Source organism: Diadema antillarum, unplaced genomic scaffold, assembly GCF_040938485.1.
Source record: "Diadema antillarum isolate AM-2024a unplaced genomic scaffold, OU_Dant_1.0 seq00002186_RagTag, whole genome shotgun sequence".
Classification (NCBI taxonomy): Eukaryota; Metazoa; Echinodermata; class Echinoidea; order Diadematoida; family Diadematidae; genus Diadema; species Diadema antillarum.
Genome location: NW_027272823.1, coordinates 12,953 through 85,041, shown reverse-complemented (window position 1 = coordinate 85,041; position 72,089 = coordinate 12,953). Strand labels below are relative to the sequence as shown.

General features: G+C 37.7%; 3 protein-coding genes across 3 annotated transcripts; 2 read left to right on the top strand and 1 right to left on the bottom strand.

Annotated features, from left to right (window-relative positions):
* Positions 1-3,491: 3,491 nt before the first annotated feature.
* Positions 3,492-8,993, bottom strand: LOC139714183 (TATA box-binding protein-associated factor RNA polymerase I subunit A-like). The gene is made up of 7 exons (XM_071625900.1): positions 8,831-8,993; positions 7,985-8,139; positions 6,866-6,930; positions 6,149-6,381; positions 5,634-5,746; positions 4,577-4,732; positions 3,492-3,704 (listed from the first exon to the last, which is right to left on the bottom strand). The coding sequence occupies exons 1-7, from the start codon at positions 8,991-8,993 to the stop codon at positions 3,492-3,494; spliced, it is 1,098 nt and encodes a 365-aa protein (XP_071482001.1).
* A 3,297-nt stretch (positions 8,994-12,290) lies between these two features.
* LOC139714185 (tetratricopeptide repeat protein 9C-like) lies at positions 12,291-22,896 on the top strand. The gene is made up of 3 exons (XM_071625902.1): positions 12,291-12,661; positions 13,200-13,382; positions 22,750-22,896. Exons 1-3 carry the CDS (start codon positions 12,343-12,345, stop codon positions 22,866-22,868), a joined length of 621 nt encoding a protein of 206 aa, XP_071482003.1. The 5' UTR covers positions 12,291-12,342; the 3' UTR covers positions 22,869-22,896.
* A 14,251-nt stretch (positions 22,897-37,147) lies between these two features.
* On the top strand, positions 37,148-69,433 carry LOC139714182 (sprouty-related, EVH1 domain-containing protein 2-like). Its single transcript, XM_071625899.1, has 5 exons — positions 37,148-37,273; positions 44,998-45,163; positions 51,143-51,314; positions 66,452-66,510; positions 67,142-69,433. The coding sequence occupies exons 1-5, from the start codon at positions 37,194-37,196 to the stop codon at positions 67,991-67,993; spliced, it is 1,329 nt and encodes a 442-aa protein (XP_071482000.1). The 5' UTR covers positions 37,148-37,193; the 3' UTR covers positions 67,994-69,433.
* Positions 69,434-72,089: the final 2,656 nt, after the last annotated feature.

The window sequence follows — 72,089 nt, the reverse complement described above, 5'->3', positions numbered from 1 at the left end:
TGCCCTTTTGATGCAAGGCTGATTTCACTCTGTTGTGTGGTTAAATTTTTATCAAGAAAAAAGTGACTGAATGAGACAGAGTATAATCTCTTTTAAAGATGCAAAATTAGAAATTTCCCATGGTGTATTCAAAACACATTGCATTTGTATCAAAGGAGGCAATTTTTGGCTTGTTTATAATTTCATCAATCTTAGTCGACTTGTACCATGAAATAGCAAGCACATAAAGCACAAAAATGTGCTGGCAAGAACTGGAGCATATGGGCTGACAGACAGACAAATGGATGGATAACTTAAAATATAATGCCTGGGGCACTCTCTGATTCAGAGGCATTACTACTGCACAGTGGGAAAAAACAACTACTGAGAACACTCATATTTTGCATCAAAATGGGCAGAAAAATTGATGGACTCCAGTGCACTCCTATTATAACGAACATGATTAAAACAAATTTCATTTCAAAGAAATAAAAATTCAGGAACCCAAATGATTATTTACCGGTACATATTATCTTGATAATGTACAACTATGTTATAGCTATGGCTTGTTTAGCTCTAATGATATTTCCATGTAATGAAAGAAGACTATCGGTCCTGTGGACTTCATTATAGCGAGTCACCTGTACTGATGCAACTGCACAATTTTAATGAAATTTCCCAATACTTTTTATGGTAACTGTGAAAATGATCAAGGTTTCATCTCATGCCATGCTGGGCATCGGGAGTGCAGCTGCATGTTGTAATGCTCAGTTTCCACTTCCACTGTGAGCCATTTTTATCCGCTCTGACTGTCTTGCAAATAAATTTGTTTCCTCGCAAGTGGCAAGAAAGTGAATCCTATCCCAGGATCTGGAAGACAGAGTTCATTCTGGGTCAAGCTCAACGACGGGAATGGTCATAGCCTTCTTAAGACGCTGTCTGTCCAACTTACTGGTGACTTTCTTGGGAAGCTTGCTGTCCACCACTTTCACAAAGGAGCAATCTAGGATAATGGATGAACAAGAAACAAGCAAATGTCAAAATGGGTCAATGTGCAGTCTAGTGGAAAATGATAACTGCAGTAGATTTCAGTAGTATGGCATCTGACATTGTGCATGTTATTAGCAAACAAAATGCTTAAAAATGTACAAACTCAGCTTTCAAATGTTGCGACTGGCTGCATTAAGGTGGTGGCACTTGTCTGGCCTATAATTAATTACCTGCAGTCTAAATTTGTTTAATATGCATCAAAAAGGGAAAACACACACACACACACACACATCCACATATGCACATAACAAGGATGCCTTTTATTTATCAAAATCTAACATCTTTCCTTGTAAAGAATTGATTGATATTACTTGCAGCAAGGCTGAATAACCTAAAATGAAATTGATACAGATTTTGAAACCTGCACGGGGAACTATCTCTTGAGATGAGCTTTAGTACAAGGCATGTGGGGAATGACACACTTCGTGACTGTATCATATTTTCAGAATAGTTCTGCAGTCTCATTGAAAATTTAAAACCAACAAAAACAACAACTAGAAATGTTGCTATGGCGACTGGTATGCCTCCGCCATAATGCATGGTTCTCCTAATAGGTCTGTAGTACAATGTCTTAACAACGTGTGATGACAGTTTCACATAATTGGCAAAATATTAAAATGACAGGTTTGTCATAGATGTGTTGAATGTTCACTTTCCTTGAACTAGGTTTAATTGGATGAATGGCTATATTGTCACGAGTGCAGGTATTTTGGGATTTGAGGATTTTTACTTGACTTTTTACCCTTTCATAAATTTAAGGAAGTAATGAAGTTTAGCACTTTCACTTGACCTTTGACCTTTTGACCTTTGACCTTAAGGCAGAAAAAACTTCCAAGAGAATCTCTATGGGGCAATACGTGCATACACTAAGTTTCAATAAAAATCCTGCAGGCATTGCATAGATAAGAGGGAAGTCGTGAAATTTTGAGGAGTTGACCTTGACCTTTGACCCCCTGTCCTTTAAGCCATGACCCCTACATTCCCTAGATAATCACTGCCAGTCAGTGCATGCATATGTACTAAGTTCCATGAAGATACCTTGAACCATTTGTGAGATATGGAGAAAAAAGAACAATTTTAACATTTTCACTTGACCTTTGACTTCACGACCCGAAACTCTCTCTGGAGAATCTGTATTTGATAGTTCATGTATAAACTAAGTTTCAAGAAAATACCTTCAGGCATTTCATAGATATGGGGGAAATAGTGAAATTTTGTGCATTTGACCTTGACCTTTTGACCTTTGACCTTGAGCATGTGTCCCCAAAAGTTGATAGGCACAACTTCGCCCACTCATACATATACATGCCAAGTTTCATTAGGATACCTCAAACGGTTTTTAAGTTACGCTGTCCACAAAACTGATTACGGACTGACAGAAGGACGGACGGACGGACAACCCGAAAACATAATGCCTCCAGCGACACTTCATGGCGGAGGCATAAAAAAGACCCCGTAGCTCCCCCAGCCCCCCCCCCCCCCCCCCCCCCCGCATGGATATTTAATGGAAAGCTTGATGGATGAAAACAATAACATCCTCATCTCAACCAACTCCTCACATTACCTGGGTGTGTCAAGGACAACATTTTGCAAAGGCAGCAGGTTAAAACACAGCTGTCAGTAGCATTAGATCACCTAATTATACGTTGCACAAACATTATAGCAATGCTAGCCCAAATGTGATTTTTTTTTCATATCTAACAGGAAAAGTGAGAAAAAAAAATAAGTTCACCTGATCCTAGTAGGACAGATGCTACTATGGCCTTTTCAAGAGCAAGCTGAGGACTGCTCTTCACCAGATCTGGAAGAGCCTTGTGATTTCTGAAGTGACATCTTGGCCACCAGGATCTGCGGCAAAGCCAACACTGCTGAAGGGTCTCCAATTCTTTCTCGTCTTGCCTAGGAAATGAAAATGCATACATACACACACAAGAAGAATATTAGACATTGAGGTCTTTCTGAAATTGTCCTGTTACCCATCCCATTGACAGCAAACTATTACTAAACATCTGTTACGTGCACATGTTCTATTAGTTTCCTTTTTAATAACATAATTTTTAAAATCGTTATGTATCACACATTATTTATCTTGTATTCATAATCATCCAATGCCATTCTTTTTTCTTTTTTTGTGTCTTTAATTGTTACAAAGAAAGTTGTTACTGTACAAGTAAAACTAATAGGCAGTGCCCATTTGATGTCACAACATCTTGATTCTCAAAATAACACTTGATGATACAAAAATGATGGTGATGATAATGTATAAAACATCAATAACAGGAAATGATGACGCCATTATTGAAAAAAAAGAAGAAGATAGTAATGATGTAGTCGCTGTCATCTTTGTCACTACAAAGATGATGACGATTGTCCCTTCCACTGCACTCCTCCTATATTGCAAGTACAACCTACTCAGTCTGTTTCCCTAATTTTTAAAAAGAAAATTACACACACAATTTGTGTCAATGCAAGACATGCACTATAATTGCAACATCTTCATACCTCTTCAAAACATCGAGTACACACTTCCCAAGCGCTCTCCATGCTGCAGTGTCACTGGAGCAGGTGGTATAGTCCAGCATGTTAAAGAGGGCAGGGAGAACCACTGAGGGACTGTCTACCAGCTCGGCGTACTCCAAGGTGTACTTCTCTGCTGGTAACAGAGATGTCAGCTTCTGATTAAGGACAAAATGACAAACAGAATTAACCCATTGAGGACGAGCTGATTTTACCATAACATGTATTTCCCATAGACACCTGCCCAAGTATACTCGGGACTCGTCTTCAGCGGGTTAAAAGATTATCATATACATTAATGACAACAATCTACCAGTAGCATACAACTGAAAACTGGATGATGGTTTCAAATTCAGTACCATTACCAGAGTAATCCTTGAATCAATTTTACAGTATTTTAGTTATTGTAATGACCAAAATGACAATGATGACGTATATTTTATGTTGCATTTTACAAATTAGTATACAAAATTAGCAGAGACGGTGCAGTATGAATACAAGATGTCATTGTTGTATATTCTGTCGAGTATGTTAATTGGTAGTGGGTTGTGGCAATGATGAGGAACATTTGCCTTGGTTGTCTTTGTGAAACGATCAATACATTTTCAAGTACAATTAACATTTTACGATATATTAATATATATGATTGCAAAGAGTTTAGAAAGCATTGATGTATATCCTATATGCAGGGTTAATATCAAACCCTTGAAATCTGCCGTTTCATCAGAGGACATGTTAAAAGGTATCCCTCCTTATCTTTTCCTACCTCACAAAAAAATGGAGGATGCTTTCCCCTCCCCCCTTAACTCGTACGTAACCTAACATGTTGCATCCATGGCTTGATTACTTCAACTGCAAATATTTGCACATGATTCTTCAACACTACTTGTGCTCACTGCAAATGACAGGCTTAATGTTCAAGTCTTGCTATTCAAGCAATGATATCTATCACATTGTGGATTGTACAAAAAGTCAAATACAATATGTCATTATCCACACAAATATATTAAAACACAGAGTGAGAAGACACCTTCAGTATTTGGAGTAGTTTAGCCTTATTGTCAGGTTGGTGCTCCTTGCAGTAGTTGTACAGATAGACGTGAGCATTTGGGTTTCCTGGGTGGGTTCGGCAGTAAGACTCCAGTAGCTCTAAACCCACATTGATATCACCAAGACTTTCATGGATCTGTCAGAAAAAAGAACATAAAAAACAAACAATAACATCGAAAACTCCCCTCTTACTCGAGAAAAAAAAATCCCTTCAGTATTAGCAAGTTCACTCAAGTTGACAAGCACCAACTAATTTCTTTCCGTAGAAAATCAAAACATGCAACAGGGCCATAGTCTGGTATTTGTCATGGATGCATGCTACAGTATGGTACAACATGCAAAGAAGGTGCTTGACATTTTGCATTCTACTGGTAAGAAGGATATGATTGCTATTTAATTTAAAAAGTATATTAGTAAAGGAAAAAAAAGGAAAAAATAAAATAAAAACACCTACTCAACTGTGGCTTGTTGCAAGCAGAACCACATAGAATGTTGACCAAATCATGCAATTAAGAACACTGCAGCTACAATGCCTGAGATGAAACAGTCTGAGAAACATGTTTTTGTGTAGCAATAACATGTAAAGAATGATAACAAAGGAAATCATTATCTGGAATCTTTGAGACTCACATTTATCAATAGAAGTACATTCACACCAATAACCAACAGTATGAACACACTACTGACAATCTTGTGTTTTTTTAGACAAGGTTGATCAGTAAACGTGAACAGAACTTGTAAGTCGTTGTGAAGGTTATAAACCGTTATTTGATTATCTGAGATTCACATTACTTCCAGCTGCTCATACAGAACTGTCAGTTATATCGTGCATCACTGATCATCATAACTTCTCTCATAAATGAAATAGCCTAAAAAGGGATGCACTTCCATTGATTTTAAATTAATGTCATATAATTCACTGGAGGAAAAAAAATAGAAATAAAACTCTCTGGAGATTAAAACTAAACAGACCCACCCTAGAAAGTTACACTGGAGAAGTACAAAGATTACACTATGCTCATTCTATTTTTTCTAACCTCCACTGCTTTGGTCACAAACACATCCCAGACGCCAGGTTCGTCAAATTTGAGGTTCCACTCTTTTAGGGCATTTTTGGCATGAGTATCTGCAGAATCCGAAGTCTCCTCTCCTTTAGAAAACAAATAACAATCATATGGGAGTAATCAGACTGTCACGGTACTGCTGAACACTGATATTCAAACAACTTTAATGCAAAAAAAAAAATGAATATTTGATTGTAAGGGTAAAGGAAATATACAGAGAAGAGATTAACAATCCTGTTCTAAACATTGAATTTGATATCCTAGATTAGAAGTTTTGTCACTCTTTTATTTCTTTTGTAAAGAACTGAATTCATATGAAAAAAGAGCACACTAGATCAAGTGGAAAAAACAATAGGTCTCTGAGGAAATGACAAATCATTTTGACGGCTGGTGAAAATCTTCTGTACAAAAAAAAAAGTATACATATATATATACGTACAATTATATTTATGTATGTAGAATAGAAATGTGCCACCATATAAGCATACCTGCCACTTTCCGTTTCTCTTCACACCAGAGGATGTACTCAATGAGACCTTTGTACAGTGAGGCCATGTGTTCCCAAAAGTCCTCTTGTGCAGCGTCAGTACTGCCCGCCATAAACGGCAGCCTCTGAGAGATGGTGTCGTGAGCCCTCTTCAGCTCTCCCTGGCTCAGATGGTAGAGGGCGTGCTCCAGCCGCTTCTTCTGCCGGTTTCTGTTATTGATCTTGGTCATTCTCCTACAGAAGTAAATGAAAGGGGGAAAAAATAGGAACAAGGGGGAGTAACAAAAATCTAAATATGGCTGCAAAACCAGTCTCAGATAAGCAGGTGTTTTCATGTGACAAGGGGAGTGAGTCAAATATTTTAGATAATAACAGAAACATTTTAGGGTACAAGGTGACAAAATAAGTTTACAAAACATTCATACTTTAATCTACAAAAGACTATCACTCTGCATCTGACCTTCCTTGAGTATGTAATACCCATTTCAGTGTCCCGTCTCTTAAACCCAGTAAAATGTTTAATGAAACTACATTAGAGATCAATTCCCCCAACATTTAAACAAGAACGACATATTTGCAACTAAATGTAACTGCCTCAGACAATCTAAGTTACAGAGGTATTTAAACTAATCAGTATCACTTGGATTGAGAAATTGGTTAAATTCATAACATTCTTTCTTTTTTAAGATAACAACCTACATATAAAAACATTACTTACTGTAATAACTGTTCCACAAGTTCCCGACTTCCTTGAGGGTGATTCTGGAGGACATGTGTGCCACACTAAGAACACAAGGAAAATTCGAGAAAAAAAATGGAAAAGAGGTTTTAGCCCGTCATTTTTTGGTTATCTCCAATATGACTGCAGCACATAAAATCCTGGCACCATTTTAGCATGCCAATAACTAATGAGGAGAAAATATTGATACATATTATTGGACCTAGAATTTGGCTTTACTGGGATATGAAGGCAAAACTTGATTTGGAACTTAATTGAAAGTGTAAAATATGAAAATGGACAAGACATTTTTACTGCCACTTCGGGGAACTTAAATGAAGTTTATGTATGAACTTATGTCTATAAAAAAAAAATAATTAGAAAAGCACTCTAAGAGCGCAGACCTCCACCAAGCAGCTACTTTCCACCTATGATCTTGCTCTTCCAAAAGATATTTTTCTCCTCTCCACGTACACCACTGGGGAAAAGCTCTTTGGGCTCTTCCATAGAGATCAGTGATTTCCACCCATAGGTATACATGCTGAAAAATCGCCCGATTTCCCAATATAGAAGCCTTTGTTACGTCATAAACCTTCAGCTGCGCGGCGCGCCTCGCGCTAGCAGAAACTAGAGCACGCACCTTGGCACGCACTTTAGTGCGTGTTTGAAAACCTCAAAAATGCGCAGCTTGAACCCCCAAGTTCATTGACCCTACCTGTTAAAATATTAAAAATCCTTCATAAATTCCCCAAAGATTCTTGGATCACCACCAAAATTTTATCATTTGTTACTTGTGTCATTCTCAACCTTTCCTGTAAGTTTCATCCAAATCCATTCACTACTTTTTGAGTTATTTTGCACATGGACAAACAAACAAACAAACTAACAAACAAACAAACCAACAAACCAACGGTAATGAAAACATAACCTCCTCCCTTGGCGGAGGTAATATTGAAAGTACTGTTGTGATGGCACTAGATGGAGGAAACTTACAGTGATATTCGAGAAAAGGATAATACATGTACAACTATTTCAGATAATGGTCTTTTGTCCTGTGATGAAAGACAGAGAGAGAATGAATTAAGGAATACTGATATGGCACAACTGGTGACCACTTACCTTCCAGTGGTAGACTGTGTCTGGGTGCTGATAGAGACAAATGGTCTGTAAGATTCTACTTGCCTCCTCCCATTTTTGCGCCAGCATGCACTCTTTCAGCAGGGCCAACATTGCCTCCATGCTGGAGCTCTCCTGTGATTCCTGGAACAAATCATCTGCAACAAGGGTTAGAAAGATAAAGGAGGGAATTGCACTTGTACATATTATGCACCACCGGCTTCACATGCACTCAAGTTACACCTCGGCATAATATATCCAGTTTTGGACGCTGCTGAGTATCCACGTAGAAGTAGAAATAGAGAGGCTGGTGATGCACTGGGCATGAGGAGAGAGAGAGAGAAATTATACCATTCATTTTAAGAAAATTCCAAATCATTCTATAAAAATCAATTTATCTCATAAATCTAATCTTTGCCAAATTGCAAAGCTTTAAGCCACTGCAGGTACTGGAGGGTGGAAAGCACCCAAGCAGAAGTTTGTGGTTTGTTTTGACTATGAGAAGTATGTACCAGCATTACAAAATATAATATCAATATAAATTTATGTAACGTTTACCAAATATAACCATTGCCATGTAGTTCCCCTCCCCCCCCCCCCCCACTAAAAGAACACGACATTGCAAAACATTACAATCTTACACAGATAATTGTTCTGCTTTCATTTAACTTATTTCCAAGGTATATTGATACTCATTTATTTCAGCTGTTGCACTCAGCAAAAAAAAAAAAAAATGCAGCAAAGGACAACAAAATATGGGATAAATACACTGAATATGTTAAAATCTAATGTCACAAATTGACTCACTTTTCAAAGCACTGTATATTTCAGGTTTCCAGGTTCTCACACCTTCAATATCCTTGGATCTCCTTTTTGAACTTCTCTTTACTTTGCGATCCTCATGCTTTATCCTCAGAGTTGTGTTTTTGTCTGTTGTGACTCTCTTTCCTGATTTTTTCTTTCTCTTCAGAATCATCTGTGTTTCCTTTGAGGTTTTCTTGGATGATGGCATGATGAAATTAACAACAAATCTGTTTGAGGAAAGTAATAGATCGAAATCATAAATGTATAAACTTCACATCCAAATGACAGATACATCACAATTACCAAGAAAATTTATAACAAGTAGATGTTGATGTGGTCTAGTTCTACTTTCTGATGTCACTACCTGTCCCCTTTGTTTTAATTGTCTGAAACTTTTTCTAGCTCCACTGGCTGTCCCCACTTAGGACTAGATGTCATTAACAAATAACCCATATGATTGTTATTTTTGTCTACACATGTGCATTGTTGAGTTAAATATGGCATACAAAAATACATTAAAATGTTGTCTCTACAAAAATCCAGTGATTAGTACAACCTTCAAGCTGTATTAAATTGACTGCAGTAACTCAAGCGCAACTCAACCACAAACATTGCTACCAACCAGGACTACATGATTAATTCTGCATGGAATAAAAATATCTTAGAAATACAGTGTAAACTTCATAGATTAATGTAAGAAATACTGCTTAATCTTCCACCTATAGATTTAACACAGAAATAATTGAAGAGGTTTCATTAAAAAAAAGCAACCTAGATCTAATGATGTAATATTGTTAGGATTTATATGCAGCAGCACAAACAGGCACTAAATGAAAAAAAAAAAAAGTTTCTCTGCAGGTGATGAAGTTGACCGAAAGATCGGTCTGTATCTGGTCGTCGGGGATATGTTCCGCAGAGACTGCATCTAGCATCTGGCTTCACGGATCCCCTCCTATACCGGAGGAGAGCGATAACGTCTGAAAAATAAAAGGCTCCTCCGGACAGACGGATCTTTCTGTCTAGTGATGAAGCACAAAGTCCAAATAGTATAATTTTCTTTGATGTAGATCTACTTGCACTTGAAACAGACCAAAGTTTTTTACAGTGATTTAAATGAAAAAAAAAAAAATCCCTGTGAATGGACCATTTCTTAAGCTACAGTCCGCATCTGAAATGGTGTCTATGGTGATATCAACGCCTTTAAGTATAAATCCATATCCAGATTGCATAAATTGACCACCCCATTGAACTCTTTAGGCTCGTGAATCATGATTGGATCTGTTAAATGGCCCTCTTCAAGGTCAAATTTACATACGACCCTTCAATTGTGCATGTACTTAGCTTACAACCGCAACACATAATTCCATATACGTGGGACTGAATCAATGTGCTTTCTTGTGAACGGCTCAAGTGGAGCGATCTTTACGTCCTCGAGTTCTGCGAAAGGCGGGGTTAGTGATTTGAATTAATATCATAAATTACATACCACATGGGAGCTCCGAATTCTCAAATTCTAAGATAGATGGAAGTTAAATAGTATGGTTTTCAGGTTGTTTGACCATTGGTCAGCTGCCGCTTTCTGCTAATGTCAGTCGAAGTCCTGATGAATAGTCCCAAACGTTAACATTGGCGTTAGTCAATTCGTGCATATATTCCCCAAACTCCCAACTCCGCAACCAACTGGCAACGTGCATGCCGTGCACGTGTAGCATGAAGCAGTGTATCCCTTAGCCTTGGCCCCCTTTACTATTCAGATTACAACCCAGTACAACCTCCTCCTATCATACTAAGTTACCTTGGGACATGGTCATGAACATGTTTAGTAACACCAATTGCCATGCCAACCGGTTTATGCTATCTATCATTAGTACGGTATCAGTAACTGGCATAACTATTAATAATATCATTCAAGTGAATAAAATAGTGTTGATATGCGTAAGCATATGATAAATTAAGCATTTTCATCATGCTTGTCACCTGAATGCTTCTTCTTCTTTCATTAAAGTACATCAGTCTTACTAGTGTAGAGTATACACTGTATAGTCGTACTGAGTGCAGTGAGGTGCGCAGTCAAGGGAACACGTGAATGCTTGATTGGTTCCAGACCGTCTGGATAGGATGGAGTACCAGTAAAATTAGACAGAAAGATCCGTCTGTCCGGAGGAGTCTTTTAAATTTTTGACGTTATTGCTCTCCTCCGTATAAAGGAGGGGATCCATGAAGCCAGACGCAGTCTCCGCGGAACATTCCCCGACGACCAGATACAGACCGATCTTTCGGTCAACAGTAAAATATACCTTGAAGAAGAAGAAGCAGAAGAAGATTGTATTTGATAGTCTAGTAGTCTGCATGTTGCTAGTTTCTTTCAGATCAGACTGGACTGGGTCTGAATGGGCTGCAGGCACTCGTGTGTTTTGTGAATGTATATACCGTGTAAACATACAGATTTACACATAGTCGTAGACCAGAGCTGTGCAGCTGTGTTGCCACTAACTGTACTACTAGTATTAGTAAATTTACCAGCAAATATAGATTCAGATTAGATAGCTCAGCTCGGTTAATTAAGGTTTTAACATGAACAAAGTTCCAATGTAAAAAACCCACACCTTGGTTCGACCTCCCGTGGTGAAATTTGACTGCACGCAAAAGCATAGCATAGGTTTTACATGTTGCGTTGCCGGCTGTCAAATTTTGGACGGCATTTAGTATGGTTGAATTATGGGCGGCTTGCTTTACTGTATTTCAATGAGCAGATGTGTATTATTCCCCTTTTGGTTTGTGTGCTGTCAGACACTCGAGCAACAACACTCAATATTAACTAACAATACTCATCGTCTCGTCTGGCACGATAGCAAAGGGTTCATTGTTCTCATTAAATCGATATCATTAATATAATGTCTAGCATAATGCCTATAATAAGTCAAAGAAGATCATAATATTCAGATTCAGAATATGTTCCTCATTTAAATGTGGTCAAAGGGGATGAAAAGCATGTAATGGTTTTATACTAGTAGTAATCGGTAACTCAGTAACTGTGAAGATTGTTATTATCATTACAGGTGTTAGTGTTCACAATTTCATCAATGTCATTGGCATTGGTCGAATAAGAATTAGTAATACATGTAATGTCATTGTCATGACACCGGTACTGACAAATGATTGATAATGAACTCATGAAGATTATGATCTATTCTGTATCATTTCTGGCTTTGTTCAATGGCATAACAGTCCTTAAGACAAGAGCAGAGACATACTATAATTATAATGAAGATAATTTGTATTTCTTTTGCTGTTGTGTTCTTTGATATAAGTTGAAAACAGTCACACGTGGTACAAGAATAAAACTGACTAGAAAATTTTACTGGTACTATTTATGACCAATGCTGTCAAATATTCAACATTTCCTAGCTAATATGCATACACAACTGAGTTGACTAAACTTTTTCTTGTCAATAGGTTTATGTAATTTGACGGGTGTTCATCAGAGACTGAAAGCACAAATCTGGAACTGGAAAATACAGAGATAAACCCAGACAGAGAAAACTAGATCAGTAAGAATGGCGGAAGGAGGGTCATCCAGTGCTATCGTGGCAACAGATTTCCCTTCCCCACTGGAAAGGATATCCAAAGCAGAAGGATACAAATCAATGGGCAATGAGCTCTATAAGGGTAAGAACTACAAAGCTGCCATCGGCAAGTATCACAGAGCGCTGCTCCAGCTGAAGGACTTGGACCTCTCTGCAAAGAGGAAGGAGATGAGGTCAGTGTTTGGAGTTCAGGGTTCATCTGCAGAGGAGCAGACCACACCCCCAGTACCCAAGGAGTTGCTTGACCAGGCAGCAGCCCTTGAGACAAGTTGCCTAAATAACCTTGCAGGTAGGATTCACCATGGCTGTGATTCTCTTGTGAAATGAATAACAAAATGGTATCATGTCGCATCATTGTCAATCAATGTTGCTTTTGCATTTGATAAGTTTGGACAGGGAGTCAGAGTGAATTTTATGATCACGCTGCTATGATCAAGAAGTACATTTGAGGAAGAAATAGCATCCACTGTAAATAACTTTCGTTGCACATCCTGTTTTAATATGTTTGGTATGGTAGAAATATTGTATCCTAGTTCTAAGGGTATGAGTTGTCTTTGTTTTGTTCTGTTTTTTTCTCGCACAAAAACTGCTCCCTTAGAAGAGCAGGTAAGTTGAAGCACAGTACCAGCTCCCTCAGAACATGATATTTAAATTGAGTATGGTGTGACATGAAGGAGGCTTTTCAGTTAATTTTCTAATGTTGAATAGTGAGATACATATATGACCATTAAAGTACTTTGGTCAGTTATAGTCAGTTGAGAGTAATGTGGACATATGAAGGGTTTGCTGCTGCCTGTGTGATAATATCTGTATCCTTATCCCTCCAGCCTGCCTGCTGCAACAACCAGAGCCAAATTATGCCAAAGTAGAACATTACTGCTGCAGAGTACTTGCAAACAGCCCCAGCAACGAGAAAGCCCTGTACAGGAAAGGTGTCGCCCTCTATCACATGCGGGACTATGAGGGGGCATTTCAAAGCCTATCTTTGGCACAGAAACTATCATCAACAGGTTAGCTTTCATCACTATATTTGCGTATAGGTGAAGATGGCCCATGTTGACATCTATTGCGCAACTTGTTTATAGAAGAATACATTTTTATGTGCACTGTGGCCTTGTTATTTGTTTTGATGTGTGTGTGTGTGTTTGTGTGTGTTCTCTTAAACGGCTTCAATCGGGGATATTGTAATATTTCACTCCTGGCAACCGAGGATACATTTCACACCAGGAATATGCCTATTCAGAGTACCGGTATTTAAAATAAATCAAAAAGTGCCCTGTTAAGACCCGAGGGGTACGTTGTACCTTAGGTGTGTATAAAATGCACTTGCCCATTCTGCATGTTTAGTATCTGATCTGTATGTACGCGAATAGTTTTCACACTATTCAAATTGTGAAATTTGAACATTTTTACACATATCCTCAATTGATTTGTATGCACCTGCACACTACATGAAACCTGATTATTACTCACTAAACTGAATTTAAGTTTTTGTTGTTGCTGTTGTTGTTTTGTGTGTGTGTGTGTGTGGTTCTCAATTTTTCAATGAGTCAATTCGTTGGAATAAACATATATAGATTTTGTTTTTTTCCAGAAACAAATAATGGAATATGCACTGTTCTCTTGAGCAAACAATCATATCCCCCTCAAAGCATCTTACAAGAATAGTGTGTGTATGTATGTGTCTGTGTGTGTGTGTGTGTGTGTGTGTGTGTGTGTGTGTGTATGTATGTGTCTGTGTGTGTGTGTGTGTGTGTGTGTGTGTGTGTGTGTGTGTGTGTGTGTGTGTGTGTGTGTGTGTAGTTGTTGGAAGTGATGTTGTTTTTCTAAGAGTATTATTGAATAAGGTGTACACAATTGTAAATGCACTTTGTTAACTTCTTGAATGTTTTTATCCCATGTTTGTGTAACATGCATAGTGGGAGAAAGGTTTGTGATAACGCCATGTGCATTTAGTCCTTGTACAGGTCATGGCTTGACAAAAGAAGAGCCTAGAAAGAGGAGAGTTGTAAGGAAGGCAAGTAGTGACAATTGAGTGGCAGCAGTGAGCTGGAAGTTAAAGTTGCACTAGTGGAGACAGGAGAAAAGGGAACAGAGATAATGAACAGAGTGAAAACGAGTGAAAATGAAAGAGTTAGAATGAGATAAAAGGTTTGGACATCATTGGAAGGACAAAGATGAAATAAAAGAGAGGGGGAGAGGGAGAAGTTGAAGGTTGGAAAATCATGGAGATGGGAGAGGGAAGTGAAGATTCATGAAATCAAGGAGGAGAAATGAAATCGGTTAGCGATGTGAACTATGAAACGCGAAATCAGAACGGCAAATGGAGGAGAAATTGGGAAGGAAAGAGGTATGTCAAGGAAGGGTGAGAGTCTTTTTAGCTCACCTGAGCCGAAGGCTCAAGTGAGCTATTGCGATCGCTCTTCGTCCGGCGTCCGGCGTGCCTCGTCCATCGTCCATCGTCCGTCGTCCGTCGTGCGTAAACTTTTTACATTTTCATCTTCTTCTTGAGAACCCCACGACCGATTTTCACCAAACTTGGCAGGTAGCATCCCTAGGGGGATAGGATCTCAATTTGTTCAAGTGGGCACCATGGCCCACCTGGGGGGCCCCAGGGGGGCCCAAACACCCTAAAATTAAGGAATCTTTAAAAATCTTCTTCTCTAGAACCAGAAGTGATAGGGCTTAGTTGATACTATGAGTAAGTACATTGATGACTGTAGTTTCAAGTTTGTTCATGGGGGAATCAGGGGTGCCCCCCTTGGGACCCAGGGAGGGGGGTGGGGAGGGGTCCTAATGGGGCCTAAATTATACATTTTCATCTTCACTTTGAGATCGCCATGTCTGATTTTCACCAAACTTGGTAGGTAGTATCCCTCGGGGGATAGGATCTCAATTTGTTCAAATGGGCACCATGGCCCACCTGGGGGTTCCCCAGGAGGCCCAAACCCCCTAAAATTAAGGAATCTTTAAAAATCTTCTCTAGAACCAGAATTGATAGGGCTTATATACTATGACTTAGTACATTGATGACTGTAGTTTCAAGTTTGTTCATGGGGTTGGCGGAATCAGGGGTGCCCCCCCCCCCCCCTCCCTTGGGACCCAGGAGAGGGGATGGGGAGAAGTCCTACAGTTGTAATGGAGCCTGAATTGTACATGTTTATCTTCTTCTTGAAAACCTCATGATGAATTTTGACCAAACTTAGCAGGTAGCATCCCTAGGGGGATAGAATCTCAATTCCTTCAAATGGGCACCATTTCCCTCTTGGGGCCTCTTGGGGCTTCTTGACTCACCTCTTTCCATCCCAATTATTCCCCCATTTGCCATTTTGATTTTTTGTGTTTCATAGTCCACATCGTTCACTGACTTTGTTTCTCCCCCAACAGAAAAAAGAAAATCAGAAAATGCTGCTCTTACCCATATATTAAGGGTGACCCTTTCAATGATGTCATGTGTGTTATTGTTAAGTCAATGAGGGACATCCAATGCAAGTTTCTCTGATGTTCTATTTATTTTTTTTTTGTCTTGATACTCCATTATTTTACTTCTTTGATGTTTTTTTTTTAGTCAATGCATATAATCCATCAAGACTATGAAGCATTTTAGGTCCATCCTGAGATATATATCTGTTTATATCAGTATGTTTGATAATGGCATGGTTACAATCTTTAAGATTATGTACTCTTGATTAAACACCCATGCATCATTAAATTGCATATAGGAGTTTGAGAAGCATAAAGCAATGAATGAGTCTCGCTGATAGAGATTTGTCTGTTTAGATAGTAACTGGACAATTTTGTGAAGAATTTAAAAAAAATGAAACAAAACAAAACCTTTATCTGGAAGAATAATATTCAGTTCAGTTTTAAGTGGTCCTGAGCTAGATAAATGTATGTGAAAGGCTTTTGACAAAAAATGGTGTCACCCCAATAGGCATGGTTTCTAAAGTCTTAGAGAGTTGTTATTCTGCTTTGATGATTTGACCCAAAAAATAAATATGATAAGTCTTTAATATGTATCAAAGAAATAAACTTTTTGTTTCTATGAAGAATGTTTATGAACAGAACCAATTAGAGCAGAGCCATGCAGAATTTTCCCCCCAAGAAAATGTGATGCCAATAATTTTTACAAAACATGCTGGTGCATCATAAAATTTGTAATTTGTACTTTGACTTCAGTTGTACTCTTGATGAATTCCATAAGCTCCATGAATTATTTCTTTGATTACTCTTCGTAGAAAATTATAAAATGGGCCTTAGAATCTCTGCAATCTGATTGGTCAATTGTCATGCATTGATTTTAACTGATCCGTGAGCCATGTGTCCAGGAAAATCCGAACGCATGGCTCAAGTTTTGTATAGTGTTGTAGGTGTACCAGACGCATGATGGGGAAAATGGTTGCATAAAATTCATGAATTTACGGGCCCATTTTGTAACACAAATGATGCACAGGCCTGTTCTCTTGTCTTCGGAACAGTCTAAAACCCACTTGCTGCGTTCGTGGGTTTAAACAGTTCCAAAGTTAAACTCATGCATCCAATTCTCACCGATCCACTCAGTCCTGTGCATCATTTGTATACAAAACCATGCTGTAGACCTTGGCATGTATTTTTTTTTATTTTTTTATGCAAAGACATAGTCTTCCTTGGCTTGTAGGACCTCTTTAACGAGTGAAAGTGCTCATTTGTGTTCATACCCCATTAATATACAGTATGCCCCTAAAAAAATTACAACGGATTTTGGCATTGATAACACCCAATATGATTAGACCATCTAAATGCTACTTCAGGATCCTGAAATATAACATCTTAGCTCTGTTTTGCAGAAAACCCCATTCAATTTGGTTAAGTGGTCACAGAGAAATGTGGATTATTGTAAAGCATGTCTTGAGTCTGATTCTTCCAAGTTTAGCACTTGGATGCTCTTGAAACTGCATATTAATGTGTGAACACAATAGATAGAACTTGGAGGGAAGAGATTCCTGACATGAAGCCATCCACTGAAGCAAATTGAATGAGGTTTTCTGTAAGATGTGGGCAAAGAGTCATAGTTTCATACCCTAACATCGTATTTGGATTGATTCACCATTTTTAAAGTTATTGTAGCAGAGGGTACCGTTGTAATTTTTGGGGGGACATACGGTAAAGGTTGTGCCTTCGATGTTTATAAGGCAGACTTGGTGAAATCATATTCAAAGCCAGGAGTACTTGGTACATTGATATAGCGCCATCTATAGTTCAAAATTAGGCAGTGTCCAAGGTACAGATAGGAGCATAATGGTTTCTATATCTTCAGTAATTACTCTTCATCGTACAAGTTTTGAAATTGACTTTATCAGTCACAAATCTACCTGGGAATGTCACTATATTATGATAGTTGATGTGTTAGTGTCACTTTCGCTTTCACTTTTATCAAATTTCATATGCATAACCGAGCTTATTACATGTATTTGTTATTGTTATCAATATTACTCTCGATGTTGTCATCATTACCATCATTTATAAATAGGTCTCTCCTAGGTCCGCTGCTCTCATGTAAGAGGAATCTTTGTGAAACTGGTCACTCCTATATCCTTTCCTCTGTGGAATCACCCATCTTTTCTCACTCAAGTTGTAAGATGAAGAGTGTTATTGTTACTACTATTACAGTTTATATTGGCATACTAGTAATTGTAACATTCTCGAGATTATAATCAATATTTTTAGCATGATTATCACGTTAATTCCAGATACAGTATTCAATTCAATTGTTTATATTGTTCTTAGCAGGAACAGAAGTGGTAAGACACGTATGGTAGTGGGATCCTGAATTTTTGAATGTGCAGAACCTGTAAGTAGCCCTTTAAAGGTCGTCCAGGAACAATCCCCTCACTCTTTACTGCCGCACAGAGGGGGTTGGTTAGCTTCCCAAGTTCAGTCGGAGTTCAGCTTGTTCTTATGGTGTGCCTTTTGCCACAGCATGATTTCTCCTTTTTTTGTCCCAAGTTTTGACAAAAAAAAAAAGGTTGCCAGGGAGAGAGAGAGAGGAAATGAGAGAGGGAGAGAAAAAAAAAATGTCATACCAACATCCTTCCTACCTCAAGAAATGTACCCAGCTTTCACCCCTCTGAGGTAAAGAAATTTAGGTGGTGGGTGAAGAATGCTTTGCCAGTGTGAGGTGTATGTCCCATGAGAGAACCAGCAAGAGTTCTTTGTGTTGTTGTTTTTTTTTTATATAAAGCTGTGGTCCTCTCTGTAATTTGTTGGTTTTGTTGTTGTTATGGTGTTATGGTACTCCAGGATTTTCGATAGTGAAAGGTCTCTAGCAACAGCTGTAATGATAAATGTGGCAGCAATTGCATAAAGTGAAAGTATGGTAATTCCATTTATAATGGTTTTTTTTAGGTAAAGTGAGAGCCTGCTATTTGATCCTGCCAACATGAGATTCTTGTGGTCATGGCAGATCTATGTGTGCTTTGCTGGATGATGTACATTGTACACAGCAGATGTCCATATCCACACTCTTAGCCCATGTGATGAAATCCTTCCCTTGTGACCACTTCAGGCTGAAAGTGAGAAATTACCCTCATTTTTTTTTTTTTTTTTTTTTAGGGCGTGTCTTTTTTTTTTTTGTAATTGAATGCAGTCAATGACAGGAATAGATACGTGAAGAAAAAAAATGAAAGACAAATTCCATGCATGGTTTAACCTGCTGAATACCAATAAATCATCTCTTTAGACATCCTGTAGAATCATCTCTGAAGGACATCTTTTGTTATATATCTGAGTAAAACAGGTTTACATCATCACAAGAAGACATGACATGTTGCCAAAATTCATCAAGGCCATGAGTGTTTTCTTGGAAGATAACAGTCTCTTCCTGATATAGCTGCAGATGATTCAAAGGCACCGTGTATTTTATTGCTGCCTCCAAATATTTTTATTGATAGACTGATCTCCAATTCTGCACATTTATGATTTTACTCTATATTCCCATTCGAAGTATGCTTGTCTCTGCTTATCAAAAGCCCTGTTTACCTTGGGGAACAGTGATTTAAAAAATTTCAAGATATGACATTTAATGCATGTGTAGGTTTGTTGTACCACAAAACATATAGAATTTTTATGATAAAGCCTGAATGATATTTTTCTCGATAAACTGTAACTTAAGAAAGTTTATTCTGGAAACATTGTTATTATAACTAGTGTGCACATTTAACAATACTTAACATTGATTTTACCACTTAAAATTTTTTACAGTGGTTGTTTCTATCCCTAATGCTTGGGGGAGGGGGGGGGGTTGTTGTTGTTTTTTCATCTGCAAATGGTAAATTATGCCTTTAAAGGATAAGTTCACCCAAATATATGTGTGGATATTGAGTGAATGCAGCAATATTGGTGGAACACATCAATGAAGTTTGAAGAAAATCAGACAACCCATTCAAAAAGTTATGAATTTTTGTAGTTTCAGTGCCACCATCGCTGGATGAGAAGACTACTGCAGTTTGTGACATCACTGCAGGACAACCCTTTAGAGAAAATATAATGAAAATTCAACAAAATTTAATTTTTAATGAAAAATACATATTGCCTTGTCTTCTTACCCATGTTCAGGGTAATATTGTTCCCCCTGTTTTATGGAGGAGGTATGTCAAGTGCTCTTTCATTTTGCTAGAAATATTAGAATATGTTTAGTTCTGTTTATGTTTTCTGTATATCATCCTTCATATGTGATGAAACAAAATGTTGCAGTTTTCTCATCCAACAATGGCGGCACTAAAACTGTAAAATTTCCTAACTTTGAACGAATTGTCCAATTTTCCTCAAACTTTGTCTGATATCTTCGTCTGATATTGCTGCATTCGCTCAATCCACACAAATATGCGGGAAAACTAGTCTGTTAATTTAGGGATGGGGAAAGTGGGTAGAGCTGGTTTCACACTGGTTTTCTTCTCATTAGGAGGATACTCTAGATGATTCAGGCAACATTTTATGTTGTTTTATTAACCTGTTCATATCTTACATCTCATGTGGTCTTTGCTACAGTTTGTAGTGCACTTATCACCTTTGCTATTATATGTCTATATTATTGTCTTGTTGAATCTTCATTCAAGACATTATCTGATTGTACTTGACCCCTCTGACAGCATAGATTTTCTTATGATCGACAATTCTCGCAATCTAACCATTATTATTTTATATTTTATATACTGTACTTGTATCCATTCCTTTGCATGTGCATATATTTGTACACGATATCATGTAGACTGGCTGGTTATGCTTTAGATGGCAGTAAATACAAGTGCAGTCACCAACTTTGTTCTCATTAAGATGGATGCATATAATCTGAATTGATTCCAAATAAAAATTGAGTGATATATCGGGTGATGATAAATTATCTTAAAAGTACACAGAGCATTCAAAGTAGCAAAGAGGGAAGGAGATAGGTTGAAAGGAAATGAAGTTTCAATTGCAATCATGATGGATATTGCCATTAAATTATAGATTTTGATATATAGATCTAAAATAGACAGAATTAATGGACAATAACTTTTTTTCTGTTGCTTATTACATCTCACATGGTACTAAGCAAACTTATTGACCTGAGGTATGATAATGATAGTGGGTATGATAGTGGGTAGGCTTACAGTAGGAGTATTTACTATGAGGCAATATCGATACCTTATTAGGAGTTGTTTGTTATCTTACTGGATTAAATGTGTAATTCTTGGTTAAATTTGGTGCATTTCAGTCTGTCTTTGTGGCTGATTAACAAAGCGTTTCTTTCAGAAAATGTGATCAAAATTCCATGCATTTCTCCAGCAAGTCGCCCTAGTGAGCCAGCATGAGAAATATTGAGTCAGTTGCAGCCTCCTCCTGTGAAAATCATCGCAAATTGGGATTTAAGTGCTTTAGCAGTTATTCACGAAATTGTGGAATATAAGCCACCGCTTTGTGTCACTGACCGGCAAATTGTGTATGGCTCTTCCAGCCGCATACCAGACAGAGTGGGGGGAGGTTCCTGCTAGCCAAATTTGTATTAAATTTGGAGCAGAATTTCTGCAGAGAGCTTTTGTCCTGGCACATTTATATACGTAATACACATATGTATTACTACATGCATATACATATGAATTGCATGACATGGTATTTGTGTTGTGTGTATACCAATTTTGTATGATAAATGTAGCAGCACAGTTCTAAAATGTATCACTCAGGGCATTCCTTTATCTTTGGCCATTAATTTCCTGATGATTTATGTAATTGACTATCTCCTATTGAGTCTTTGTGCCCAGACCTTCAATCTTTATTGTGTTTACATTTGCTTTCATTTCGAAAGACATTTGAGACGGCCATGGTAGTTTGATGTCCCAGTTACTGCACTGTGGGCAGAAGGTCGTTTTGAGGACCAACCTAGCCAGTAATATGCTTTCAGAACCAGCATATCTGCCTAGGATGTGGGATATTGGATTCCATGCCCGGAAACTTGATACCATAAACATTCCAATATTGTTTATGTGTATGATGAAGTGACATATATGGGTCACTGCAGTGTTTTGATATTGAACAAATGAAGGATGCCTGAGCAATGGTTAAGGATGATATATTAATCTTTCTGTTTTGCATTAGAGAGTACCTCTTGTCTCCGTCATCATGAGGTAGTTTGACACACAGAAACTACCAAAATGTTTGTCACTTCTTTAGCAAACACAAACATTACCATCTATTTGCATATCAAATGCTTTATAGGAACTCTTCTTGAAACTAGAAATTTGTGTTTCTACCTGAATATAGATGGGTGGTGAGAGCATCAGTGAATATATAGCACTATATCGTAGCCTGGATTGCAAGTGCATGTACTCCTGCAACTACAGACATGCACTCAATTTAGACAACCTGTGTTCTTTACTTTGTCTGATGGACTGCCTCAAGTGAAAAAAAAAAATTCCAACTGGTCCGTCTCTCTAAAGTGAAGCACCATTCCCTGTTCAAGTTATATAGTAGAGAAACAGTAAGGAAATCTTTTGTGAACAAAGCATGCATAGAATTTGTATACATTACAGAAAAGATCTTAATGGAGTCAATGGTGTCATCATCACACAATTATTCCATTGATTTGTATGGACAAGATACCTCAGTTTTCATGTTCTTGGTCCCTGATTTAGCAATCACCTCCTTCCACGTCCACTGTGGGGGAGTTATTGCAACTCGTAGTTATTTGATGATGGGTATACCATTTAGTTTTGATTTCATTTCATAAAAGAAGTTTAGTGAAGGTTTGTGTGCAGGTTGAACGGAGACAACATGTAGTGATGCAATGCCGTAATCACCCTATCTAATCGGCACTTGTAATGTTTCAGTTCAGCAATTTTTTGTTGTTTTTTGTTCCCTATGCAGATGCCAATGTGAAGAGATACCTGCAGCTCTGTGAGACAGCCATGAACAAACAGGCCAAGGAGGAGAGAACAAGATACAGAGGAATGTTTGACAAAATGGCCGCTCAGGGAGATCATTGACGCAGGCCATTTCGCACGGGACCACGTGTCAGGCACACAGACTCAAACTAAAGTTTTAAAGGGGCCACTTGTTCACAGAGACGAGTGCTGAGTGTACCAGACCGCCAGGATGACATGTGAAGGAGTTGTGCCGGCCGTTCCTTGTGCATCACTTTGATAAACCAGATGGCTGCTGATGTAGAAATGTGACCGGGTACAACAAAAGGATCCGAAAGTCGGGGGAAGTCGATTTTCTAAAAATGACATGACATTATTCCCTTACTCTTCCACTTTAATTCCATGGATAACATGACTCATAAAAGTAATCGGTTGCAGAGATATCAATGATTTTATGAGATTATGTTGAGGGGTCTGAGAAATCAGCGTTTCAAGAAAACCGCTTTCAAAGTTTTCCTTCCGACGCAATCGTGATCAAGGGGAGGTAAGACAGTTTTCACCTCTTGACAATAGAAGTTATGCTCCCAGCAACATTCACGATGTTCATTCAAGCTTAGCGCCAGCGGTCTACACTCGACCAGTCAGTAACCAGGATGCCACACACTGACCAACAAGAGTGCTCCCTCGTTGCTAGGGGCAGAGTCTATCTGCAGCGCTAAATCCAAATCTTTGGACACGTTTCTGTTCCATTGAAAGTCTGTAAATCATGGCCCAGAAAAATGCTGGGTTTTTTTTTTGCTTTTCCTTTGGTCATTTAGGTTCAAATTTCGACAAATGATAGACAAAACATAAGCCTAAAAATTTATGCCAAATGCAGAAATTTGATGGTTTTGACGGATTTTGATCATCTGACTTCATACTCGATATCCTCGGCTCAGCCTTCAGCGACTTCTGGATCCTTTTGTTGTGGCGGGTCACAAATTTAGTTGTAAATTGTAGTGAAACTACACTATATATACTTGAAATGATGTCTGGTGCTAGGGCACAATTTCACACATGACACAAATTACCTGGGCTCTTGAGGGGAGAGTGAATGAACACCCCTTCAATGTGAAAGTGGTCACAAATGCTAGTAACCCATGGGTGTTTCTCACCATAATATCTAACAGGAAATAAAACTCATTTGGGTTTTTATCATGGTGTGGAGGGGAATGACCTTTGTGTGATTGTCAAAAATTAATCGTGGCATTGAAATAAAATTCATCTTGCTATTATGCCCCCATTACCTTCTTCAAGATGATGGCATTGGAGAATCTTATTTACTGTATGCGCCCTATAATGTATTTCTCAGGATTTTTTTTTCTCAAATTTTGTGAGTCTGGTACTATTTGCAAATTTAATGACACACAAAAATTTTAATTCTAAACCGGACATGATTGTGATGTTCACATGATGTTCATTTCTCCATTCACTGCTGTACTTGACGATCGCAAATTTAACCACTCGTGAAATTGTACGGAGGTCTCAATTCCCCCAAAAATTAGACTCGCTAAATATATGGCGTACACAGGATGTGGCAAACCATTGTACTCAGGGGCAGTCCATCTCTCAGAAGCTACATCACAAAGAATGCTACAGTCAACTCCTATCATAACAAAGTCCTTGGGACTGGCAGTTTTCTTTCCTTATATCAAAATTTTGTTACAACCAAACAGATGAACGATAAAAAATACAGAGCTGATAATGTTGGGGCCTGAATTGTAACGTTGTTGTAACTGGAAATTTGGTTATAATCATGTACATTATAACAGGAGTGCACTGTACTTACTCGTATTGGCACCCAGTTTTCTTGTCAGTGAAAGAAGCAGCAATCAACTGCAAATTTTTTTTGAGGTCTCACAAATCAATCATTGCTTTATAGGAAATAATAACATGAATAATAAACATATCATAACCTCTGATTCATGCCGTTATTAAGCCCCAGCATTTTAAATTTAACATGTCTGCTTTGATCTGCTTTTGAGTAAAGGCTGTCAACATTCCAAGAATACAAAGTAAAATTTTTGGAATATAAGTGTATCATTACCAAACTTTGCATTAGTGTCTGCCAAACCCGGTGCTATGTGTATTTATAGATCCAAGCATGTGTGAACTTCAAGATGTTTCCAGTTTGCATCCAGATTTTGAGCGGGGAGTGAAATGTTGGTCTTGATCTCTCCCGAATTTTATAAAGTTCACTTATTTTACTCCACTTAATCAGAAATAGTGCTTTCAGTACAGTTTGTCCATGAAAGTTTGCATACACAGGCACGCGAGGACATGACTACATTTCAAAACAGTTTCACATGAACTCAATTATATTCTTGATGTATGGATGTATTGTTTCTCTGTCCAGAGTTGAGTGGCGTGTATGAATTTAATGTAGATGGACTCGAGTGCTGGTCTTCTGACTTATGGTCTTCTGACTTATGACTGGAGTAAACAACAATCAGTGTCTGATATGAATGGTAGAGCGTGCAGAGTGTTCCCCATTATTGAGGGGGGGGGGGGGGCATGCACATACCGGTAATTGACCCCATCAATGATTTTGGGGGGGGGGGGGCATAAGGAACCTAGCTAACTCCACAAGAGGGCAGAGGTCATGATCCAGATTGTGAGAGGCAAACACTCTCAACAGCTCAGGATTCAAAAACTAGTCTATACACATGTAGAAGGAGGCAGATTTGTCAATATAGCAATTTTTTAATATGTAGTAGATGCTCTTGATGAAGCATGTGTCTTATGTACTAAAACATGTTTAAAGTGCAATTTAAATTACAAGAAAAGCATGAATGTTATAATAAAATTGATTTCAAACCTCTCTGTGACCCTGTGCCAGTGGGGTTTTTCCCCAGTAAACTGGATTTTCATGAGTAGTTTGTTGATTGTATAGGGAAGAAAGTGTTGTGGTGTCGCTTAACTTGAGAGACGATTTATCGCAAAGAAAAAGAGGCAGACAATAAAAAAAAGATTAAGATAGTGAGGACGAGAAAAAGAGTAGGGAGGAGAAAGAAAAAGAGGAGGTTAGTTACACTGTTGGATGCATTTATGTATGTGAAAATGACAGCAGATTACTAGTAAAATGAAAATAGTATCTTCACATGGAAAAAAGATGCTTTTAAATAAATTGGGGTATGTTTGTTATTTTGAAGATTCATTATTCCAAAACACACAAATTCCATATATCTAGAGGTTTGTTACTCTGTAAATGAAAAAAATCTGTGAATCTGAACATTTGTGGTATTATTCCAAAAGTTCATAATTCCAAAAATGAAATCAGATTTTTTATTTCGAAGGTTCGTTAATCTGAAAATGAAATATGATTTGTTAATCCAAAAATGAAAAGATGGTGCATACAAAGGTACCTTCAGAGTTATAAACCTCATTTCATTTTCAGCTTAACAAACCTCCGGAATGATGAACCTTATTTCATTTTGGGATTAATGAACAGTGCAAATAATGAAATGTAGCCCTTTAGAACAGTTGTGATGCAATGAAATATTTACATACGAGAACTTATGGATGATTCTGGAGTCATGTGGCTCTGTATGCAATTCCAATCAACATCCGAGTTGACCTTAATGATTAGAGCAAGATCAAATGAACAGAATAGGAGTTACATCCCCGTTTAATGTATTTGGGGTTGTTCTGCCACTGCAGATCAGTCATTTTTTTTTTTTTTTTAAAGCTTGACTTGGAAAGCCGTAGCCGTGCAAAGTGTTGTTGGTCATGTGACATGTTCTGAAATGAAATGATATGATTTGTAATTCAAGAAAGTGTGCATGCAAATATTTTCATGCTATTCTATGAAACAAATTAACTAATATGATTGTGATTAAAGAAAAAAAAAAGACAATTCAGTCAGAATATACTGTAGTACACTGTATTCACTTCCTTTGTCTTGTGTGATATATGATAAGGGTTTAGTTAGTACAATGTATTTCAATTCCATTATAACAGTTGAGGTGAGGATTTAGCTTTTAACGTTTTGCAAGATATTCAGAAACCACTCTGAGATGTTGAAGAGCATGCTATTTTAAGGGGTATCAAAACTTTGTTGAAAATCCGTTTTGAAATGGCTGAGATATCATAAAACAAGGTGAAACAAAGAGATCCTAATAAAAAACGTGGCCTGTCAATTCCATTATAACAGCTGAGGTGAGGATTCAGCTTTTAACGTTTGTAAGATATGTGTATTCAGAAACCACTCTATGAGATGTTGAAAAGCATGCCATTCTAAGGGGTATCAAAAGTTTATTTGTTGAAAATCGGTTTTGAAATGGCTGAGATATCCAAAAACAAGGTGAAACAAAGAGATCCTAAGAAAAAAATGTGTCCTGTCGCCTTTTATCATCATCATTTTTTTTTGGATATCTCAGCCATTTGAAAACCAATTTTCATCAAACATTGAATCCTTCTTAAAATTACATGCTCTTTCATATTTCATAAGAGGTTTCTCATTATCTCACGATAGGAATGTTATAGACCTGAATCTCCACCTCAACCAGTACTGCACAGTCCCTCTAACTCCACCCTTGCCTACAATTACTAAGCAAACTAACACTGAGCCATCCCAAGCTCAAATGGTCACTTATATTCTTGTCCTTTAGGATAGACTTTGAGTTGTTTGCTGTAGCATACATGTATTCAAGTCTTATGTGTTCCTTTCTGACAAAAGTTGTTCCAGACAAGTAGAATACTGCATGAGGCTTGCCTGATGGAGCAGCAGTGTCCATGCAGAATACTGTAATTTAAAGTATTGAAATATATCATAGGAGGGAGCAGCCTTTGATATGAATATTTGATAATATATAAATATAAATGATGATATATACAATTTTAGTACATGCTGTATTTGTAAACTGATATATTACTTATGGACACAATAATTACCTAAATAGCAGGACATTGCAAGATGCTTTTTCCCCTTATTTGGACAAGTTTCATATACACTGTAGATTCATTTAAAAGACAATTGCACTTTACATACATTACATGCATTACATACATACACTTTACATACATTGCATATCTCTCTCTCTCTCTCTCTCTCTCTCTCTCTCTCCATATATATATATATATATATATATATATATATATATATATATATTGAGCATGCTAATAATCCTCAAACTTTTACCATTATTTTCTACTATGGAAGAAAGAGATACAAAAAGTATTCAGTGAATTAAATGGTTGTTCTGGGCTTTTAAAACATTCCCATTAATACATATGAAATGGCAAGAAGTAGGAAAACAAAACAAAAACATCAATGTATATAAATCTTATGATTAATTGACACAAAACATGAGTTGATGCAACTACTACAATTACACTAATAAACATGATTAACTATGTAGATGCATGTGGTGTTTCCAGTGAAATGCAGGGTTGGGGTTCTCCCTCTCCCTTTTCCACAACAATTCACAATGATCATATTTGTTGGGACAGAATGATGGAAAAAGAGAGACAGACAAAGATAAATAGAGTCTGTAAGAGATAAGAGAGAGAGATTGATAAACATAGGAGAGATAGAGATATATAGTGGTTGATAGATGAGATTGATAATAGACATAAATGGGAGAGAGATATTTGATAGAGGGATTGTTGATAGAGAAATAGGAGAGAGGGAGAGACAGAATGAGATTGATAGAAAAAGGAGAGGAAGAAAGAGAAGTAGAATGAAAGATAGGAGAGATGCACACTGTATTAGTACAGATACACAGGAGAGAGGTATATAGACAGAATGAGATTGATAGAGATAGAAATAGAGATAGATAGGAGAGAGGGAGAGAGAGAGAGAGAGATAGATAGGAGAGAGATAAAGAGATGAATATGAGAGAGATATAGAGGGAGAGATGGATTGAAAGAGATAAAAAGATTGATACAGATAAACAGGAGAGAGGGATAGACAGAATGAGATTGATTGAGATAGATATGAGAGAGAAATAGAGGGAGAGATGGATTGAAAGAGATAAAAAGATTGATACAGATAAACAGGAGAGAGGGATAGACAGAATGAGATTGATTGAGATAGATAGGAGAGAGAAATAGAGGGAGAGATGGCTAGAAGGAGATAGGATATATATATATATATATATATACATATATATATTAAAAGAGATTGATACAGATAAACAGGAGAGAGGGATAGACAGAATGAGATTGATAGAGAGAGAAGAGAAATAGAGATAGGAGAGAGAAATAGAGGGAGAGATGGATTGAAAGATATAGGATATGTATATGTATATGTATATATATATATATATATATATATATATATATATATTGAAAGAGATTGATACAGATAAACAGGAGAGAGGGATAGACACAAAAAGATTGATAGAGATAGCAGAGAGAGATGGATACGTGAGAGAAATAGAGGGAGAGATTGATTGAAAGAGATAGGATATATATATATATATATATATATATATATATATATATATAAAGGTATAATGATACAGATAAACATGAAAGAGGGATATACAGAATAAGATTGATATATATATATAGAGAGAGAGAGAGATAGGAGAGAGAAAAGAAGGAGAGAGATATTGAAAGAGATTGACAACGAGAAACAGGAGAGAATGATAGACAGAATGAGATTGATAGAGATAGAGAGCAGAGAGAGATGGATACGTGAGAGAAATAGATGGAGAGATGGCTTGAAAGAGATAGGAGAGATATATATTGAAAGAGATTGATACAAATAAACACAGGAGAGAGGGAGAGGCAGAATGATAGAGATAAGAGAGAGAAAGGAAGAGATTGATAGAGATAAATAGGAGAGAAAAAACGGGGGAAGTAGGAAAGATAGGGAGAGAATGACGCCCATCTGAAATCATTAGACATAATATTATGACCTTAATAGATTATTAAAGTAGTTTGTCATTGCTGCCACCCGGATGTGGTATGCTGGTATTCTTTGAACAGCACGCAGAGGAGCTATTTTGGTGCCTGCAGAAGAACAAAATAATATAATGTTCCATGGAGCAAAAGAAAGAGGAGGAGAAGGGAGAATGAAAGGTAGGGGAAAGAGATAATTATGATGATAACAATGGGAGGAAAGTGTGAGCAAAGTGCATCACTAATCACTGATGATGGAGCCATTGTTAGTTTGAAACTACTCAATAGGAAGTACATCATGGCATCGCTAGCTGTTTCCAAAGATTAAACCATAATTTGGTTAGGTATTGGATGGATTTACCACATAAGTGATAATTGGAATACATGGAAAACTGACAGTCACATGATTTTCTTGGTAATTAAATGGTTGGACTATTGACACCATGCATTATGACTATTAGACACAACTAGTTCAGACGCAAGTTTAGTTCTTAAGCAAAATTATAGAAAGCAATGGTGGCTACTATGTATTTATACTTTGTGATTTTTTATGATTACAAAAGTTGTAAAGTGCTACATTGCAAGATTTATGTTCATCATTGTTCTCATACCGAAATTGTCATGAAAATAGATGTATTCCTATTTCCATGGAGAAATACGATAGATAAAAAGATAATTAATGAATAAAGAAAATATGTATATATATATATATATATATATATATATATATATATATATTTATATGTATATATATATGTATATAATATATATATATATATATATATATATATATATATATATATATATATATATTTATATGTATATATATATGTATATAATATATATATATATATATATATATATATATATACATATATATTATATTGTAGTTGCTCTGCGTATTGTGTGCTGTCATCCCTGACGCGCTGTCATCCCTGACGAAGGGGGAGGCCCCCGAAAATACGGATTTTGAATTAAAATCAAGGCTATTGGCATTTAATGCATTCCTCTATTGTGACATTATTATTGCTATGTATATATTATATATACCTACTTGTCCAAAATGCCCGTGCAATTGTGAAAGGCTTGGTCACCCTTCCACTGCGGGATACACGATTTTTCACTAAAGCGCCCTCTTTGGTCGTGGGACTATGCGTGAATCAAAATCATTCACAGTCAAATTGTCGAAATATAAGCTTTATTTTCATTCAGATGAAGGGACCCATATATAAATCTACTAATTTTTGCTTATTTAAATTCTCTCAGTCATTTTTGGCCGTTCTACCTTCTCTGCTTCCAGTTTTATGTAATATCTCTCAAAAGTTTGTAACGACGAAAACGTGCTGGCGTGGGAGTACGTTGATGTTCTTTCAAGCTTTAACCGCGTTTTGGACGTCATGAGTATAGGCCCTTAACTTGATAATTTCGTTGTATTCTCCACTTCGTCGAAAGTCGGAAGGACACATGGATTAATCACATAGTATAGGCCGTCAAAACTTAAAGCTTTGTACATACCATGCGTGACACCTACAAGGTTTTAACGTCATTTCCCCATATAGTAGAGCACCATTCTAGGTTGCGTTGTTAAAACAGTGGAATTTGCTATGACAGCAGCTCTGCATTACCTCCCACCGGTGGTGCTTCTGCGTTATTTCTCACCATGTTTATTAGTTACGTTACAGATTAGCAGCGAGTATACAATTACTGATTTGTCAATTTCAAAGATAATGCCTAATACATAGTCGTGTATTGTTCCTGTGGTATGTGCGTAAAGTATTGATTTGTACACGCATTCTTGTGAGGAGCAGTACCAGAAAACACTATTAAAGTATAAATCTGTTAAATTCGAGGAAAGAAAACAAAGTACTTTATGGACTAAAATGGTCAACAGGCTTAAAACTGAATGCAACGTAACTATGACGCGCATTTTATAACGCCCATCAATACACGCATTTAAATTCAAATTCCATGTTTTATTGAGTCATTGGGAACTCAAGTCAATGAGTCAATTACAAATACATCACTTTGTTTTACATCCTACGTTTTAGACAAATTAGTTTATACTGTAACATCTTTATTGATGAATCATGTGGATCTTTTCTTTCTAAACTTAGGAAGACTTTAGATGATTAGATGACAATGGCCTACTAAAGAACAGAATCCCGGCCGGGTATACACACACTTGTACACAGAAGCGCTCACACACACACACACACACACACACACACACACACACACACACACACACACACACACACACACACACACACACACACACACACACACACACACACACACACACACACACACACACACACGCCACATTCGGAGGAGACTTATATTGGTGAGGACGCCGGACACCCAAATTGCTTGTAAGTCTCATTGTTATCATTTCTTTTTAATGATAAACATTAGGAACCTATGTGCACTGGGCGTGATGATTTAAAAAAGAAAAGAAAAAAGAATGATATTGAGGACGTGATGTGTCTATATTATTTCAATAATAAATATAATTATATCATCCGCATTAGCTTTCCAGGAGACACCGAACACACGTCATCATACAAAAAAGAAAAAGAAAAGAAAAGAAAAGATAAGAAATAAAGGAATACTGATCCTCATTCAGGTATTTGCACAACTATATAGCCCTTACTTTGAGACTGATCCACAGCATACATAACGTGATTATTGCTGGTTTGAACATCTTTTCTGTAAACAAAACTCATTTGAGAATTATGCATGGGGTCACTGCAAGAGGAAAGAGAAAATGCGAAAGTGCAGCATGGATAGGATCAGTCTCATTCAATGTTTCCCATTTGACCTTGTCGTTCACGAAAATCATTTTAAACCTTCGAACTATACGCAAAATGAGTATACCCTTTTCAAAATTTTATGGCTATGTCTATTACATAAAAAGATTTTAGTCTCACTGAAATTTTACAAAGAAATGCAATTATCTCCGGTAATATTCCAGCAGAGTGTGTTGTATCCAATGATGGTGACCCGCAGACCATACCTTCATCTGTGGTCTGTCTCTTTTATATTTATGATGTCATTATCTTTTATTTTTGTAATGTGCTTCTACTCACTATACCAGCCTCTTCTATAGTACAAAATCATGATGATCTCAAAGAGGCATAAAGCACAATTCAATTTCTTATTCGAGTTGACTTAGATTGAGGGAACAGACAAATAGAATTTTCGGAGAATCGAACACTGGTTTATAGTAAAGATTCTTAAGTTTCACTTCTCACCATGCACAAAACAGCTATAGGGGTCTTCACTCTCTAAAAAAATCGAGTAGAAATTTTCACTCTTGAAGGAGTGAATACAAAAAAGAGTGAATTTAGAGTGAAATTGGAGTGAATTTCGAGTGAAAATGTTCATTTTCACTCATTTGGGAGTGACCTCAGGGATCACTCGAAGATTTTGGAGTGATCCCTGACGTCACTCTAAAACGAGTGAAAATGAACATTTTCACTCGAAATTCACTCCAATTTCACTCTAAATTCACTCTTTTTTGTATTCACTCCTTCAAGAGTGAAAATTTTCACTCGATTTTTTTTTTTTTTTTTTTAGAGAGGTGCATGTCACGCATGTCAAAATTAGGGTGCGCATGCATGATGTTGAAGTTTTAACGACACTGCGATTACTAAAAAACAGCAAACGAGTCGACTCGAGAAATTGAGAAAAAAAAACAACAACCCAATTTAATAATGAGAGAAGATTATTGTATGCATGTCCTATTATTGCACCTCGTCTAATTTGGGTGTGTTTTTGCGATTTTTCTCATACACAACTTTCACGAAGTATGATCCCGAATTTCAGGAAAATTATTACAGTTTTTTTTTTCTTTTTATAGTTTGTATCAACATTGCGCGTGCCTGTCCTATGTGACAATTTCCCTTTTCACACAAGTAATCGATGAGCTTCAGGACTGTGTTGTTAAAAAAAAAGCGAACTGCTACAGATTTCAATTCAAGGTCAGCGATTTAAAAAACCAAACAAATGGAAAATAGACAAAACGCAAAGAAAGTGTTCAAGAAGGAACATCGAGAAAGACCACGCCAGGGAGGTGGGACGGTAATCTCGTTGTGCCCCGCTCCAGACAATAAACAATGAACATATCGCAGGGAGGTGGATCCCACCTCTCTGAATAATAACATATAGTGACAGTGTACACCATTAACTTGATCTTACTGCAACGCAGTTTCACATTTGGAGTCCGTTGCAGATGTCGATCTCATACCTTCATCACTGGTGCATTGTTTTCTCCGCTTATATCGCAAGTCATTCGAAGAGTCAGTCACATTTTGTGTGTGTGTGTGTGTGTGTGTGTGTGTGTGTGTGTGTATGTATGTGAGTGTGTTTATTTGTTTGCATTTAACAAATCCACCTCTGCCATATAAGCCGCCTCTGGATCATCCGTGAATGGTATTGATAAAATAAAGTTCCATGTGTTGGTTTGATTTCTTCCTGAATCAAAGGAGTTACAATAAACACAATATCTTGTATGGGGAAGTCGCCAAATGCTTGATATGATAGAACATTCCTTCTGATAACTAAGCTTTATATTCCCTTTTTTTCTTTTATTCCTATGCCTCTTCGCATCGCTCCCTGTCTCAGTCCACGTCATAAATATACATGCACTATACAATGAGACTGAAAAAAAAATCACTGTAATCAGAAGGTTATATACTATAAGTCGTTGATAATATAATTGCATGTACAGTAAAAAGGTTTATGTACAAAAATAATGCTCGTTCAGTCTTCTAAGAAATTTCGGCTCGCTCGCAAAGAGTTATTGTCAAAGATCGCCTGTTTTAGCCATAAATGCCTCATCAAAATTTCATAACAGTTATTTTGTTGAATGAGTAGGTACCTATTAAATATGAGCAACTTCCACCTATTTTTGTTTTGGTTTGTTTTGGTTTTGTTTGTTTTTTCATTTTCTTCTTTCTCAGTAATGATTATTAGGAATCATTATGGAACTGCTTTAGACCTTGAGCAATAATATTTTGCAAGATTCCGGTGAAAGTAGTTCTGCTATTTCGTGATGTGACGGGTCGTGAGGCGTGAGCTCACTCACTTCGCCATATCGCTGAGTTGAGCTACTTTTACTTTCAAAAAAGTATAGTGGTCCTTATATATATATATACATATATATATATATATTATATATATATATATATATGTATATATATGTATATTTATGTGTGTGTGTGTGTGTGTGCTCTTATCAATGATTATTGCATGTTTCATTGCTTCATTACTTTTTTTTTTACTTTCAGATTTTCCTTAATTAGGCCCTATCAAGTGTAAGTAAAACTTACTAGCCGGTCAGGTAGCCTACTAGTAGCCTATATTGTCAACTTTAAGAGCCATGGATATACATGTCATTTGCATAAATTGCGGAGGTCCAGTAATTTATGTTTATATGAGATTATGCCTTGCGTTGTTAAGACGTTTGGTTAAAAGTAATCATAAAGCCTAACTTTTTTTCTCTCTCCTTGCTATAAACACCACAGTAGCGTGAAATTTTGTAGACTCCGCCTCATCCGGTTATCGTCACTTGTAATTTCGTGCCCTAGCAACACGCAGTGACGTCACGCCGCAAAAATCATTCATAAAATTGCGCCGCTTCCCGACCTGCATACATGCTTGCATGCGTGCATGCATAATATGATGTATAGATTCCTGCTCAAATTAATGCATTACATCCTCTCCGCCGTCGGGCACGCGTGCCCGTCTTACCGGCAAATCACAGTCCATCGCTGCTGGGTATGGCCCCGCGAAGCTCGCGGCAATTGAATGCGATTCATGACCCGAATAACATTTATCACGGAACTAGCTGCTCAGAAGGAGCGCTGACGAAACCATTATCAGCCTAGTCACTTCGCGCATTTAGTGACACTTGACATACGCCGCTAAAATGTAGCGTCTCGAGACATACTAGTACCTTCTGTGTGTGTATGTGTGTGTGCGTGTGTGTGTTTGTGTATGTGTTAGAGTGTGAGTTTCTATCACACAGATATATGCTAAAGAATTACTTAGTATATATCCCTATGGTTTCTGTCTCCGAGTATCGATCTTTACTTTATCCCTTATAACGATTATAGGGCCTCGTACATAAAATGAATACTATATAAACACTGGAAACAAATCAGAAATTGAACATTTCATGCGCACAACGAACGAAGTGTCAAGTTCAAAGACTAAGTCAAAACTGCTCGAGAGCGACGATGGTCTCTGCACTAACAACAATTATGTCTGCACATATGATATAATATGCGTATATATTTTACATACATTACATACGTAGCACAGCACACACACACACACACACACATACACACTCACACACTTGATACATATATTCATGTATTTATATGTATCATAAATCAATATAGGAGCACCTATTCACTGCTACAGTATGCCTACACATGGCTGTCAATAAACAAAGGTGGAAATCACGTTTCTGTGGAATGAATGTGTATCAAATGGCAGAGATATGAATCTATGATACATGAATGAGGCGTCCATTTCATATGCACACACGATATAGGCCTATATGGGCAAGTATTTGTAAAAATATGTACGTTCATATGTTGGGTTATATCACATATGCACATCATTATCGCTAATTATTCATAGAATTATGATTTCTAAAAATATCACACATATATCCGCCAGCCCCGAGAGGCGATCAATCAGTGAATCAAAAAAAGGATGAATGAATAAATTAATCAATTAATTCATTTATCTTTTTTCTCTCTCTCTATGTAACATATATATGTGTATATATATATATATATATATATATATATACATATATGTATATGATATATATATATATATATATATACATTATATAAAGTATGATGATATATATACATGATATAGACAGATACATAATATTCATATTCTTTGAATTGTGTACAGTGAGTAAAAATGCGAAAGAAAACAAGTACTTGAAGTCTCATTGCGTTGTTCACTTAGTTCACTCCGACCGCGCTTCCGGAGATAATCAATAATGCAAATATTAATCGCAAACGAGATCGCGAGATCACGACAATCTTACAGCCATCCGTCTGTCTACCATTTTCATGAATGAATGAATGCAAGTGACAGCGCTATGTGTTGGGGATATAGGTGTCCGCTGACATCGGAAAGCTGATACCTACAAGGCCAGAGAGAGGAAGTAAAATTTGCATATGAAATCGCTGCTGACATTGAAGTGTAACACACAAAAAGATTAATCCGCGAAAACCGAGAAAACAGTCGGAAATGGCTTCGTGAACAGCATTTAGGACAGAGAGATTTCATTTATAAAAAGCTGCTCTATGAATACTTATCATGGTGTACATCTTTTTTCCATAATATAATGTTTCAAATCAGAGACAGCTTTTCCCGATCCCGCACTTCTTGCTTTACGCGGAGTAATCGTAGAGGTGATAGAGCTAGTCATTTCCTCTGAATCACTCGTTCATAAATGAATATGTCGGTGCTATGTCGTTCACGAAGAGAGTACACATTCTATAATTTTTCTCCTCAAATGGGATGAATAATGGATATTACAAGGAGGTAACGAAGTGTCTGGAATATTGGAAGATGGAGGAGAGAGAGACGCAACTGGACGAGTAAGTATTATATAGAATTTTTGTGAAATTGTATAAAAGAATGACCCAAACGAAGTCATGTCGTGTGGAAGGTATTGGTAGGTTAGCTTAGGGTCCTACTTGTACTCGGGGCCCTGCGTGGGGTGAAACTTGATCAGGGGGGCATTTCATGAAGCGTTTTGTGAGATATTTCGTCTGACAAAATGTTAAAAGCTACGGAAATCCTTGCACCTGATTGGCTGAGAGCAAATTTGTCCGACAAGTTGTCGGACAAAAGTGCTTCATGAAATGCCCCCCAGCCTGACCATAACACGACAGTTGACACAGTCAGAGCCTTTTTCGCTAAATCTTCCCCATTATCGATTGAAACCAATTATGTTACTCTTGTCTAATTAATCTGACATTAGTACTGTCATATATGTCATTTTGCATAGGGTTCAGATGCATGCCAATAGCTGTACTGACTTTTGTTTGTCTTTGCTATGTGCTTCGCGAGTTTCGGAAGTCGTTTAACACTGCCCGGCTTACCGTGGCACATAGTCATACTGACCAGTGATATGAGATAGAATACTAGTATCTCAGGATCACTCTTAACACAGTCTTTAGTCAACGACCACAACGTGCGTTCTCGGAGAGCTCCTCGATCTTGTGTCAGTCGTTTGTACCTCTAAAGCTCTAACGTTAGTCGAGATGCCCTGGTTTAGGACTCTGGGAGAGCTATCAAGAGCTACTGTAATCACGAAGATGATTGGCCTAAAATCTACATGATGTATACACCTCCTCCGCTCCGGCTTCCCGTCTAACGTTAGAACCAGAATTGAATTAGATCTTTTCATCCTAAGACTCAATTTATAATTTAGACTGTAAATTTCTTTAGTTCTAATTTCTTGAACGGTTAGGCCTATTTCTAGATCTAGTTGAGTAACTTGACATCCCTATCCCATTCTTATTATTCCTATGGATGCCTTGCTTATGAAATTCAGGCCTGAAACTTTGTTTATCAACAGCTCATGCAATCAAAATAAAATTATTTGATGCTAGAGCCCTAGTGAAAAATAAAACTTTGTAGGCCTAGAAGAAATATAAAAATTTTATAGACCCCCCATCATGGTATTACAATGCTTATGATAAATCAGTCCGGGAAACCCGCTCATGAGGACCGCCCCCGCGTACGAGGATGGTCCCTCCTCATGAGGACCTCCCCCCTCCTCATGAGGCCCCCCGGGGAACGCCTCATGAGGCCCCCCCTTCACTTCTTATTCATCTCACATCTGACGTATAAATTGTCGCAACTTTGCACGGTGATTTTTTGTTACACACACATGTCCACTATCCATGATGAAAAGAAGAAAAAATCCTGTCTGTTTTTTTTTTTTTAATCGAGTTTTAATCACCCGATGCAGAGCGCCCATCAAAACACGGGCGCCAACGCGTTCGCACAATGCAAGACTGCCGCACCTAGCGGCCTGATCCGACTAAATATTTTCGATGCTTTTTTCTGCGGCTCTCACCTCTCCGCGCACGAATCAGCCTCGTGAAGCTGAAGTCTGACATCTTTTTACACAAATTCGTAACGAGAAAAATTAAATCAGTACTAACCTGATCTTGTCCATATATTCCAAATTACTATTCCACACTGATAGAGTAGGTGGGTAGATGACATACTCCAGTTTGTTAGCAAAATAATCACTTTGTAGGTATGACGAGTTCACTTTCTTCGTCAATTCCGCCCACGATTCCGCCGTTTGGGCGCTTTTTCTGGAATCATCCCGCGACGCGACGTACGTCGCATACATCACGCATCCAGCACATACTAAGTACCAGACTGGTATGTGCTGGATGCGTGATGTGATGCGACGTACGTCGCGTCGCGGGATGATTCCAGAGAAAGCGCCCAAACGGTAAGCGGGCGGCGGAATCGTGGGCGGAATTGACGAAGAAAGTGAACTCGTCATACCTACAAAGTGATTATTTTGCTAACAAACTGGAGTATGTCATCTACCCACCTACTCTATCAGTGTGGAATAGTAATTTGGAATATATGGACAAGATCAGGTTAGTACTGATTTAATTTTTCTCGTTACGAATTTGTGTAAAAAGATGTCAGACTTCAGCTTCACGAGGCTAATTCGTGCGCGGAGAGGTGAGAGCCGCAGAAAAAAGCATCGAAAATATTTAGTCGGATCAGGCCGCTAGGTGCGGCAGTCTTGCATTGTGCGAACGCGTTGGCGCCCGTGTTTTGATGGGCGCTCTGCATCGGGTGATTAAAACTCGATTAAAAAAAAAAAAAACAGACAGGATTTTTTCTTCTTTTCATCATGGATAGTGGACATGTGTGTGTAACAAAAAATCACCGTGCAAAGTTGCGACAATTTATACGTCAGATGTGAGATGAATAAGAAGTGAAGGGGGGGCCTCATGAGGCGTTCCCCGGGGGGCCTCATGAGGAGGGGGGAGGTCCTCATGAGGAGGGACCATCCTCGTACGCGGGGGCGGTCCTCATGAGCGGGTTTCCCGGACTGAAATGTTTGAAGGTACAGTGCATATCTGGCCTGGAAAGAAGCTGGAGCATCTATAGTGCCTGTGTCTGTAACAGAGTCAACCGTTCACTTAAAAACAAAAGATATATATATATATATATATTTTTTTTTTTTTTGCTTGATATTGATTTGCACCCCATATCTAGGTTGTATTTCTTTCCTTAAAAATTATTATATTGTGTAAAGGGAAAAATAGCATATGGACAAATCTGTGGAATTACCATTTGAATAGCCATACAAATACCATTACAATGTTGACCTTGATATTGAAATTGTCCCAATTCCTTTACAACACTATGCTAACATTTTCTAGGAAGCAATAATGCAGTCTAGATCCAAATTTAAGACGGAATATTGTTCGTTACATTTTATCCTGTGGCTATTTCAGTATTATTGTTTTCTTCTTGCAGTGTGTACTTGTACTTGTACATACACAAGTTGTACATGGTACATGTAGGCCTCTACATTGTATGTACATGTATTTACATGTCTGTATTTAACAGCTGGTGGGCCTAACCTCGTTTTGAATGTAATAATTTATAGGCTGTTGATTTTTTCATATTGCATTCTCTTTTCCATGATAGTGACTACAATCAACTTTCTTATTCTGTCATTTTTAGTTGTTTATTTTAGTTTCTTGTTAGTTTGAGTAGTTGCAAAAATAATCATCACAATAATCCAATAAACTGACAAATTGATACATTAATAGGAAATAATGCATGCAATGTACATTGTACATGAATGAAATACAAACAAAAATTCCTGAGAAATGGTGATATTCTCATATAGACCTCTAATTCTGCATTTACTCGTTGTTTCTGTGAACTGAATCTTATGCTTTTGTTTGAAGTTATTGAATAAACTTTTCTAGGTGGTAACTCTTTGAATTTCAGATTTTTTTTTTTGAATTAAAACATACCAAATATGCCTTACTACAAATAGAATCTATACCAGTAACAGGTGTAGTTATATATAAAAAAAAAAAAACGGAAATTTACCTCTGAAGTTTCAGATCACATTGGACCATACAATGTACAAACTGTACACAATTGTAGGCCTACATATTGTAAAGTTTTATTTTGTTGTGTGTGATTTTTTTTTTTTTTTTTAATCTGAAGCCTCTGAATATTTTGCTTCATCCTACCATTCTTGTGATAGGGCATGTATAATATCATGGCAGTAATTGGCCCGTAAAGTTTTGTTGTTGATAAATACACTGTATGAACTGACTGTACATTTGCATTTCAATTGTACTGTGATTTTTTCTGTCATGGACAAAAAAAAAGAAGTTTCTATCTTCTGTCTAACATTTGATTACTCTCTTTGCAATGTCCTAAATGACTCTTACTTTAAAATTTTCAGTACATACATTTGTACAAACAAGTTGAATTGTAGGTGTTGAGTAAGCTCTGTAATGCATGATTATACTGCAGGTTGCATGTTCATATGCTGTGAATTTGTGAAGGAAATCGAGGGCAGGGTATCTGTATTATTAAATGTCAGTCACACTTAGCCAGATTCAAGTCTGTCATAATGACGAATCTGAGAGCAAATGGAACTGATTCTGAAATAGTCATGGAAAAAATTTCTGTTTATATGCAAAATGTACACCATGATTTACATCATATGCTGCTTACTGTTTTAGATTGATAGATATGTTCATGAGTGTGTGTTATTTTATAAATGTACGTACATGTGTGTATATTTCTGCTAAAACGCGTTGTAATGTACCAGAAATATCACCTGTTTTGTTTGGGTTATCTTAGTGTAAGCTGCAATGGTCTTACAAAATGTTTTGGTACCTGTGAATATTGTTTAGAACTGAATGTTGCAGACAGTTGTGTGCACATCAGTGGAGTCTTCGGATTTTAAATCACTAATAACAATTAATGATATAGTTTACTTTTTGTAAATCAAATATATTTTAACTTTTTGTTTGATTTAGATGCATAATTTGAGCATTGGTAAAGAAAATATTGCTAAACATAACAGCATAAATAAAATCACTAAAAGATGTATAGTTTTGTACATTGAGGCTTTGGGTACAGTATCTCTCTGTTTACATACTGTGTAGATACTCTTGGTATCATGCTTGTAGATCAAAGGTATTTTAGATATCACTACTAACAATTATGATCACCTTTTGCGTGTAGAACTGTACATACTAGATGTGGTGCAAGCTACAGGTATACATATTTTTTGTTGTGTGTATGTGAAGGTTTGATGCTGTGACTTTGAACACCTCCATTAGCAGTGCTTGGATTGTTGAAATACTGAACTGAAGTTTTTGAGACATCTTTGTATAACACCTGTATGGTTAACATAATTCTTGTATTTAAGAATTGATGTCTGTTTTGCAGAGACCTGTTTTCAACTTCTGCAAGTGTAACTACTTACACCGTATTCAAGCAAAGGATTAATACTGATATTATATTTCAGCTCATGCAGAGGAATTGAAAATGTGTGTGTATGTGTGTTTGTGTGTATTAAAGTATGCAATTTTTATTTGTAGGGATTGGATGAGAGTGTTTGCGACTGTGGGGCATTTGTGGAATGATATGAGAGTGTATTTTGAGTGATAATAGTGGAACTCCTGGTAAGTGATTACTCCCTATACAGCAGTGTGCATGACATGGAAGCATCTTCAAATGTCTACATGTGCATCTGATCAGCATCTGATTCAGTGATGCACTGCTTCACTGATTGTGCTTGCTACCCTTGCGCTTGCTGGGTAATGAGACAGAACATTGATATTTGATAAGCAGGTCAGAGTGTGTAGTGTCATAGAAGTTTTCCTGCTGGTTTTGGTGAAGCAGATGCCACTGTAGTGAAGTGACACACACTTAATGAACTGCACGAGTATACAGCCTACCAGCAAGCAGGTTATGAAGAAGAAAAAGGAGAAGAAGATACTCGCTGTGATGACAATCCAATTAATTAAATTAATTTCATGGTTGTGCTTTATTTTCATGTGTGTCAACATGATAATCCAATGGGATGACCATGTGAATCTGTGTTATGTACTATGAGACAGGGCACGAATCATGAAATATTTTCTGAGTGGAATCTTTGCAACAACAACAACAACAAAAAAGAATGTGTACAGGTGCATAGATTTTTCATCTCCAAAATTTGCTATTCATGCATGCCTGATCTACTACATGTACATTAGCATATAGTTGTACAATTTCACACATGTAAAACATGTGTGTAATATGTAAAGCAAATTAATGTTTAAGCAAATTGAACAGTTGCATGCCTGCATACTACAGTAATTCAGGTAATGTCTTAGAATTATTATTATTATTGTTATTATTACTTATTTAGGGCTGCACACTAATCCATTTGTCTACTTGTCCTATAGCTGTACCTGTCTGTTGGACCAGTAACTAGTACCCAGTTTTTCCATTTTTTACTGGTCCATTTCTGAAGAAGTTACTGGTCCGACAATGATTTTTACTGGTCAGGGACAGTCGGACCAGTGCCAGTGTGTAACATTGATTTATTAATGACTGATGTACATTTAATAGCCTATTAAATGTTATATACCGGTACCTCATATATAGATTCCTCTCATCTGATTGGTTAAAAGTGGAGTCATGAAAATAGCTGTGCCCCATTTTTGATCAAAATGACGTCATGATTTACTGTGCCCGGGGCATAGAATCAACTGTGCCCTGTAAATAGGTTTGGAGACAGTCGCAACCCCATACACATAGAACGCTCATATGTACACGTGTATGCACCAACGATACGACCACTGCGCTGTCGATCAGCGTTGATTACGAGTGCTTATCAGATAAGAAGAATCTATATTTTCGGTATATAAAACAAATAATGACAGCTTCACATTCGGGGCACAATTAAAATTATGTAGGCCCTCGGTGATGTGAAAACCATAACTATGCCCTCAGCTTCGCTTCGGGCATAGTTATGGTTTTGACATCACCTTGGGCCCATAATTTTAACTGTGCCCCTCATAGCAGTCATTATTTGTATACTATTGCCTACAACAGCTGTACATGTATAATCTGTTTAGTATACATGTGTCTGCTTCATTTGGACAGTCTCGTAAATGTAGTGTTGCATATTATTATTATTATTATTAATTATTATTATCATTATTATTATTATTATTATTATTATTAGTAGTAGTAGTAGTAGTATACACAGCGTATGTATAGTCACAGCTGAAACTTTGAAACTAGAAATAAGTTTGCAATTATTGTGACATTTGCCTGACAGGAAACTCTTGTTACCTCTGGCAAGCACAGTACAGGGGGAAAATACCTAACGCACCAGTAAATGGAGCTCAGAATGCGTTGTTCTTACCCAGTATGCTAACAGTTAAAGAGATGACCATAGAAATCAACTGGGGAACTGTCAGGATAGTATTCTTTTACAGACAGTAGTAGTATAGGTCAAGCTCCAAGGTGTACCCATTCTAATTAATAGTGTAATTGCATCATATACAATATGTACATTGTATCATGGTTCAGCTTTCTCTGTGGGTAATATCATTAACAATTCCTAATTTTGTTGGCGTGCTGATATTTGTGCTTATTTCACAGTATTGATATGGGCAATGATAATAATTGATATGATTTATATTACAATGTAGCAGCAATCATAACTCTGATGATGTAAATGTAATTACTAGTCAAGTGCATGAATGCAATGACATTAGTTGGCTGGCCTGAAAACCATTTGCCCAGAAATGAATTGTCTACAATGAATTCAAGCAGCTCTTGTTTGTTTTAATTGTCAGTAATGACAAATACGTTGTACAATACAGACGATGTAATATTAGTGTTCTTGTAATTGAACCAATACAAAAGTACAGGTTGTGTAATAACAATGTTCTGTAGTTAGATTTTGGCGTTATGCTAGTGTGTACTTGTGTGCATATCATGTAGGACATTAGGTTGAAATGTACATTCTACAACTGTATCAAGTTGGGAATGCATCCCAGACAACTATAATGGCAAAATGTACCTGGTATACTTCCTCACTTTAGAGGACAGTCATACTTTGAACTTTTTTTTTTCATCAAATGTTTGAAAAAAGTAATTGAAACAGACTACGCTACTAAAAATGCAGTGTGTATTGATTAACCAAAGAAAATAACTTCTCCAGTTTTTAAAAACTGAAATCATTTTCCTATGTGACATGTTGTGACACTTTTCAAATGTTTTGTTCATGCAGAAACTCCTGCCTGACGAAAGTCCGCGCTCAGGTGATGACGCGGGAAGATGGCGGGTGGGTGCCAGTTGGCGGTGGAGGGGTCTCCATTGTGGGAATATACAAACTTACAAAGGAGGATGGAAGAGTGGAACATGTTGTTGTGGGGACAACAATGGAAGACAAGACGGTGAGTTCTTGCGGACAGATCATGCAGTTAGTATTGAGTGTTAGTTTTGAAGTACAGTACTTCAAGCTTTGAAATAAAAATGAAGTTTTATTCTTGTGAAGATCCAAAGAGATATTTACACGTATTTGTAAGTGTAGGAAAGAAACATTCGGTGGGGGGGGGGGGGGGGGGGAATTGGCATATATTCTTAAAATTAGTGATTGAGAATGTTTATATATTTTTATAATAAAAACATTGCTTGTTGCTTAAGATAAGACATTTAATGTATTTCTTGTCATCTCTCCTCTGTATTCATTTATATTGTTAAAGTTGTGCAATGAAAGTAGATTCATGACATTTCTCTCTCTCCCCAGACAAAAACTTCCTGTTGAGGATGTACATGTTATATTTCTAGAACATGAGCACAATGTGGGTCATTGTCGTTTTTAAGACTGCCCTGATATTTGCTTGCACTACATGCTCTCAAAATCACTTAGCAGTCAATTACACAAGCAGTTTACATTTCCGCACAGAAATGCAGTGTACAAACAGGGATCAAAGGTCTATCATTGAGTGCAAGAACAAATAAAGTACATCCAGTTGTGTTTATTTGTAGGTTATTAATGGCTGTAGGCAGGAAATGCACTTTGATCTAAGGGAGTTAATCAAATTTACAGGATGTGGATGTGTGTGTGTGTGTGTGTGTGTGTGTGTGTCTTTCTCTCTTTCAAATGTCTTAGTGCTGTGCAAACTCTTCATGAATGATGTGAACCATGCACTGTGCAAGGGACTTGCCTGTAATTTTCAAGTGATATCAGCCATGGTTAAGTTACTGCTAATTATGTACCAAGCTAGTATGGAATCAATAGGGATCAGCATTTTTAAGTCTGATTATCATAGTTCAAACAACATCACATAGAATGCTTGTAGAATATCTATATGGAAATTTGATGAATGGTATCCAATCATCAGCAGTACTTTTATTGTGTGGTCACTTTTAAACACGTAATGACTATCACGACCAAGACATTTACCTCACAAACTACAACAGTTTTGGTTGAAGCATGCTGCTGATGCCTTCAAAGCAAGAATTTTTCTGGCCCACTAATTCAAACAGTTTTGGGCTTGGTAAAGAAAGTTGGACATTCTGATGTGGGAAGATCAAAATAATGGGTTTGAATCTTTGTATGGTACATCTACATGTGTATGTCTCTCACCAAAATGAGAATGTTCATCTGTTTTGTAGAACAAAAAAAAATTTAGTTGACATGACCTAGAAGGTGGCAGGAGATGCATGATGTGTAGCTTAGAAAAATAGTAACATTTCTACTAATGGCTTATGGCCAAAACTGCCTGAAATAACATATTTCACACAGTTGCCAATGCAGCAGGAAAAGGGTTGGAGGTTCTAGAGATTGTGAATCTATATCAAGGCACATGTGCAACAAAACTCTACTGTACCTTTAAATGCTTAGCATTCAACGGAACTATTCTAGTGTAGTCGTAATTGAATTGGCCATTACCACATAATAAGCCTTAGGGATATATCTGATTAAGTGCACAGCCTTGTGGGTAATCAGTGCTTGCAGTGGCTCACAGGCTTCGACACATAATGGGCATGCTTGGTGTTACTTGTGGTAATACTGTACAGTCAGTGATATTGCCAGCCTTGACCAAGTTATGGCAGTAGCAAAGTAGAAGTCTTGACTACAGTGTAAGATGTTTATTCACAGCCGAGCAAGGAGGTTATTTATGAAGAGCAGATCGCAGCTCACACGCATGTATAAAGCAGAGACGTACAGTTTGTATACAATGTATGTGTGAGTGAGTGAGAGTTACAATGATAAGTACATGTACAATGTTCATGGATTGAATCTCTGAGTCTAAAACCCTTGAATCAGTGTTTCAATGAAAACCTTTTCAGTTATGTAGAGTATGATATTGCTACATCCGTAGGGATAATGTTGCATTTCCCCTAATTTTTCAAACAGAGACATTTTAAAGTCGTTTATATGGTACTGTACTCCCAAGTACTTATTACTTAATTTTAGGCGGGAATGGAGAAATGTACACTGGATAGACAGGCAATATTGGTTTGAGGAGTTCTCAAACATTGAAACCACTCCGGAAAATTATTGTTTTTCTTCAGTTGCAAATTGTGGAAGACTCGAAAACTTGTAAATTATTCTAAAATGCACACTGCATACATGTACTGTAAACGTCAATATTTTCGCGCGATTAATTTTTCGCACTGAGCGGCTCGAAAACGTATTCGCGGGTTCTTAAATTCGCGCTCCGCAGCAGGTTACTTTACTGTAGTACACATTCACTGCTTTCATCCAAAGCCTCTGCTACATAGCTTGCTATGCCAGCGTACGACAAGCGACGTAGCGAGCGGCTTGACTGCGAGTACAAGCACTCAAATACGTAGTACAGCTGTGACTCTAGTACCGTAGTCACGGGGGACTGTAGCATCGATGCGTGCGGTGCACACATGCATGCTACAGTACACAGCAATCTAGGGTATCGTCTCTTCGCACAGTACTAGTAGCGTAAACATGCCTGTACATTGTACTACGTAGCAGTATCATCGATGAAGCGCACACAATTCATCCCGTTCAAAATGTGCGTAGAAAATTGTGAAGATATATTCGCGCATTTTTGAATTCGCGCTAGCCGAGCGTAGCGCGAAATCCGCGAAAATTAATGTACCGCGAAAATTTCCACGTTTACAGTAAATGTTTATCAATAGCATGTTTACAGATGTTTGATTTTCAAGACCATGGACAAGTTCAATTGGCAGGGTTTTCAAAAAATGCAATCACTAAAGGGGTTGGAAGTGAGAATGAAGTGATTAATTTCATGGGTACATGCACAATCTGAGCATTACTGTATGCAGGTAAAGTTCACTGCAGACCTCTTGAAACTGACTTGTAACTGAGATATTTTGAAAATTGGATAATTCTTCACAGCAACTAGGTTAATTATAATATTCATACATGTACAAAGTGTGTATATGAACTACACTGTACCATACAGTGTATGTAGTTTATACTGTACATGTACAAAATGTGCAGGTGAATGTGCATTCTTTTCACCCAGTTTCTGCCTACAACTGTACATGTAGCTGTTTTTAATTGCTCTTCTAATAAAAAGATTAATTCATGCTTTGAAAGACTGGTTCAGAGGTCATTGTAGACATTTCAAGTATTGTTTCAATTTTTGATTTATCAAGTTTTCCCAAGAGAGATTTTTAGGGTACATGTATTTCCTAGTGGTGCAGTAAGTCTTGGCACTTATTTGTCAACACACTTTTGTATTATACTAATACACACTGTATACAAATGCCTGTTTCTTTTTGCAATGTTCATTTTACAAATTTTTAGTAATTATTTGCAATTTTTATAATTCTGGATTCTGCAAAAAAAAAAAAAAAGATTGCCGACTTGTTTTTTGTCCCCCCCCCCTCCCCACATGAATCATGGGGAGGGGCTACAGGAGCTGTCTTCTCGCATGACTTCACTATATTATTATTTATGTGTATAGGCCTACAGTTTACGTGTATGATTTAAGTTTTCTATGCATTGTTGTACACTGTACGATATTTGTGTGTACATTTCTTTTTTCTTTTGAAGAGTGATGAGTAGGAGACTATTGTATCATTGTATCATTGTACTTGAAAGAAAGTAGGAAGTAGTTTTAGTGATGTGTTTTTGTGTGCACAGTGTGTATGTTTGTGCATACTGTATACGCTATATATTTCGCGGGGGTTTTATTTTCGCGATGGAGTATGTACATGTTGCTCATTAGTTTTACCATCATGCGCACATGCACACCAACATGTATGTACACACACACACCTATAAACACACATAACACACATAAATGCTTTCGGGAATAATGGTTCTTTAGGAGATGCTACACAATGTACATTTGTACAAACTGTCTGAATACTGAGTACTAGACCCTGTATATTAATTTGTAAAACCAAGTTGTCCTCTGTTGTTGCTTGGGGAGGAGAGTATAGTGTAGGTCTCAGGAGGAGTAATACGATAATGAATCTCTGTGCGTGCACGCATGCATGTGAACAAATGTGCACTTTTATACATGTTTGTGTGTATAGTTTGATTTGACGGTGACTGTATAATGATTGTAACAATTTTGTCTTCTGTTGATCCAACAGTATTCGTATCTGTTTGATTTTAAGTGATTATCCTGCAGCAATTGAGTCATAGTCTGGGGATCTCAGGAGATATGACATACACTGTATCTTGTTTATTATCATTATTTTTTTTCATTTATATGTTATTGTACCCCAGTACTATTAAAGCAAAGTACTGTAAAACATGAAATATTCGCGGCATGAAATTTTCGCGAATTGGAGCTGACAGCCTTTTTCGCGGCATGAAATTTTCGCGAATTGCCACTGGCGTTCAATGCATGTAGTGTAGACAAAAACTTTCGCGTGCATTTTAATTTCGCGAATTTTGGCGCTCGCGAAATTCGCGAAATTAAAATGCACGCGAAAATTTCTCGTTTTACAGTAGTTGTGTGCATTTCCTGATTTTCAACTGATATCTTCATTACTGAAAGTGCTTAATCCAGATGAGTGGTAAAGTTTGTGTTTCTGTAAGTCCATTTATGATAGAATGTACTGGAAAGTGCATAGTGCTCTGGGGACAGTGGTGAGGAGCTACATTCCCAGCTACAGTCTGAGCATGTGCATATTAGGCACTGAAGACCTGTTGAAATTGACTTGTTACTGAAGTACAATGTATTTGAAAAATGGGACACAGTGCATGTACATGTCTTCATGAAAACTGTATGAGATACAATGTAGGAGCATAGTACAGGTGAATGTGTATTCTTTTCAATCAAATTTAAAAAGCCATTCATGCAGCATTTACACTGGACAGCTGTACAGTACATGTAAATAACCACTGTCTGCTTGGTGTTTTTCAACAGCTCTTCAAACCGAGAGATTAATTAAAATCCGTGTTTTGAAAAGTGTAGTTTAGAGGTCATTTCAGACCATTGCTAACCATGAACTGGCTTATAGAGACTACATCTTATGTAAATCAGGTGATCATAGGGATGTGAGTACAATGTACATGTAGGTGTCTGTTTGCTTTATGAATTGGAAACGAATGCTTGGAACTCTGCATAATTGGTTGTAATCACAAAATTATCATACATGTATATCAGGGTATACTTGTACATTGCCCTTAAAAAAAGTACAGCAAGTGTAATCTTTTTGCATGTAGTCCTTTCTACAAGAGTTACATTGTACACTTACAGTGTGTAGGTACATGTACAGTACATTGCATTTACAGAATCATGGTTTGATTTTCTTTGAAAACTCAAGCCTCTTGCCATACATTATATTTCATTTTCAGTGTCATTGAATTAAGTGTGTTGCTGGATATTTCATTTGTACTTTTGTGAATAACATACAAAAATGGCTACACAATTAACATACTTTTTAGCATTTGACAGTTTACTTTTGTGACTAACAAATATGTGTTATTTCAAAAGCTATGCAAAATGTTATTGTTGTTGTTGTATAAGTTTATTTTTTTGTGTTGCTTGCTTCTCTGCATTTTGTACACAAAAATACTAAGTACGGTACTGAAAAAGGAGGATATTAGAATGAAGAAAATACAAATGGGCATTTTATCAGCAAAAGTGATACCGTAGAACATTTACTGTCTAGCACTAGGCTATACACTTGATGTACATTGTCGGTTAAGTGTACAAACTTATGTACTTTGTTTTTTACTCCTGCTATGCTCTGTAAAGTGTCTAATACATGTATAACTGTGATTATCATCTCTTTAAACATATTATGCAGTGATATAAGGTGGTTTTAAGACAATGTGTAATCGTTCCTCCCCCCCCCCTTTACATACCGTACTCTTGGTATCTTGTACATGTACTATGCTTATCATGCATACATGATTAATTTGTGATTCTTTCTTTGTTTTGTTTTGTGGCATACAGAGGGTGCTAGAATTCAATCTTAGGAAAGGTGTCCAATATTATAAAGGTAGTCATCTCTTCCATCATTGGAGAACCCCAGATGAGAAAAAGTGTGGTCTGACCTTCTACGGCCCTGCAGATGCAAGGGCTTTCGAAAAAGGATTTTCAAGAGCAGTTTCAGAATTACAAGAAGGTAAGAAGCAAGAACTTTGTAAAATTAAAAGAAAAGTGATATCGTTACCATTGCATGTCAGTCATGTGTTTGTGTGTGTACATGTAGGCATCTGCAAATAGCCCATTTGATCACATGATAAAGATGATATTTGCAAGTCTGAGTTGTGCACTTTGTGCACTGCCTACATTTGTAAGTGTTGCTTGAATAATGCCATTTTGCATCTCCCTAATACCTTTTTGTGCTGTATTCTATAGACTAGTCAAACCAGTGGCAGTTTTCAGAGTTATATTTTGGCCTATAGTATACTCTCTGACTTCTGTGCACTAAAGGGACCTGTGTAAAAATGGGGATTTTAATGTTTCAAGGAGCTTCTGGTGGGGATTGTCTGTGCAGCAAACATGTCAAGCTCTTACACATCCTCTGACCTAATCTGCCTGGAAGGAAGTGTCAATTAATGCCTTCTATCGCAGAGAAGGATGCTACTCATTTTGCAGCTCCGTACAGTCCGCAGAATGGCATTAATCATGCTAATTCTTCTGTGTGCACCAAATTACTCAATTGTCCCAGGAAAAAGCCATAGTGTAGTCAGTGATTAGCGCAAGTCCGTCCTGCCATTGAACTGAGGTCAGACACTTGCAAAATAACACAGGAAGCTTGTCTGTGAGACAAACATCAGGGAATGTCTATGATAGAGAAGCTCCATGAATATATAGATAGTTACATTTACTTGTACCTGTGATGAAGAATAGCAGAAGTCACAGTGTATTGCCACATACATGTATTCCCTCTCAATTGCAAAGTTTCCAAATGCAAATTTGCACCAACATGTACAGTGGTCAGTTTTTCGCAATGTTAATGGTTCTGAGATGCATTTTCTCTTTTTTTTTTTCCCTCTGATAGAGGAACCCCAGACAACTGTAATATCATTTAAGTGCCCCTACATGTCTTCCATAGCAATAGTTTATGCATGCAATCTGTGTTTTGCCTGCTCTATAGGAATGTAGTTGTTTGTGAAAACAAATACTTGACATAACTTTGAAGGGCATTGAGGCCAGAGAAGTCCAATTATTCAAATTTGTTATGGAACCAGTCTATTCTCAAAGAATTTTTGGAGTGGGTGTGTCTGTGCAGGAATTGAATTCTATAGTATACAGCCTACTAACCAATGGCTGATAAAGGTAGTGGAAATATGACTGGCTAATCAGACAGTATATGACTAGACAGTAAATGAACATGTCATGTGGCTAGAAATGAAAATAGCGATGATGTTAATCAAATTAGCGAGGGCTCATCTACGAATGTACACTGTATGCCCTGCTTGCCAAGAGTTATGCAATGCTAAGCGTAGCTTCTACTGAAATTGTACAAGCAGAACGTCATGGCACCTTTGGCAAAAATGGTGATTTTCCATTCTTGAATTTGTTTATAGCATCACTGTACCAAGGATCAATAAGGCCATATCAATTTGGAGACCCACTTACATTGTATCTTACAATTGATAGGGTGCCAACACATGGTATTGAAAAGATGGGCGTAATATAGGTACAAACTTGAATGCCGTAGTCGTAATCTAAAAATATGCCATAAATGATGCAGAATATATATCTGTGTTATTGACGTTTCAAACTTAAATGAACAAGTATTATTCGTAGAATGTGTGTTTTATGATACGAGTTGATTTGTACAGTTACATACGTGTACAATAGCCCAGATCTATGTCTTCTTTTGCCCAGAGGACTTTTGATAATACACCACAATGGAGACCTGGCAGAATATTTTCAATGCAAAATTTCCTGTACATTTGTCTGGGTGGTTTTCAAAGAATAAGATGGACATTTCATTACAGCAACTCAAAGATCCAATGCATGTCTGTGTTCATTTAATTATGATACCAGAAAATATGTTCACTTTCAATCTTCATTACCAATACCATGGTAAGCGATTATGGTTACAGTGTAGTGTCCTGAGCAGCAGTGTAGCTACCGGTATGCATTAATTGTTTGAATGATGGAAGAGGGAGTGTATATACATTGTATGCAGTACAAGCAACAGATATCAACCAAACTACAAATGTATGATTTATTTCTTGTGTTCATTTAATTTTTGGAATACGCATTATATGATGCCACTCGATCACAGTTTCTTGTGACTCTTGGTGAATGCTTGACTTGGTTTGATGGCAAAGTCTGATTTTTTAAAATACTGCATTAAAAAAAAATAAGGCATTTTTCTGGAAAATATTGTGTTTTTTTAAAATGCTTTTCTGTGCGGTCAATGTTTTATGCCATTTTTTTTTTTTTTTGGGGGGGGGGGGTTCATGCTGTTTTAATATAAAGCTGATAGTGAAAAGGGCTAATGTCTAGAAATACTCTTCATTGAGGCAAACAGAATATGTGCAGCTGAAGGGAACTAATGTATGTATTACATGTAGTGTTGTTTCGTATGGGGCACTGTTCAATGATGTCAGCTCGTCATTTGGGGATTAACTTTCCCCCTGCCAATTGTCACTTCCTACTGTGAGGCCAGGCTGAGGCGTACCGTCGTCCTCTTCCCAAAGCATTTCCTGTGTTTCTCTGCACCGTCCTGACCAATAGATCATGTCATTAAGCTGCATAGCCAAGCCTGCAATGGCAATGTCGTACCACCGACACTGCCCTGCCCTTTCATAAAAACCTACTGCCTTCATAACCATCAAAGAGAAGAATTTGTGTGCTGAAATGGATTATGTTTATTTTTTTTTGAAGTTGTTCCAACTGTTTAGATCAATGAATAGTTGCACTTCCTGAGGGATAAATGCATGGCCCCATGAAAAATGAAGAAATGTTCAATTTATTGGATTAAAAATATTGTACGCTTGCAAAGAATCAGGTCACTTTATCTTAACTTTAGAACTGCATCTTGACAAAACTGCATATTACATTTTTTCATCCAGTTTGTAAGTCATTTGTGTACAAACTAAAATGATTTTAAACAGCCTACCTTCATAAACAATGGTTTTAATGAATACAATACTTTTGACTTTGCCTTCTTTAGTGAAAAATAAGATTGAAAGGATGTAGGCCTACAGTGTATGCCTTAACTTGGGAGTATGATATCGTCTTGCATGTGTTATTTCAAGGTATGTTCTTTGTTCTTGTCGTTGTTGTTGTCTCTGTGATCTTCAGAAGAAAGAAAACTGAGATTTAATGGAAACTGAGAGTTAATGGTTTGGCATCAGTTAATCTGAAAAAAAAAACCCAACTAAGTACAACTGTGAAGTTGAAATTCAAATAGTATACTCCTTCATGCAGATTTAGTCAGGATTTGTTCTTCAATCTTCAGGGGAATCCTGTTATACAAATTGATCAAGGTCATCAGTTCCAACAAATATACTGTACCTCGTTATAATAAGAAACCCTTGGTGTACAATTGTATCCGTACACTGGAAACATACCATTTTGTAAATGTACACCTTGTGAACATGCCCCGCCCTGTTCTGGGTATGGGTATGGGTGGAAAGCACCCCATTCTTATCCCTCAAATAACAGTTTCAAGTAAGGGGTGTTCCAAGTCATTCATACTTTTACAGACAATGACATCTCCCAAGCAATTCCATGGTCTCATAAATGCTTATTTCGACTTGATTTATTCAGGTGAGATAGAGCGGCAAATTGAAACTTATGATGACTAATAAATTTTTACATTTCAATCATTGGGAATCTTTATTAGTATCACATGGAATGCTGTGATGGCTTCCATGTGTTTTTTATCTCAAATTATTCTCTCAACGATAGTTGTACAAATATTGTCTTGATGCTGGTTGTTTTGTACTTATTTTATCTATTTTTTTTTCAGAAATGTTCCCTGTAAACTTTTTTTACCAATTATTTCTTTCACATTATCATGAAAGAAATACGAAGCTTTGCAATATTTCCATTCTTAAAACTTGTTTTCTTTCTTTGCTATCCCTGCCAAGTGTACTGGGCTTATAGAAAACAACAACAGAAGTCTATCACACTTCAAGCAAAACAAAGAACAGGAAGTGGTGTGGGTTGAGCAGTAAAGCAAGGCTTTGTACATTATGAAATAGGCAACCACCAGCGAATCCAGGCAGACCAGCTCACTGCAGGTTCACTGTGAACAATAGAAATTTGGCTGGCTCCCTTTCTACAGCAGAAAATCCCCCTCTGCCTCCAACTCTTGTGGTCAGTGTTTTGTTCCGACAGCCTTTTGTAAACTCAGGAAACCATGATTAGGCGTTCGGCTCCAGTGAACCTGAGAGACATTCTTCTATGGAGCAGTGGGAAAAAATGGAAGCTATAGCTTTTGTCAGTGGATCCCCCCAAACAATGCTCACTCCCCAATGGAGGAAGCTTTATGAGCAGCCATGAAAGGTTTTATTGTGAGGGTTTAGCTTTTAAGAGTTGTCTGTCTGCTCTTTTTGTTTGGTAGCTGAAGCCTGTTAACTGTTTAAAGGTCTTGTGTAGATGATTGGATCTCGTTAGATACAAGCTCCCTGAAGTCTTTTGATACAAACAGGCATCTGCTAATAATATCTTCCCACAGCACAGAGCCAAAATAGGAACACCAGGTCAGCAGTTTCTGGAGAAATTTAAATGTCATGCAGGAGTGTTTCATACAACTGAACACTGAATAGCAAAACTTTTTTGTGCTCTGTATGATTCAGAGAGTTTATCATTTAAATGTAGTAATGTAAAACAAAGACTAGTAACAGCACATCAATGCAATTAACATGCATTCCTGTGTATCTTGCATGACAGTTTACATTGCTTCATAGTTCAGAGGCTGTTCTTGAAGTGGAGCATATTGTTACAACTTGTATCAGTGTTCCTTTTTTTTTTCTTTTTTGTAGAACATGGTGTGGGGAGGGGGTATTCTTCACAACTGAAACTTGCCTATTATCTGTCAAAGTGGTATGCAGATGCAGGGCCTGCATTTCAGTTTCTTAGCAGCTTCATTGAAACCTGTATCATTTGTGTTAACTGTTATCAAAAGCTGGGATGCAGTAAATGTATTCCTCACTTGATAGGGCCTACAGATTGAATGTAGAATACTAATACCCATTTGGCAGCTCAGAAATGGATCATCATAATTCATAGTATAACATTGGTGTTCAAATATGGATTACATTGAATAACTGGAAGATCCAGTACATAGCAATTTACGCTGAAATTTTCAAGGAGTGACACTGTACTCACTCACTTGTTTGTAAATGTCACTAAACAAGTAGGACCTATAGTAAGTCATATCAACCTGTCAATCTCTTCTGTTTTCAATCATACAAACTGTGCAGTTTCTGTTTACTAAAAAGCATGATTAGTACATACATTTATATGTGGTACTCTGCACAGAACATCGTATTTAAAAACTATGATGTGTTTGATTCATTGTGTTTGAAAACACAATGTCTCTGAAATCAATTTTGTGCTGAAATAAATATGTGCTCACTTGTACACAGATATCATATACCTGTGATTAGCAATGTAGATTCAGAGTGAAAGAGTGCAGAACTGATAGGAAGTACAGAAGGTCATTCCATGACAGAATAGGAAAAACAGAGTGCGAAGTATAGGCAGCATTGTTATTCTCTACTGCCGCAGCTCAGCACTGCACTTCCCCTACTTCATAAGTTCCATTCATATTACACGTGTGCATGCCGAATACTTTTGCTGGAGATGCAGCAATCACAGAGGGGCATATCAGCAGGCCTTCATATTGTATGCCATTAGCATACACACACACACACACACACACACACACACACACACACACACACACACGCATGTACATACAGAGTGTGCATACAATTGTACTTCCAGCCTCCAATGCAGCGTATACAGAATGCAAGCTGCGGATACACACACACTGAGGCATAGAAGCCCTCAAATAAGAAAACTGAATAGCACTCTGTAAGTATCGCGAGACACATACAGCGTTCAATGCCCTTTATTTTCTTCTTCAAAGCTCCTTGAAACATCTGACCGTCTTTCACATACCGGTAAACCATTTTCTTTGGGCTGCACACATTATCAACAAGTTAACTGACAAATTGTAATTGGAGGATTACGAAAAATTTTCAGAAATATGTGCTTAAGCAGCCATGTATGCTTAATCATATTACTTTTATGCTACAATGTATGTACGAAATAGGCAATAAAAATACAAGTTTGGAACCATTTATGTTCTCACTTCAGGTTTACTCAACCACATTTTAGTTAGTAAAAAGTCATTAAATCAAAGAAATATGACCTGTATGCAGTGTATGTACATGTAAGGGAATATCTTTCTTTCTTATCTTTAGGGCCTACATGTGTCTATTCTTGGATTTATAAGTGGGGAAATGGCAAATATGGCAATATCTGTATCATGACATACAGTATCACATTGTATCCAATATTTACACACCGTACAATGACTATGTCGCAGCCTCACAGTTTGTTTGATGTGTTTATAGTTCATAAGCAGTTGATAATAGTGGAAATGATTACTATCTGTGGTGTAGCAGATTTTTGGTGAATCCTACAGACAATGTATCTAGGTCCTATATCTTGGCATTTTGGTGCAGGTAACATGAACTACTCAGTGGACTTGAGACAATTTCAATTTTTATGATGCGCGATGGAAAATTGTGGAGCTACAACACTGCTGTGATCATGAACACGACTGTATCAAGAGGGAGACAAAAGAATGGAATTTCTTTTTTGATCAGTTTACTCCAGGTCAACATGTGTGACATAAAACTTGTTCATACAGTCTCAAGGGATCAATGTCATTATGATTTAATGTTGTATATTAATGTGCACGTGAGAATGCATGCCTGTGTAATGATGGGCATCATTGCTTTTTATTTGTTTGTTTACTTGTGTGACTCTTTTCCATTTATTGATGTCTATAAATACTAAGTTTTAAATTTACAGCACTGTCTTTGACTGTATGTAAAAGACACTGTGTTCCTGTGTGGTGGCTCAGTTTTAGAATTATTGAACTTTGCAGACTTATAGGGCTACAACTTGTACACGTAGATGCTCTGTATAATTGTGGGTCATCCCTTAGCGAGACCCAAATACATTGTAGTTCAGTGGAATTACTGCAATACCCAAATACCCTCTGGTCAGTACATACATGTGTACTACTCATATATATATTTTTTTTCTGTGACTGCAGCTATTTGTTTTTGTTCTGTTTTATTTAATAAGTTCATAATCTTTTTTTTTGTGTGTGTATGTGTGTGTATATATACAAATTGCCATTATCTATTGAACATTTAAAAAAAAAGAGAACTATGTTTTTTGTATCAATTTCAGGTGTCATCAGTTCTCAATGCTCATGCATGATTCAATGATCAAATAATTCTTGGGTAGTCCAAATATGACAAAAGTATTTTTGTCATGGTACATTCTCTCCCAAAAGATGATACATTTTGCATAAATCATGATGTTAAAAAAGGTTCATCTGTAAGTGTTTGCTGCAGACTTGTCTCTGCCATCAAACCCTTTGACCTCTGCATCAATTTTTGACTTTTACAATTGACAATCTGTCCTCCATACCAAAGCCACCAAAAAATATGTTCTCCAGAGATGGAATTACTGCGATACCCAATTAGCCCTCTTACAATGTATTTCCTGAAGAAATCCCCCCTTTTTTTTGGGGGGGGGGGGGGGAATGAATAGTAGCGCATGGATAATATATCATTATTTTGCAGAAGTTAGAGGTTTGTGCAAGCTTTTCTCCGGCTGCTGATGTGGCCAGTACTTTCCTCAGTCATACAGGTCAAGGTGGCATGTTGGCAGTAGGAGGGTGAAACTAAGGGTCGTACCAAAAAGAGGTACTGAACTAGCAGTACCTCCTTAATCGCACTGCCTAGGAGTGTCTCATCTCATTGTATTAATGCTCTGAGCTGACTATCATACTGTGGCCACTGGTACTTTTGGCACAGAAGTGTTGAATCTTGAACAGGAATTACTGAGAGAGAGAAAGAGCTACAGTGTAGAAGAGATGTGCACATTGTATACAAGGCTATGTTTACTGAGCTGTCCAGCTTTAGTCAGGGCTGTTTCATTTAGGCCTGCTTTGAAAAGAGAGGAAGCATTAGACGGCATCATGGCATAATCCCCAGTCTGAATAAACTAAGACAGCATATAAAGGCACACAGTTCTACTGTAGTCTTGCAAAAATTATGGGCAGGAGTCATAAATTTTTAATCACATGAATTATGATTTCATTGTGACATTGAATGTCTTTCTGAAGTTCACTTATTCACAGAGTTATATCGATGCGTACTTTCTGGAGTTCAGTGAAATTCTGTAGGTGGTGTTGGATAAATGCCTGTGCACATGTGCTTTACTGAGCAACATTAATGGTATGTGAGGCATGTTTTCAGTGTAGTCCTGCCGATACATTTCTTTGTTTTGGTGTCTGTTTTTTTGAGAAACCAAATGCATTGCAGTCCATACGGGCATTTGAGAGTATTCCAGTGTGCGTTTGACACATTAGCTAGAACGCATACCAGTGAATGGAAATCTCCTTCCAGTTAGGGCAAATAAACTACCAGCCCCCTGTGTGCTTTTGCTCAGGTGCATACCTCAGATGTCAGAACTCTGGCTGCCTGCATTCTCTCTCAGCGACTTCTGTCTGCATTTTCCCCAATCCGATGAGAAAACAAGTCCAATAAAGCTCTGAAACAGGATGCATGTGGCCAAGTGAGGTTACAGGTCAGGAGAGAGGTCGTCGACGGCTTCCACATCTCTGATTTTCGCTCCAAAGTTTGCCAGTGGGGCCAGAGTTGCTTTGTTGGCATGGGAAGTTGACTTGCAGTTTCCTCATTTCTTTCCCTTTTTTTTTTCTCTCTCTCTCTCTTCTCTTTCTTCCGTTCTGTCTTTTTTCGTCTTTTTCCCCTTCTATTTCTCAGACTGCTACAAAGCCACATGCTGACTTGCCCAAGGTGACTGAATTCTTTGTTGGACAAGTGAAATGTTAAAGATGTTTTCCTGGCAGGAGATGTATTTGAACTATACCAACGTAAATTCATCTGAAAGATTAGAGAGATTACCTCAAAACAAAGCAAACATGAGAATAGAGCAATGACTATGGTGCAAAAGCGCTCTTAGCCTGTTACTGTACTATTATGCTTTAGAACATGTTGCGAGATGCAGTATATAGGGCCTATGTACTGATTAACATGTATACTCCTACATAAGTAGCATTTAGTGGCATTGAATTTGTGTCATGTTTTATGGGCATTTGCAATGTAAAATTTAAATTGGCCATTACCAGAGCTCAGTATGAAGATAATGTATAGTTGGAATTTACATGCTTGTGGAAGATTAAAACCACTGAACACCATGTCTAGCAGACTAGAAAGTGAATTTAATAGAACAGTTCACTTTATGGTTTACTAAAAAATAAACCATAAAAGTAAGTCTCACCGGTAAATATTCCTCTCTTTCAGTCAATTTGTGCAGTGTTTAGTTCAACAAGGTTACTTACTCCTCAGTTGCATTTCCAGAATGAGCAGTTTTCCTCCTTCATTTTTTGTAATTTTTGTTCTTGAGGGTAATATATGCCTACAGATAAAGTGACAATTTCTCTCAGAAATTATGCTTTCAAAGTTCTGTGTAACTGAATTATTCTAACTTAATGTTAAAACAAGACTGTGTTGTGCTATTGTGAGATGACCATTATTGAGTAAATTGATTTTAGGAGCACACACTACGGTATGTAAAGACAGATTTGGCATGTTGTATAGCCTGTATGACTCGTGTGCGTGTTCTAAATCCCCTTTAAATTTGTACAGGGGTCTGCGTGGAGTGGTAGAGTTTAGTTAGTCAGAATTGTCTTGTAGTTCACCAGTGGAAAAATGGGCACCATGTATCGTAACGCACACAACCACATGTCTCACCACAGTAACAAAGCTTAGTCACACCACTGCTTCATCACGCAGGAGTCCGCAGCGGAAATGTGATCATCGGTTATTGGGTAATGGTGATGCACTGAGGCTGATAAAACGTGCCTGCCCGCTCAGCCAGCCGGCAACAAGAGTGCAAGGGGCACATGCAGAGTACACCCGTGTTACACTGCAGACCTGTGTTCACTTCTTGTACGTGTACAGACTGTACTAAAGTACAGGCCTACGATGTAGTTTGTACATATGCCTGCTGACTGATTAGTCTCATTCAAAGACTGTAGGGTGTGTGAGACAACTAACACTTTATAACCACAAGATACAGTTTGATTTGGTTCGGTTCACATACAAGTATGCAATTCAGTCTTGAACGATTACATTTATTTGTATCCCGTCTGTGTAACCTAGTCTGGTTCACTAAAAAGTTTCACTGCCTGACAGTGTCACTTTGACAGACCGTACAAGAATTCTAGGATACAAATGCCTCAGCAGTTGTGACTGGGATTGCTACTTCTGAATAGCATCTTATTTCCTGTCAATTGATAAAGTACACACCGGGCTTTTACCTTCTTTTTTTTTTGTGGTTTGTCTTCGTATATTATTGTGCTTTTTCATGATTAGCTTGGAAGTAATGCGGTACTTTCAGGGAGTAGTTCTTTTTAATCTACACTGTCTAGTCTTTGGTTGCTGTTGACACCAGAATCACATCTCTTGACAAATATGACTAAATCCTTCCTGATGTGATGATAAGAAACAAACATGATACTTACAGAAAATTTCAATGTCATTCAGTATTGTATTCTTATTTCTGGGAAAGACAAATTTTTTGATTCATGGCTTGGAAGTTATTTTACAAGCATTCAGAGTTATATGATTCGTGTGCTGAATGGAAAAAATCATGAACTGATGAAAACTCTTCTGGAATATTCACAAATGGAAAGAGGTTTAAGTGTAGTGAATATTACCATTTCATGGTTTTGGAAAGTCATAAGTACTTCCTATTTGGTCTTCACACAAATTCTCTTCTTAAATGTTGCTTGCATATTTATTTTGTGCTGTGTCCTGCCATGTGGGCCCCCCCCCCCCAAAAAAAAAAAAAACAAAAACAAAAACAAACAAACAAACAAACAAAAAAACAAAAACAAAAACCAGACCAACAAAGGTTTTATATTTGACTGACATCTTGGTCTAAAATACAAGTTTGCTTGGAAATATGTGCAGAAAAGTTTTCAAATTCATATGGTTTGTGGGGGGGGGGGGATATAATTGTAGGTTGCAGATGTAAAAGGGCATGATATTAACTGTTTTCTGTCACTCCATTATATAAATGTGCTTGATGTAATGCAGTCATTTGCAGGGACCCTTCCCTGCTTTTTGCCTATATCCTTTTTTTCCTTTTTTTTTTTTGCATTTAAACCAATCCCACTCTTCCTCCCACCCCGAGGGGAAAAATGTTTTGTCTCCAGGTTGAGAAGAACTGTAACCTTACTGCGTGATAATGCACAGTGAAATCCTCTGTGTCATGAATGGCCCCGTTTCCTTTGTGCAGTCGTACAGTATTCAGACCAGAGCTTTCCATTTTGTGTGCTACCAAATGCATGATATTTGGAAATCGAGAGATCTGTGGAAATTTTGTGTTGTTATTGAGGCTTGCAGTGAGCCAGCCATTCATGACCACTCCCATTCATCAGCTAGAACCACATAAAGCTCAACATCCATATTACAGCATAGCCTATCTACATACAAAGTGTACAATGTACGTAACAAATGAAAGGTATTTTGAAGTTGTTGTTGTTGTTTTTTTTTTCCCCTCTTTTTACCTCTCAACATATGAGAAATAAAGCTCTGGCAGATTCTTCTGCCATTTTCAGTTCAGTGGTCTATGGAGTGAAGTGAAATTCTCTTATGTGAATCGGAATCAGAGTCACTTTTACATGCATGATGTTACAACAATGAGGGTGGATATACTTGCATTAAGCTGTGACTGCACTGTGTGCTCTGTGAGAATTCATAATCCAGAAATGACGGGCACACGGAGGGAGAGGGGGATTGTGCATGCCATGCAAAGTCTCATTAGACTGCTCGTAAAATTACGGCAGTAATGTGGCGAGCAAACTGCATGCGAAGTGACGAGTAATTCACGAGCTGCGGGGTCCTGCAGTGACTGGATGGCAGGATTTCAGGCCAAGCCTGGCTGTACTAATTCTGTTAATCTCCCCATAAGTTAATTGTAGTGGCTGCAGTGGTTCGGAAGTTTTTCCCCCGGAGCGCTGGTAGATCACTGGATATTAGCCAAAGCTAACAAAATGGCTACTGGAATCAAAATACTTTATTCCACGGAAGCTTTCATATATCTCCCATCACAGCATTAGTCATGCAGTGAGACAGAATCTTGTATTTAATTTAATGTGGGTGTACATTCTACCTTGCATCAGCTATACAGTCTTGAAGAAGAAAAGCTAGTGTTCTTGTTCAGTGTGATGTTTGTAGCCGCTCTCTAGAGTATGATAGGTATGAACTGCAGCTGCCATTTTTTTAATGCCCTGAAGTGCAATGTACTGTTAATGGTCACTATGCCAAAAAGCATTGAAGGTTCTTCCTCGTGTTTAAGTGTTGACTATTTTCTTTTTGTTCCATTTTGTATTTCTCATTTCAGCTGATTTAACAAAAAATGCTGTGCACAGGATGAGTTATTGTCTGTAATTCCAGTTTCTTATACTCTACATTTATTATACCTTCATGTTTTTAGGCTGATACACTTGGCAAAAACAAAGTTGATTTAATGTGAGTTTGGCGGTATATAACATATTATGAAGGTTATGGAAATGTCTCTGTGACTTGTTTGCATGACACATACACTGTACATATGTTGTGCTTTGTAGGGAAAAAAGATTTTGAAAAGGTACTCCTTATTCATAGCCCCTTAAATACAAGTTTATTTGGAATAAAGAACTTAAACTCATGTACTTACAGAAACAAAGACATTGTGATGTATATAGTTCACATATCAGACAGTGTAATTTAAAGTGTAAAAATGTGTGTGTTTATGTGTGTCACATATGTATGGGTGAGAGAGGATATTGGGGGTGGGGGGGGGGGGGGTGGCATTTCCCAATACATACATGAATTGTGAGGTACACTGTGTAAGCATATACATAGAATTAATGTATTGATTATACTTTGTGGCTTTCAGAAATGGCATGGGTTCTAAAATTTACATCATTGAATTAGGCCCTATAGCTTGCAATATTTGCACATAGAGGTTCAAGGTCAAGTAAGGTAAAATGTACTATTCTTATCCATGCATTTGATAGTATTCTGCAGAGAACAGTCACACACACACACACACACACATATGTATGTACGTATATATGCATATGTGTATATATATATATTTATATATATATATATATATATATTTTTTTTTTTGGGGGGGGGGGGAATCAATGCAGGAAGTTATGAATAGTAGGGGGCCAACAAAGGTGATGCTGTTTTATCTTCTTCCAGTAGGTGCTATAAATCATCCTGCTTGTCAACATGAGCTCTGAGTCTTTATTAGACTACATATGAGAATGGTGTCAACATTCCTCACTGTGCATCACCTACACTGAATGCAGTACCTCCCCCCCCCCCCCCCTCCTTCTTGTAATCTCTTTACCAGGTAAATGTCTGTATCCTTGCACATGCAGTTCAGGTTTGACTCAAAGAAAACTGAGCACTATAGATATGTCATGTTAGTCTGTAATTACATAGTTACTTAGTCAAGCAGCTTGATTATTTTCTGGCCTCTCTTTGCTTTCAAGAGCAAGTTTAGCAAATAGATTATTTTTATTTTATACAGTATTTGTCTCCCCTGTGTACACACACTACACATGTAGGCCTAATTATATCATGATTATCCTTTTCATGTTGATGTGTGAATTATTCAAACGTGTAATGCATGCTTTATAATTCACTCTGAATGCCAGTTGCATACAAATAGTCAATATGTAACTTTGGGCGAGGCAACCATTAGAACTTACATCATTGGTTGAGTGTGTGGTTGTGGTGTGTGGCATTGCTAGACTGTGATGCATGATAGCAAACAAAACATTTGATGGGTTTAGAATGATAAGCCTATCATTGATTAATACCTCCTTTGCCATAATACCTGGTACACACGCATCAAATATTTCATCCACTTTTTGTAGTGACTGCACTTTTGCTCTGTTTCCCTGATTCACATGTGCACACAGGCACATTCAAACAAATACACTCAGTAGAGTAATACCAGTCTTGTGCATTGATTTGACTTACTGCCATTTATGGTCTGTACAATGTTTGGAGATGGTTTTTCGGTTTTTCTTCAGGTGACTTGGATATGCCCACAAAAAACAAAAACAAAAATAAAAACCAAACCCTAATCTTCCAAACCATGATTCTGTTGATGACATCATCTGTCAATCACTGCTTAAGTACCAATATGACTAACAAAAGTGATTGGAATGCACCTTCCCCTAAACTGAGCATAACTGGCAATGCCTTTCGTTAATCTTATCAGTGACATGGAAACATGACAAGTCAACATGCATTCGCATTGCAACAGGTCCTTCAGGGTGAAACACCCCTGTGTTTGTGAATGGCCTGTACAGTACGTACATGATGCAGGCACTTTGTGTAAAGTTTGTATTCAGATTTTTTTTTTTGGTTGTTGTTGTCTTGTTCAGTGAATAATTATGGCAAGTAAAGTGTCATCATAGTCACTTGGTTCATATTCATCATTGTTCTGAATTTATCCCACTTTTAAAATTAGTACTTCTATTCTGTTCTGAAATTTGGAGAAGGATGTCAGCCTATCAGTTAGAATAGAATAGAAAAAAGAAAGAAAGATGATGATTGAACTGCACTAAGAGAACTCTTCTAACCACTCCCCCATGGCCGGTGAAAAAGAATGAATGTACTTTGTTATCATACGCTATTGTATATTGTACTATGGGGATAGTCGTTATGCATTTGAAGTGTAAATCCATGCCAGAAGACAGTGACGTACACCGTGTTCGTAATGCAATGCTTCCTTTCCTTCCGACTTGTGGTTCAATGTCGAGATTTTGCTGACTGTAATGAGGAGGAAAGGTTGCAATTCATGTTTGTGCACTGTTGCACCTCATCAAGTCTGCCTTGTGGCACATCACCTGGCCCTGACAAGCCTATCCTCTAGGGTCAGCCTCAGTAAACATCTCTGCACATTTCTCTCTCTCTCTACCATCTACTCCAGGTTCTTCCAGTGAATCATCCTATGGGCCTGATGACAGCGAGCTCGACGAAGACGGTTTTGTAAGTATCTCAAGATTGCCCACGTAGACATTTCTGCACGTATGTTGCGCTCAAAATGAGTCACTCTCCAAGTTGTGGTGAGAAAGAGTATGGTGCACTTTCACTCAGCAGACAAAAGTCGGTCCAGGTTGACCCAATCTGCACATTTAACTCTAATTCACATTGAGTGAAATGATGCAGAAAAAAATACATGATATAAGCAATAAGAAAACATTCACTGAGGATATGCATGAGTTAAAACAGTTGCGTACATGCATCACAAATATTGTGTTTAAAGAACATATTTTGAGCAGATGAACAGTTTTCCCATCAATGATAAAGCTATTATGTCATTTCCACTATGTAAATGTATATTGGAGTGATATACAGTGTTTGTGAATGTTGGAGTGATAGCCATCCACCTGTAGAGCTCTCATCACAAGGCTACATTGCTGCGAGGATTATCTTTATTACAGGTGGTATGTAAACTACCAATTCTTTGAATGCAAAATTACTTCAAAATGAGCCTGTGAGATTGAATATTTTAACATACTTGAGTAATAGCCTTGCCTTTTCACTAATGTTTCAAGATTGAATACTTTGATGTACTGAGTTAAAACTTTATCATTTTTTTCTCATCTTATTTCTTCAGCGTTGTGTGGACCCTCTCTTGTCAGGGGATTGTGTTCACCATGACTACCAGAACACACCGAGCACTTGTGTTGGACCCAAAGATGGAGGAGGCAAACTTCTCAAAGACATTCTAACTCAACCAGCGAATAGAGACTACTGTATACCGGGAAACACCTATACATATCCCCATAACAATCAGGGCCATTTGCACATGGTCCATTATGTCTCGCGGAAAAGGGACGATCGAAGACCCATGCACAGCGTGAAATACCCACATGAAGGTTCATGGGTGAAAACGGCCACGGAGTGGCATCCGATCAAGAAGGACTTATCGCAGGACCAATTCAAAGACTCGTATGTAAAGATTGTTAAAAAGCCACAAAGTATTCATGATTACAGCTACCCTACCATACCACCCAGCCGCGATGGGGACGACTTGAAGAAGCCACACGCCTTAGCCAAGGTGGTGACCCAGCAGCCACCCCCCTCGCCCCCCAAGAAGCTGGCGCAGAAAATGAACAAATACCGGGAGCAGGCGCAGTGTCTGCACTGTAGTCAATACTTTGATGTGGAGTCAAACCGGAGAGGGGACTGTCCCGAGGCGCCCGACGATGTCTCGTACTGTATTAACCGCTGCACTTGTCTCTGTGTGGCGCAGTGTATGTTATATCACTGTATGTCAAACTCTGATGGGGACTTCCCTTCCCCATGTTCTTGTGACACCAGCGACGGCATCTTCTGCCAGCGATGGTTGGGGCTTGGGGCCCTCTCCTTCTTGGTGCCCTGCCTGTGGTGCTACCCTCCTCTCAAGTGCTGCCACTGGCTCGGCACAAAGTGCGGCTGCTGTGGCGGTAGGCACAAAGCGAAGTGACTTATGGAACGCCAGAGAGTGAGAGCGAGAGAGAGCGAGAACGTGTGGAGAGGATGAAAACTTGTTTTGCCATAATGCTGCCATATGTTTTACTCTGTCATCTGGATCTGCATTGAGGACCAGGAATGCGTGCACATGCCAAGATATGTTGGAATGTGCATGCCAACCAAGCAGGGAGATGCTGTGTTTGTACTTTGTGGAACACATCATCAGCTGTGAAAGACAATCTGTAAAGCTACGGATATCAATGTAACCATTGACATTATATATATTTCATCTAAATGATATACTTTTAATTGTAAACATGAAAATATCCATATTTTTATATTTTTATCCAAATTATTATGTAACTTGTGATTTTATTTTTTTGAATGTTGGTGAGTCTAAGTGGAAGAAGGGTATCTTTCAGTGTATGCTTTTAACCTTCCTCGTAGGCCATAGATACGAGTGTCTTTCACAGCTGACTTACGGCTGGTTGAGGGCAAGTAATACCCAGACAGAAAATTGTTTTCAGGTATCATGAAGAAATGATCATACCGAGATGATCTCTTTGCGTGGTGTTGGCCCGTGAGGGTCACGCCTGGAAGGGGAACAATCCTGGTATGTGCACATGCAGGAAGAGGGTCTGCAGAAGGGAAAGAAAGCCTGTTATATGATATTGTGTGTGGTGTGTTTTTGGGGGTGTTTGTGCCGGCGTGTGTGTGTGCATGTTTGTGTGTTAGCATGACTGCAGGGACATGAGAGTATGTGTTTTGTTTTGTTTTTTTCCTGTGACAGACTGTACTATAATGATGATCTCACTATGCTCCGTTCATTTAAAATGTTTATGCAAATCGCATTGAATTGAGAGAAGTTCGTAAGAAAAGAAAAGAAGAAAAAAATCACAGTGGTGTCAGCCTTGCCAATGGATATTGTGTGATTGGCATTCCTCACTGCTATAACAGTACTTCATGTTGACCATTTGAATAATGGTTTACATTTTCTTGTTAGTTTAAAGCAATCTCTTCTTTTCCCTGTACTCTCTCCTAGAAAATCACTTTCAAAACCTATGAAAGTAGACATTGCAGTAGATGCTGCTATTGATTATGACATCCACCAAGGCAAATGTATGGTAGTTTACTGGTCAGAACGTGTTAGCTAACAACATATACTCGACAATAGACTAAAAGCTTGGCACCCTTTTTGGTAAGCTCAGTGCTCTATGAGTTGAGATTTATGGTGCATGTAGCTGAAAGGGACGCTCAAGCATAAGTTTCCAACAAGGCCGAATGAACTTTTTAGCAGGGCGGGGGAGGGGGATAGGATGATATTTGTACTCATCAATCATTGATCATCAAAGAATGGGTAACATTACTAACATTTAACTTCCTCCATGAGTGTCAATTTTCTTTTTATTTCCGTTGTTTCACATTCCATAACAGTTTACATGATACCCCCGGCTTCATGAAAAAAAAGAAGAAAGTTAACTCTGTTGTAAGTGAACAAATAATGTGCCTCAGAAGAAAAGGATACTTACGTGTTCTGAGCTATTGCAAGGAATTATTTGTTTCTTCCAGCAGTTTGCGTGCAAATACTGGTATCACCATTTTAGAAGCAGCAGAGTGTGTGTCATCTGTGAAGTGATTGAAGTTATAACCACTTTGTTTCTCAATGGATGATCCCAAGTTTGCAATGGTACTGCAGTATCTGAGTCAAGAGATTACGTGCTAAAGAGTGATGAATTTTGACCGATGCAGATTTTGTATAGATCTGTTTTCTGTAGCAACAATACAACACTGTGACTGAGAATGTTGGCAAGAACTCTGCCAAGTCATTGCAAAAGAAAATTAAGAATGAAAGCCTTATTGTTATTGGAAAACCTTCCCTATACCTTGAGGTTCTATCAAAAAATAGCACTCAGCCCCACAACATTACAGTGTATGTGTCCAGTGTAAAGCTGAGATTGTCAGTGGATGTACATAGCTGTTACAATTGAAATTTTCTGTGACTTGCTTTTGACTACATAGGGTATTGTTCAAACACTAAGAAAGTAAAGAAATTGACACTTTTGACCATAAATTGGAAGTTATGGCAGCATTATCTCATATGATGTCATCATTCACGAGCAACAATGACAGAACCAATTTTCCTTGTTTGAGACCCCCCATGGTGTTTTTGCAAATGTGGCCGACTTCCTTAATGAAATAAAAATTAGGTCATGTCTGGAGTCCCTGTGTGATTTAGAGTAGAATAATGTAGAAACCTATTTTTCCTTCCTGTTACCCTCACATCCTGCTCTCTTATTTCCATTACAATCCAGTCGTTTTCTGTGAATTGATGATGTCCCCCCCCCCCCTTTTCTTAAATAATCATTTGCAACTGGTAGCTTGACATATGTGCATTTGAATGTGACAGTGAAATTTTTCTTTTGGTTTGGACTCCATGCACTAGGCATGGCATGCTTACACAGTGCTTGGGAGCAGGTAACAAGGTTGCATTGTACTAACAGTCCATGAAAGGGAACACACTTTATACTAAAAACAAGAAGCAGATACTGATGAATGTTGGACTTCAACTGCCCCTTCTTTGATGATGCACAAATGGTGTCTTGGGATATGGTTGTATGCAGACTTGAGACTTTGCTAGCTGAACTTGTCAATGTGATTTAACACGAAAAGAAAGCTTGATTTATTCATAACTAAAGGGAGACTTGACTTGGTAATGTAGATCGTAAAGATGTGTTATAAGGTCTTTGAGTGGAGCACTTTCTCAAGGTTCCTGTAAGGGGTTATATTGGCCGTCCATAAACAGGATGGAAAGGTTTCATGAGTGAATTGTGCTTACATGTAAAGGTGCCCTACCATAACATTTAAACTGACTTAACTCTGCAAGATTGTACCTTATACACCTTTTAAATGCAAACTGTAGTTAACACGTAGTGTCACTTGTAAAGTTATGTGTGCCCAGTTTGGTTTCAAAGATCATCATCTGTTACATGGATTAGATTTGTAAAATTAAGACAACTCTGGTACATCACTCATAATAACAAACAGCTGGTGCTGTGAGCTACCAGTTAAAAACCAGAAGGACATTATTGCCAGAATACAGTTCTTATGGAGTCAACCCCTTCTGCTATTGTGTGACACAAAACAGGTTTAGAGAAGTTGTTGTAAGCTGATGACATTGTATTTGTATCACATGGTTCTGTAGATCCTCTAGTCAATGTCCGGAGGAAAGGAGTCGTATTTCAACCAGGTTTCTGTGCATGCATGTTTCTATCCAGTACCTCGTGATATGTTTCTTCAATCTATAAAATACTGTCCTCACCCATGCATGTTGCAAAGGGGGTGAGAAATAATTTACTCTGTAATACATTAAGATACATATGACAAAAATGATCATGCTGGATCATTCTTTGCTCCGTTTTGTTTTTGTTATCATTTTGCTTTTCGTTGCCCGCTTACATCATTGCATTCTTTATGCATTTATCGTGAAGTATAACTCTGAGCTGATAAACTCACTTGTTGATGGAGATGCAGCCAAGGTTTAGAGGCATCCGTTAGAGAAAACATTGATATCGCTTCACGTCAGCACAGCAAATTGCAAGGACGCAGATAGTACTTTGAGAAAAAATTTTGTCAATTATTGGGGGGGGGGGGGGGGAATATCACTGATTGAAAATAGAGAGGGACAAACTCAGCATTTTGGCATACACAGTCATGTAGTACAAGTATGGTGAGTGAAGGTTCGTCAAATGCCAAACTCGCAAGCAGCTCGCTTTATCCAAATAGCACCTTCACTTAGGATGCGAAAATCTCAAAAGGGCAACAGTCAGTGGTGTGATTTGCAGATGACAATTCTTCTGCGTCTTTGAAGAAGAGGGTCGTTTTCATGTTTTTCTTTCTTTTCTGTTTGGTCAGTTATTGGTCAGTTAATTAGTTATGCACAGTGCCTCGGTGTGAATACTTCCTTCATGAGCCTCCATATATTAATACCGGTGCAGGAGATTACATAACAGGTGAAACGACGCGTGGTTAATGCGGAGGGCAAGTTGCAGAGGTCTAGTGCAAAGTATTTAGCATACAACTCGTGAAAAATGCAGCCTCTCTCTCTCTCT

What these genes read in the sequence shown, in the direction of transcription:
- LOC139714183 (XM_071625900.1), bottom strand. Translation starts at nt 8,993, where the DNA reads ATGCCATCATCCAAGAAAACCTCAAAGGAAACACAGATGATTCTGAAG. An exon ending in ACACAGTCTACCACTGGAAG is followed by an intron (nt 6,931 to 7,984) that starts GTAAGTGGTCAC and finishes TTGTGTTCTTAG; the next exon opens with TGTGGCACACATGTCCTCCA. An exon ending in AGAGAAACGGAAAGTGGCAG is followed by an intron (nt 5,747 to 6,148) that starts GTATGCTTATAT and finishes TGTTTTCTAAAG; the next exon opens with GAGAGGAGACTTCGGATTCT.
- LOC139714185 (XM_071625902.1), top strand. Translation starts at nt 12,343, where the DNA reads ATGGCGGAAGGAGGGTCATCCAGTGCTATCGTGGCAACAGATTTCCCT. An exon ending in TTGCCTAAATAACCTTGCAG is followed by an intron (nt 12,662 to 13,199) that starts GTAGGATTCACC and finishes TTATCCCTCCAG; the next exon opens with CCTGCCTGCTGCAACAACCA. An exon ending in ACAGAAACTATCATCAACAG is followed by an intron (nt 13,383 to 22,749) that starts GTTAGCTTTCAT and finishes TTCCCTATGCAG; the next exon opens with ATGCCAATGTGAAGAGATAC.
- LOC139714182 (XM_071625899.1), top strand. Translation starts at nt 37,194, where the DNA reads ATGAATAATGGATATTACAAGGAGGTAACGAAGTGTCTGGAATATTGG. An exon ending in AGAGAGACGCAACTGGACGA is followed by an intron (nt 37,274 to 44,997) that starts GTAAGTATTATA and finishes TTGTTCATGCAG; the next exon opens with AAACTCCTGCCTGACGAAAG. An exon ending in CAACAATGGAAGACAAGACG is followed by an intron (nt 45,164 to 51,142) that starts GTGAGTTCTTGC and finishes TGTGGCATACAG; the next exon opens with AGGGTGCTAGAATTCAATCT.